The sequence below is a fragment of the Poecilia latipinna genome, unplaced genomic scaffold (genome assembly GCF_001443285.1).
Source record: "Poecilia latipinna isolate Pla-1442-1.1 unplaced genomic scaffold, P_latipinna-1.0 Scaffold2397, whole genome shotgun sequence".
Classification (NCBI taxonomy): Eukaryota; Metazoa; Chordata; class Actinopteri; order Cyprinodontiformes; family Poeciliidae; genus Poecilia; species Poecilia latipinna.
The window spans coordinates 13,640-85,728 of NW_015115013.1; the positions used below are offsets into that span (position 1 = coordinate 13,640).

The 72,089-nt window shown below is 39.1% G+C and overlaps 2 protein-coding genes across 2 annotated transcripts; both read left to right on the forward strand.

Annotated features, from left to right (window-relative positions):
• Nucleotides 1-15,417: 15,417 nt before the first annotated feature.
• On the forward strand, nt 15,418-21,483 carry LOC106937644 (peptidase inhibitor 15-A-like). Its single transcript, XM_015019266.1, has 6 exons — nt 15,418-15,580; nt 15,679-15,985; nt 16,354-16,472; nt 18,329-18,461; nt 18,562-18,677; nt 20,064-21,483. Exons 2-6 carry the CDS (start codon nt 15,713-15,715, stop codon nt 20,197-20,199), a joined length of 777 nt encoding a protein of 258 aa, XP_014874752.1. The 5' UTR covers nt 15,418-15,580; nt 15,679-15,712; the 3' UTR covers nt 20,200-21,483.
• Nucleotides 21,484-26,670: 5,187 nt separating this feature from the next.
• On the forward strand, nt 26,671-47,782 carry LOC106937645 (cysteine-rich secretory protein LCCL domain-containing 1-like). The gene is made up of 16 exons (XM_015019267.1): nt 26,671-26,736; nt 32,682-32,752; nt 33,229-33,560; nt 40,261-40,379; nt 41,470-41,602; nt 41,689-41,804; nt 41,909-42,009; nt 42,100-42,300; nt 43,043-43,103; nt 43,187-43,253; nt 43,859-43,989; nt 44,133-44,176; nt 44,299-44,371; nt 44,470-44,545; nt 44,643-44,776; nt 46,883-47,782. The coding sequence occupies exons 3-16, from the start codon at nt 33,315-33,317 to the stop codon at nt 46,932-46,934; spliced, it is 1,554 nt and encodes a 517-aa protein (XP_014874753.1). The 5' UTR covers nt 26,671-26,736; nt 32,682-32,752; nt 33,229-33,314; the 3' UTR covers nt 46,935-47,782.
• Nucleotides 47,783-72,089: the final 24,307 nt, after the last annotated feature.

The window sequence follows — 72,089 nt, forward strand, 5'->3', positions numbered from 1 at the left end:
AGGATTCAAAGAAATCTACAAAAGTCAGCTGAAATGTGGATTGTGTGTGTGTAGGGTCCATGAGAGGTCTTACAGTGTGCAGTGGGCATTTCTTAACTCCTGGTGAAACGTGAGGGTTCCAGCTATTCTGTGCATTGCATACTACAGTAGAAGCATGTTAGTGATGAGTTTGCTCCACTGTGACTTATAAGTTCACTGTCCATTCTGCCCTCATGCCCCACATCATTCCTGTGGTACTCCAAGCAAGTTATTGTCATGGTCTTGGGAAAACCTTGGCTGCTATGGTAATTGTACCCTTCCTCCTCTCTGCTAACAACAGCGAAAGGTGGTAGATAGCGTGTCCTCGCCTCACCCTCAGAGCACGACAGGAACTGCCAGTGAATGCTTTCCACAAGTCAAAAACATTCTCACAGCAAAGACCTTTGCACACAGGAAGCAATAGGCCTTGTGCCTGCTGTTCGCATAGGGGTTGGAACCGCCGGGAGAATCATGCTCATTCTTACTAATATAGATTTGCAGGAGACCAAAGAAAGAAGCAAGAGTTTTTTTTTAGGATGCAGTTAATTTAGGTAGTCTCTCAAAAGTTGTAAGAGGAGGACGACTCAGCTGTGGTTAGGAGGACAGAGAGACCAAGGAGAGAGTTTGCTTTGTAGACACAGATAAAGCGTAAAGTAAAACAATCAGTCATCTTTAAGCTTTGAAGTCTAAATGTGACATACTCATGCTGGATCAGCGGATAGCCTCTGACAGTTACATTTGTGCATGATTACTTCTGATCCATGCTATCACCGTGCGCAATGAAAGGCCCGCTGAAGTACATAAAACTCATTCGGCTGGTGATCTAATACAAATACTTTTGGTGTTCATGTTTCATCAGTATTTAGTTTCAGCCTTCAGTCTAAATCTGAACGAGGGGGCCCAGAAACTTTCCATATATGTATAGGGAGATTGTATGGATCGTGACTTGGCCTTAGTACCACATAAAGCGAGGAAGGAGACCTCAGATCAGAAATCCTACGATAAAAGAAATGAAGTTATATTCAGAACAACAGCAGATAAAGCAACTAATTTACTGTACCCAATAGCAATTCTACTCTTCTATGGATGAAAAAACACTGATAAGGAAAAAAAAAAGAGTAAAATCAAGTAACACTAAATGAGTGATTCATTTCACACCCAGTGATTTTAGCAATCCAGGTTTTCTGCTGTATGTTCTTTGCTGTTTAGGCTTCTCCAAACAAAACAGTCTGTTAAAACTCACCAAGATGCCACTTTGAGCCAACTAAGTGTTGGATAGAGGTGTTTATGTTCAGCCCGCCCAGTATTTACATACCTGAGTCTTAAGGTTTTGCATTTGAGGGCCAAGCAATTGTAAGCATAAAAAAAAAACCCACAATGAGCGATCCCAGGTTTGTCGGTATAGATGGGATTTGACTCCATTAAAACACTATGTAGACTCATCACATTCATGTGGCACTGTAATGGATCGCAAATGACACTGTATTATTTGGTAAGAGTAAAAAACCTAGTTGCTGGAGTGTTAGGTGCCTGAACTTAGTAAGGTTTAGGAAAACAAAAAGTGTCTTTATCATGACGAGTAAATAATTACTTTAGTCAAACCTGACAAAACCTATCTTCAAAATGCATAGGTCAGGATGTTGAAAGACATTATCTGACAGAAATTAATAAAAAAAATTAAGCCTAATTAATTGACCAAAAATATTAATGCACCATCTGTATTTGCAAAAACACAGTATTTTATGGCACTTACTCCATTGTTTACGTATATAAGGCTGCCACCATGGTCCTAGTTAGCGTTACACTGGATCAAAACAAATGGAAAAAAAATGAATGTAGACATCATGGCAAAAACTACTTTGCTCTCTCCAAATGCAAAAGAACACTATGGATGTTACACCCTTCATCCCATCATAAATAACAAACATCAAATACTGGACGTGATACATGCTACTATTTATTTAAAAAAAAAAATGTTAATCAATTTTTGTTTGGCTACTATTATGACTGGCTGACTAATATAGCAAAAAAATGGGAGATCATGTTAAGGAAAAAGGCGCATAAAGGAACCATTTATTACTGTTAAATGTGAGTGTGAATATGAACAGCGTAGTGTGCATGCTCAGAAGAAAGATGGAGATGAAGCCTGGCAGCAGAGCAGAGCAGGAGGCGGAAAGAGTGGAGGTGGCGAGCGACCCGCAGGGATAAAACAGACAGCTTTATATACTCCACGCTCTGGATCCAGGTCACCAACGCCTGAACAGTGGAGCAGCTCAAGGCCAGACACACAGACACCTGTAGCCCAGCTCAGAACACCTGGAAGACACCAACCTGCAAGACAAAAAAAGATAGTTTGAAAGCAATCTCATTAGCTCATGACGGTCACATTTAGCTTTCCTATGCATGTTGAGGAAAGCACCTAATGTGAGCTCCATGTTGCAATTTACGGTACGATTTTTTTTTTTTTTTTTTTTGAAAACTGAATGATGTCTAAGTGTAAAAATAGACATCAATGGCTTGCCTCAAACAAACTGGCTTTTGTTTCAACCACTGTTAGCTCATTGCTCCTTCCCCTTTTTCCTCACCCTGCATTACCTTAGAGAAGTGTAATATAAGACACACTCTGTTCACCTTTAATTGCACGTGTGCATGTTTATTAGAGGATTTCACATGCCAAGCTTAGCCAACTCATTTTGTCCACAAGCAAATCCAAAGAGTATGCTGTCCAGACGACCGCTACTGAGTCATACGAGGCACTGTGAAAAGACACATAAAGAGAAATTAATATTTTTGCCAATGGGTCTTATTGTAGATCTTTGAAAGAAGGTTAATGTTACATAATTCTTCGAGCATATGCGTCCCTGCAGCAGCTGACACCACTTGGGTGCCTGTCCAGTGATTTCTCCAGCTGAAGTTGGACATAAACTCGTTGCATGTGAACAAAGTGACTGGATGACATTTTTACGGCGATTAAGCTATATTTTGGAAATGCTTCCACCTTTTCTGAGGCCTAAAGAGGTTGGAAGCACGTATTTCTCAAGCTGAAGCTAAGTTTGACGTGAACGGATCACAAGTAAAACGTACCTGCTTTTTCTTTTTGACATCCATGTTTATACCATTAGGAAAGTTCACAGACAGTGTTACTGAAGTAGGGGAAAACGTACCTAGTAGAGAAGTCAATGATAGCATGTACTCTTTGTGGCTTACTTAATACACATGCACTAAGTATCGACTGAAATGGCTTTTCCAGGGGCCTTCAGGGAACAAAATGTGAAAATCGCTCTTTAGTATTCTTTACCTGATGCATGGATAATAGGCTCGATTCTCACGCTGACAGAGAAACTTTTCAAGATTTGTTGGAGAACGTCGCAAAAACGAGAATAACCAACAAGCAGTTCGCACTGAGAATGGCTTGTGTGGGATGAACATGAAATGTGGCGATCCTCTAATGGCAAAACTTTTCCCACCGCAGACTTCCTCCATCTGGAATCATTCTGCTACTGTGTGTCTGGGGACTCAGCCGCACAGGTCAGAGGGCAGAGAAAGGTTTGTCATTAAAACGCTGTTGAGAAATACCTCACATGTATTACTGTGTCCAACTGTGGTTCATCAAGCAATAAAAGATGCGCAATTGAGGAGGAGAAGTGGTTAATTGTGGGAGTCACAGTCACTTTTAAAAAAAAGCTGTGCACATAAGATACAGAATTGTTCTTCTTGCAAGTTGGTATTGGATCTTGTTGCTTAGCCTTTACTGTGCAGAATGATCTGTAGTTTGTTCACAGCCTGACAGTGTGTCTATACGCTGAATATAAGCTTACAGTCTTTTTGCCATGTTAAAGACTTCATCACTGTTGGAAAAACTCGAGACATGTTTCCCCCTTAACTTCACCATTATCAGTAAAGTTTCTTGGACACGAAGATCCTCTCTGGATCAGACACTTTCAATTTCATGACAATGTGATATTTTAACAGCTCAACAGTCCAAAATCTCTTCCTGTCCAATTTTTTATGTCATATTTCACCAACACGGGACACCAAAACAATCAGTTTTATGCTGTGGATCATCTTTATAGGAGGCCTTGTTTTTTTTTATCAGGGCAAAGGTGAGTTTTGAATTTTAACATGCTGTATACAGTACTATGGCTCTTTTAAAGATAGCTAAAAATGTTGCCGTAACGTTTTGCTTAGAAGTTCTATCTTACCTGCAGTAGAAATCTGTTTTGGCGTCATCGTTTAGCGTAAATGTTGAACATCAAACCTTCCTCCTGGACTGATTGGCTGTTTCCTGTGTATTCCTGCGGACAGCTTGTGGCTGTAGGACCACAGGGAGGAGGCAGAGCTTGATTTTGTTCACACTGTCTGCCTCATGTTATACTGTCATGATATAGTGACAGTTTTTAAACATATTTTTGATACATACTTACATACTGTAGCAATTTTCAAGTTGACATTTAATGTTTTTTAGTAATTTTTTGTAAAAAGAAAAAAAGACAACAACATTTTGTTGATCATACTGATCTGAAAAGGCTATAAAATGGATGAAACATACAAGGGGATGGATACATTTTAAAGGCGCTGCATATAATCTTGTCTAGATTAAATGTGTAAACTCACCAGAGCAGACTACAGCAAATTCAAAAATTTCAAAGAGATACTCTCGGGAAATTTGATAAAGTCTTGTAACAATGAGCTCCTCATAAATGTAAGAAGGTGATTCAGGGGTCAAAGAGAAGGGTCGCTGCACTGGGAGACTTGAATTATGTCTGCAGTGTCAGGCTGGGGTGTTTGAAGGAGTTGTAGGAAAGGAAGCTTGAAATATGGAGGAAGGTAAACACAAAGTAAAGGAATAGCACTGAATCCCATAAATGGAGGAAGAAAGCCAACACATGGCAGACATCTTCACAATGTATTTTTATTCTACATAGTTGACAAATGTTGGTATAAAAATCAGACAGGCTGTGTAGCTACTGGCAGATTACTTGCTGTCTACTAAATCGAGATCATACAATTGTTGTATTTGTGATATATTTTGCATTTTACCATGTGTCGTATTAATTCAGACTGTTGCTATTTGTCTAATGTCATCAATAGCTTAAGACAGTAGAAGGACAATTGTTTTCTGTCTCTCTGTGAAATCAGAACAACTCTGTCCCTTCCCTCTTTTATCATCTTTTGACAAATATGCGACTATATAACACAAAGTTTGCTTTAGGGAGCAGAAAAGCAGGCAAGGTTTTGAAATACGGCTGTTTTCTATTGCCCCGCCATGTCAGAGAGAAAAGTGCCTACTGTTGAGATTAAATCTCTGTTTTGCATCTTTAGACGGTACTCTTCTGTTTAAGATCAATAAAGACACATTATGACAAATGGTCTTGCCGTTATCATGGCCATGTGCAGCGTTTTTGGGAACACAGACAGCTTGTGCAGCAGCGGCAGCCTCTCTTGATGAGTCCCCCGTAGCATTTTGATATTCAAGGGGAAGCAGGGACAGGAAATGTGCATTGGCTTTGGGAAGGCCAGGATGCATTGCTCACACTTGCTGCTGAACAAACCAGAGGTGAAATCCAGCAGCAGGTCAGATTTGTTTTGGCTCAAAGTTGATCAATCTGAGGTCTACCGAGACCCAGACAAATTTCCTGGTTGATAACAAGTGATTCCTGTCAGAGTGAGCGCTGCAGTTTAGGGCAGATAGACCTTAAATTATCCATAGACATATTGTACGAAATTTGACTTGAATTTTGGGCTGTTTCATCATTTATAAATTCCTAAAAACACACAGCCTTATGATAAAACTCAATGTGGTCTGATATGTTTCCTTAGGTATGATTTTATTAAACTACTTTGAATAATTAATGGAGCTTACGCTGCTGTAGGATCAACTGGAATGCATGTGTGATTGGATTGACATACATTTTCTGCAAAGTGCCTCAAGATGATAGCCGTTGTGAGTTGGTGCTGCTGTAGAAATAAAACTGAATTGAATTGAATAAAAATAATAATAGAACAAGTTGTTCAGGTCAGACTAAAATATAGGAGACATCTTTTATTACGCAACACTGATGTAACGTTCCCCTTTTCCGATATAATGAACTTTGGATGTGCTCCTCTACTGCAGAAAAACAGAGGGATATTTGCCTCAGTATTTTTCTAGTTTCCAAAAGATCCAGTCTTTCTCTGTTGGCTGAAAAGTCTGCTATCTGATTATCTCTACAGGTGCAAATTCAGGACAAACTGAAACAACTCCAACATTTTAAGTCAATTAAGCTCCAGCGTCATTGAAGCCAGGGATACGGTTGGAACCAACGTCAGTATACCTGAATGAATGGAGAAAAATCAAAACAGTCAATGCAATGCAGCTTGAAACAGCTACAGAAATTCACAGCAGCCGGGAATCAACGTCTGCAAGTTCATAGTGGATGGCTTAAAGGGTTATGGAAACAAAGGAAAGGTTTACGATGTGGAGAGGCTGAAAAATAGTAGAATTTCAAAACATTTCATGTGTGACGCCTGATTGTGAATGAGCTTTTGGCAGCACTCGTCGATATAAAAAGCCAAAAGTGAGTTCAAGGAGATGCTGATTGTGCTTTTTCTTCAGTGTGCGTTCATTTGGAGACTAATTTTCTTGGAAAAAGTGGGACGTTACAGAATTAATGCTGGAGGTGATTTGAAAGAGGAACAAAACAACCTGAAATCGTTTATCTCACTTTTGTTGAATATGAACTGTTTTGTTTGACCTATTTCTGTTTGAATTAAATTGACCATAAAGGCTAATGTTGGGCAACTACACAGAAGTAAAAAAAAAAAGTGGTCAAAACACATTATTCCAGTTAAAAACCTTGCAGCATTTAACCAACTCTGTGTGTTTAAGTTTGTGAATATATACAGAATAGAACAGAGCATTCCTTTATTACACAGTGGGATTAATCATTTACTATGGCAGCACAGTAAAAAAAAAAAAAAACAACTAAAAATAACATAAACAACTGTAAATTAATTAAGTGCTTACAGAAAAAGACAATAAAAAATAAAATACAATGAAATAGAAATAAAAAAATCTGGAAATTTTTTGAATACAGATTATCTTATATGTTGCAGAATACAATTTGTGAAAAACGAGACTTGATTATATATAATAATGTTTGCTTATAGAATGCCTTACAAAGAAGAAGTTTGCATCTAGATAGCAACTTGTGGTTGCCATGGATGCCTGCCCTCCCTATTTCAATTATTAGCATGTTCCTAATCAGGTCTAAGTGATGATCTATTTTCTTGCAACAATTTTCTGACTTACAAAGATCAATTTAATGACTTTTTTTTCCTTGTCTTACCCATTTTGAAGTACGACTAAGCAAAAAAAGGCCTGCTTGTTAAGTCACACCTTTGACCTGGAGTGTTTTATAATACTACTTAAAGACTTTTGGACACTATGAGCAAATGTGAAATGTAATGAAGTTCATTTGTATTTGTAACTATTGTTCTTTTTTAAAGGGGCAGTTTTATGTATTTTCCAGGCACATTGTGTCATTTTATGTCACAAGCAATATGTTGCCTTCAGATGTTTTAAAAATGCTGTACACATGACTTAAAAGAAATTTGATTTTGCAACGGGGTACCTTGCCTCTGTCTCTTTAAGAACCTCCTGCTCTTTCTGACACATCACAACAATGCTTCTCATTATGCCATTAATCAAGCAATGGACTAGAGAGTTCACGATAAGCTCAGCTGACTCGTAGTTCCATCTAATTGGAGGAGCTGAACAGGGAGGCGTCATTTATGTCCTGATGTTTACATGCCTTTACAACTCTCCTGAAATAATCGTAATAAGGAGCACATGTGAGTCTCACAACACGGGACTGAACCGTGGCAAAAAACAGAATGTGATGAGTATTTTGTCTGGATTGAAAAGTAAAAGCTGAAATATGCTTAAGAGGGGAAAATGCATTCTTAAACCGCCACAAGTCATCTGAAGAGATATTTTCTGCCATGTCCTCGTTATTTATCAGCAACACTGAGTAAGCCCTGGCAAGCCTGGTGGGAAATGCTCAGAGATTAAGACCAGTCACGACTACCTGGAAGGACCTTGGAGAGTCAAGTGCAGGACTGACGAAGACGAGGGGCTAAAAGAGGGAATTCCCAGAACTCCTCGGAGACCCTTCTTCCGTCTTAACTCGGAATCCGTCATTGGTGTGGATCACAGACGGCGCTAGAAAGCCTGAGCTGAACTGATAAGTAGGATCCAAGACAAACTCTGATACCATTATAAATATGACCTTGGCAAGAGCCAACTAATGCTGGATTGATGATTCAACGTCACTGATCCGAACTCTCCCAGAGATGAAGGAGATGAAGACGCAAGAAGCCAGTCTAACACTAAACATCCAGTGTTTCTTTTACGGTGCAGAGTTACTCATAAAAATCATAAGAGAGTGAAAAATGTTTTGATTATTTGTAATATCCCTCTTTCGGGAAGCAATATGCTCAAGGCGAGTTGGACTTGGACTTTAAAGATTTTGAATGACTTTGAATTTATTTGATCAATTTCAAAGCATGAAATTACTGTAAAAATAGACTTCTAAAACAATTTGCCAAGTTATTGCTCTGAGACAAAGCTCTAAAAGCGATTGCCATTGAGCAGAAGTCAATTAGCACAGAACCTCAGAGTGGAAGGACTGTATTTTCCTAGCAGCTATCCAATGTTTCCATTTAGTCTGATATTAATCAGCTCAAACAATTCATGAAATATGGCAAAGCGTAAGTTTGATCCTCAGCTGCAATCTCTCTGAGTCTACCAAAAATAGTCCAGAAATCCAGACTTAAAGCGACGTACAATCAAAACTTATGAAAGAAACGGTTTCTACCTAGAACATGTGAGAAGTAACCAGCTGTGTAACAATGGTGTCACTCGTGTTATTGTACTTTGTTGCACGGGTTTGCTGGCAGGAAGCTACTTGAATGACCTCTAAGAGGATCAAGGAGGTAAGTGTGACATAAAAAAAAAAAAAATAATCCAACTTTACAATTTGCATAGCCTTTAACAGTGAATGGTACACTTCACCAAATGTCACCGCTGCACTCTGAACACAAGAGCTACAGGTGGCAGGCATCGCCTGTGCTTCCCAGCACTCAAAAGCTCTTAGCATGTGCCAAACAACCAAGGGTCAGGGCTTAAATCGCCCTCACAGAGTTATAGGCTCGGGTTGTTTCTTCTTACCTTTGAACATTAACATATAATTGATTTTACAACAGTAAGTAATTATAAAGATGGCCTGATTGCGTATGAATCAGACATGATCACAAGGTTGGAACATATCTGCAATGCAATTACATATTATAAGAAGTCTGAGTCCCGGAGGCCGAGATCATAAGAGTACCAGCCGGTCTACCAGGACCCAGCTTATCGCTCATCTCCTGTCTAGACTGCCTGTAGGGTCTACGCTGGCACTGCCAATCATAAAGTATCACAACACCCCACCTTCAAAGAATCATTTTTTTTGTTGTTGTTATAAAATTACACTGTGCTTACTTTCAGAGAAAAGACTGAGCTTTTGTCAGTACAGCCACCTGCCAAAATGTTAAATATTTATCCAACACAGACATAGTTTCTCAATCCTTTTTTTCTTTTTTCAGGATGAGCTCTACTGAATGCTTCTTTTGGGATCTGTAGGCATTATTTATAAAAGTTAACTGGTACTGGTATGTTGGAAAAGTTTTTGTCACAGAGGCCATTGATTAGCTAAAATATATTTACTTAACTTTCTAGTCCCACTCAAAGAAATACTGCTAATTTTAAATATCCAAAAATATTTCAAATTAGTGGGCAAAAAACGTCTGTGTATTTTTTATTTTTATTTTTATTTTTTTTATTAAGGTCCGTATTGCTTATTTTGGCTTCTGCATCTCACTCTGGTTTCCCTGGTGACAGTTTTTGTTTCTCCCTGTTAAAAAACATAAAAAAACACATCATAAAAAGTCTTTGCTCCAACGTTAGACCTTGTTGGATTTTTCATGTTTGCCTGTCTCTCTCAGGTGACATCTGAACCTCTTGAGAAACGTCTGAGTGTGACCGCAGCCGCGTCTCTGTCCAGTTTAACAAGGCGCTGGATTCAAAGATGGCCGTAAATGTCTTATAGATGGGTGAGAATATGTGGGAGCAAAGGAATGTAACATGTTAAAAATAGATACGTACACACACCGAGTGACTTATTCCAGAAAAGTAACCTTTTTCTTCCTCACTCTGCCCCACCTAGTAATCCTTTAGTGTTTTCCTCCATATTGTAAACAGCGTTATGAAAGAAAAAAAAAAAAAAAAAAAAAACTGAGTTTCATTGTGTGTGCTCTGCTGACACTGTGGCTTATGGTTCTCTGAAGTACTTTACAGGTTCTTGTGTGAAATTAATGGCGGAGGGGAATATGTTATTGGTTCGCACTTGTAGCCAGAAGACCGGCAGTCTGTACAGGTCGTACCCCAAGTCTTTGCCAATGACAGCTGGAGTTAGCTGTCCTTCAGAGCTTGCCTTTATTGTCTCCAGGCCTGTTTCCTCAATGTGACAAAATGCCAGGGAGAAAGTTGCCCAATCCGAAGAGCAGTCAAACAGCAACCAGGCTCACAGCTTGGTCTCTCCTGACAACAGCAGGGAGAAACATCCAGCGCGCAGTACATCTTCGACAATCATGTTTGTGGAAGGTGCTGTTCTTTAAACACCCAAATGGTAGCTCAGAGTTCAAAAAACGCCAGCTGTGGCTAGTCTCTTGCCAATCTAACTTTTTGAAGAAAAACGTTATCATAGCTTCAATATAATAACCAGCAGCTAGTTGTTAGTAGAAGTGTATCGCTTTATGCACGGCTCAAGCTGAAATAGTATCCAAACTAAGCCTCACAAAGGCTTCAATTAGAGAATGTTTATTGACCAAATTACTATTATTAATTCTTGGACAGCAGCTTACTACTGAACTTATTTCAGGGATAAAGAGCTGAACTATTTTCACACAGTTTTTTTTGTTTGTTTTTTTTTTCACCGTTCAACCTGCTGTGAACGTAGCAGACTGTGTGAAACTTACGGGAGTTGCTGTGTAACTATATATTCAAAAGATAAAATGTTTAACAGATGTGTGTGGATGAAATCAGCCTGGCTGACCTGATGTTAGAAACTGGGCTTCTTACCAATGTAAACCCCTCTGTTAGCCCCTCTGCCAAAACAAAAAGACATCACTATTCCACTGCACTAACCGTGGCTTCACGGTTACCTTTTAAGAAATCTCAGAACACTAATCAACCCTTTGTTGGAGGTGACAACTGATGCACAAAAATAGTGTATTTAGTAAGTGTACATCCATCACAATGAGTCGGTTGTTGCATATATGATCTCCTTAAGTTATACTACCTTATTGTTGACAGAAATTTAAAAAGACAGGAAACCCCTTAAAGTTTTGACCCATCAAAACAACATTGTGACATAAAAGTTACGAGAGTAAAATCAATATTCGAAGCATAAAATCCATGGTGTGTGTACTTGGTAGAGAGATAATACCAGCACTATATATCCAACTCTAATAGTACATTTTCTCTCGAAAACTGGAGATGATGGATATTTTCTTCTTTCCACTGTCAACGTGCAGAAGGGCTGAAACTGTGTAAAATTCAGCCCACAAACTCCACATATTAACCTGAAACCTCCATCCAGGTGTCATTTTATAATGCTCATCTGGTCTCATTGAGATCATCAGAAAACAATACTAATATCTTAGAAAGTTAATTATTGTAAAAATCAGTCCCGCCTATACTTTGGTACCGTTCTGTCATCCTTCTGAAGCAAATTCATTTGATACCAAGAAAGTTTGCATTTTTTCATGACTTCTTTAGGAATGAACAGGATGTTCATAGAAAGTTGAGTGGAAGGAAAAAAGTGCTCCAGCAACAAGGGATACAGTCTTAAGACAATTGACTGGTAAAGTGAATTTAAGACTCTGGGAGACCTTTACAAGGAATGAACTGAGGCTGGAATCAGCTCATCAAGAGCCACATGGGTGACAGATGTCACTTTCTAAAAAAAAAAAATGGTCCAAGTCATTTTGTGCTATTTTTTTGTCCTTTTGACAAAAAAGACTTGAGGATATCCTACCTATACTTTATCTTTATGTACAAAATGCAAACAGTGTCCTATTCTTTCAAAATCCTGTCCATTCCGTTTGGTTTAAATCCTTCCTGCATTTCTTTTTTTGTTTGTTTTTTTTAACCACTCTTGCCATCGAGAAAACCCGTGAAACACTTGCTGAGTCTGTATGTTTCGCGTCTCTTCTCTTGCCTTCCCCTCCGCTCACCACTGCACCTCATTCCCTCTGCTGTATTGGCATTGACTCTTGTATTCAGGGAGGCCTCTGGAGGGGGGAGAGCGCAGAGGGAGACTTGAAACGATATATTATAGGTAAATAAATGCTCTGTCTGAAAAAGAATGCCTTCTCAAAACACACTCAGGCCTTCTCAGAGAAGCATGCAACCCAAATAATGCTCTAATTACTCCTCTGATAATATGATAACAGCTCTTCGGCCCCTCTTGGAGTCACTGGGTTCACCAGAGAAACGAGGAGCAGCCATCTGAGACAGACGGAGGAGATCATCTGACTGCACGTGAGGATTTTGTGTGTGTCCATCTGTTGGAACAAAAGAGGGAGAAATGCTCACTTTTGATGTACAGTATTTCTGCTTCCAGCTTTTCCAGCTGTAGGTGAACTTATTTCACAGCTGTTTTAATCTTCAATCTGAAGCCACTGTCTTTGACAAGGGCTGGGAAACAGGTGTCCTTTCAAACTTGCAAAGGAATTCATGCCCTTGAAACTTTTTCTTCTTTTTTTAACCTTTTTGGAACCATTCTGTTTAATACAGTTTATTGTGATTTTAAGCTATAAATCTCTAAAAAAAAAAAAAAATTGGGAAAAAAACCGACACGGTCTACAAATGAATTCATAAAAGTGTGATATATATCACGAATGGATTTAGGCCTGGACTGCGACTAAAAATGATTCGAACTAAGCAGTTCTTTGTAGCTGTGGCTGCGTGTTCAAAGATGTTGCCCACACTGCAAATACAGCTCTGACCAGTTCTCTGTCCCTGCCAAAGAATTAACGTCTCCACAGCATGATACTGCCACTGTCATGTTTTCCCAATTTGGAGATGGTTTCTTATGGAGATAATCAGATTTCCAACAAAGTGTTTCATCAGTCAAGACGTTCAACTCTGGTCTGATCTGAGAAGAACTCTTCTCTCCACCCGTTTGCTGTGTCTCCTACGTCGCTTGACATAAACTAAAACACGTCGTCAGTAAGTACGACTAGCTTGGTATAGATTTCCATGTGGTGATCAAACTAGTGGGTCAGATTTCTGCATCTGCATATTTGGCTGGTGGTTGATTATTGATCCCAGATGAGAGGACCAGACAAAGTTCTGAGCAGATGCGGTGTTTGCATAGGTACACAGAGAAACCTGGAAACACAAAGCTCCTTGAGTTGTTGGCAAAAGCTCTTATCAATAAGTAAAAACACTGACAGCTAAGTTTGAAACTTTTACTGTTTGCAATCCATTAAAAACACATTCATCTACTACTATCCTAGTTATCGATATTTTCATAAATAGTTTCAAACGATCTTTGACTAAAGGACATCACTGCATCATATCAAACAAAGTATTTGGTATTGGTTTTGGGAGTAAGCGTATTCAAAACATTTTGTCATGATTTATGCTCCGTCTGCATGTGAAATTCTTAGCAAAGCCGAGATGTATAGAGGGAGTGAAACCGAGGAGAGAAGTCTTTGCCCTGCTCCACCCTTGAGTGATATATATTCCCCTCCACTGCAAATCCAGCACCTGAAAAGTTCATCACTTCCAAGAAGGTTTTTTTTTTTTTTCTTTATTATTATTTGGGACGGTTTTCTCTGTATCAAGAAAGAAAGAGAAAAAGAGAAAAGAGAGAGCAAAAAAAAAAAAAAAAAACAGTGGGGAGGGAACGTTGCTTCTGCGTCACGTTACTTTAATTTCTTCTCCAGCTGCCAATGAAAACCATGAGAAGGGTTTTTTTTTCCTTCTTCTTCTTCTTCTTCTTACTTGGCTTAGCATCCTTGCCTTGGCAAACAGCACAACTAAAAACCACACTTTGAACAAGTGTAATCTTTATACTGTACGGCATGTGACTAAGAGGACTTGCGTTGATTCTACTTGTAAAATAACTTCCTTCCATTTCCACATCCTGATCAATCTAGGTGAAAACACTCACTAATTTATACAAGGAGCTGGTGTGCAAGGACGAAACCTAATCTGCATCTACATGATAAGATGTTGACACGCAGCCTTTTGTGTTACCTTATTCACATAAAGTATGGTCAAGATGGTGAGCAGAGTTGCGCCACAATGCAATTAAAGTAATGTCAGTTGTCCTGTTTGTTTACTTGCATGTTCAGTCAGTGGCAGTCTACCGATGTGGTTTGCACATTCTGAGCACTCTGAGAAATTTATGGCTCTTCACATGTTGGATGGCGTTGAAGTGGAGATTCATGGTTCACAGAGCTCATAATTTCCAAATCATTTAATGGGCTACCCCAGTGTTTCTTTTTGGAGTCCAGACTCCATTCGACCTTGTCTGGCTGAAAACTTTAAATGTTGGGAGTCATTTGATTTGTATAATTCTGCATCGGATAGAGTTTCTTAGAACCACTATCCGTTATTTTCCTCCAGTCATCCTTTTATTGTCTATACTCACTTCTTCTTGGGTTATGGGGGACTTGTCAAGCAACCCTATTTCTTTACCTTAGTCTGTTACTTTAGACAAAAAAAAAAAAAAAAAAAAAAAAAGTTGAGTAAACAGGGTTTTTTTTTTACGCTGTACATTATTGGAAATGACCAAATATGTGACCATATTAGTTATCAAGATATAAATATACATATTACTTTAGAGTTTTCAGTCAGAATAGAATCGTTGGTTTGTTAAACCCAAACACATGTTCACCTGAGTGAAAATGTGAAACCAAATATATATAAAAAAGGAAGGAAGTAAACTTCATTTCCGTGCCTAACGATGACTGAAAACGCAACAAGAGTTGAAGAAAGGCATTACAAATCAGATTAGTTTAATGTTTCAGTTATAGCTTGTGCCTGTAAACCTAATGAACCAAACCAAAGGATCAAGTTGTGCATTATTAATGTTTGTCTTTGTGAGCTTAAGCAACACCCCTTTTGCTCATTTTCAATAAAATATCATTTCATCACCCAAAACAAGTTTTCTTGGGAAAAAAAAGGAGAAAAACACTAAAAAAAAAATGATGTTGCGTCTCATGTGACAAGGAGGGGCTGTGCGTTTTACCACTGAGGCAAGCGCACTTCCTCCACTGTCCACTGCGGGAATCGACTATATAAACCCGCAAAAACGGATTCTTCCTGAAACACTTACAAAGTCTTCAAAGAAGCAATCCATCGATGCTTTGTCTCTCTACTGCGATCCGTCACAGAAGCTTTAGGAGTGATACTGCCCTGCCAACGCTGGCAAAGCCAACAGGAGGTAGCGACGCTCTTTAAAAGGTAAAAGAGGTTTTTTTTTAATGTTCTTTGCCATATGGCAAAATAAGCTTGTCTGGGTGCCTCAGATTAAAATATTGCTTTGTGGGTTTGTTTTTCAGAAACACTCCATCTGCAGTTCCCTTGAAATCGAACATGAAACTCCAGTTATTTGCCACAGATGTACTACTTCTGTGCATATCTTGGGGAGCAAGTGCGCTGGCAACGAGCGTGCCTGCTGCGTCAGCGTCCGCGCCAGGTGCCAACATCACCGGGCTTGGCGCGGCGCGCGGCCACGGAGAAGGCGAAACAGTTTCCAAAACCAGAAGGAAGCGGTATATTAGTCAGAATGACATGATTGCCATCCTCGATTACCACAACAAAGTCAGAGGCAGAGTGTTTCCTCCCGCCTCCAATATGGAATACATGGTGAGTCAAAGCTTTCATTCAAACATTTTTTTTTCTTTCTTTTAGTCGAAACAGGTCCTGCTTGGACAAAACAGCAGTGATAAATTGGACATTACAGTAAAAAAAAAAAAAAAGTGTAGTTTCAATGCAGATGCTATCGTACCTGGAAACATTTCTTCACTGTTCCATTGTCTGCAATTGAAATATAACAGTATTGTCCTTTTCCACTGTTTGAACTTCTGGTATGTTCTCCAAATCATTTTTCAATGAGTGTCACAAGACGGCACTATGGCATTGCTTTAAGAATGCGTCTAGAGAAAACCCTGCTTGATTATTTTGGGATTTCTATAATTGATTTCTTTGCCTCCAACGTGTGACTCTGTGTTTAGGTGTGGGATGAGACTTTGGCAAAAACAGCAGAGGACTGGGCACATGCTTGCCTTTGGGAACACGGACCTCCTCATCTTCTCAGGTTCCTGGGTCAAAACCTCTCAGTCAGGACAGGACGGTGAGTGACCTTAGACTTCTCTTTGCTCACATCTGCTGCTCCTCTCAGGATGGAACGCTTTCTCAGCAGTAATGGTCATCTTATCGTTGCCTCCTTCTTGGTTCTCCTAAAGGTTTGTGAACTGTGACCTGCAGGCTGCCATAGGAATGCTTCTGCGACCCTTTCTATAAACAATAACAACAACAACAACAAAATGTAGTTTTAGCCATGACCCATGAAGACGAAAAGCCCAGGCCTGTAGTAGGTCTTGAGTTTTCATTTGGCTCCCTCCATGTGAGCCTAAACTTTTATATTTTATTGAAATGCAGTCCAGAATTTTAAGTAAAACATAAAGTCAACAACACTTTTGTGCCATCTGTCTCTACACACCAAAACACCAGATAAAATTTAAAGTGACAGTTATCACATAGACTTTCTGAATGATATTTTATTTAAAGAAGTAAAAAAACCCAGAAGCATTTGTATTGTGTTTGGGACACTGGCTGGGGCAGGAGTGGCTAAAGTGTAAAACACACCTGAACTGATTTGGCATCCGACCCAATTTTTAATCGGACAGAATGACATAATGTACCAATTAGGACATGTTAGAGTTAAGGCCAAGACACATTGTTTGGATCCAACTCTTCACATTCTGATCTGATTTTTTTTTTCCTAACATGCAGGCTCCGACTTGATCACTGGGGACTGTTTTTGGTTGGACAGTCAGAGACAGAGTTTTGAGGAATCACTAACTTGAATGTTTTCTAACTGCTGCATACATCCATAACATTTTTCTTTTGGATGTGGTGCCAAATCAGAAACCAGGTCTATCTTGGTCAGAACTACACAGCAGTTTGACAGGAATGTCATGAGGGTCACAGGAAGTGAGACAGGTGGAAAAGCAAAATGCATATGCTTTATGTGAATGTACAAAGTCAAATCTTTTACTCCCATAAAATCAGCGTACTGAGTGAGAGGAGCTCAAAAGTACAGAAATAAATTTAGGGGTGAAACGGCGATCTTGCTTGAGGTTGTTCAAATGGCAACTGTCGGACCAGCTTGTATTTATGGTGTCTGGATTTTTTGGTATATATTCTTGTGTGAATACTCAATCTTGCAAGTCTGATCAAGAACGCTCCATCAAGTCAGAGCGTTTTTATCAGGATCAGAGCATGGAGAGTCGGATGCAGGTGGCGTATCTTGACCTTAGGCCACATGCTCTCTCCTGTTCGACTTCTTTCCATCAAAGAACATTTAGACATGTTTGCAGTTCAGTCATCTCTACTGCATTAACCATGAACATTTGCACAGTTAAGCTAGAGTGCTCTATCACCCCATGACACAAGCTAAACATTGTGAGATGTCAAGGGGACTGACAGCATCTTTTCTAGTTTCCAGCAGTCTACACTAGCAGCTCACTTTGTTGTTCATGTTGGACGCATGCGGTGCTGTGATTTGTCTAGGTGGCCAGGAAAACTCAAAGTGAAGTTTTAGCTGGATAAGTATTCGCAAATAAATCAGATCCACTTGATCAATAGAAACAATAGAAACAGCACGAGGGAAGCTATATTTTATTGTAAATGAGAGGGGCTCCTAAGGTGTGCATTTCAGATGTGAAGGGGACACGTCCATGTATTAACCATGAAACCACAAAGTCAGTGTTTGTTGACATGAAAACAATAAGGTAATGTCTCAGATCAGGTCAGATTAGATCATATGTGACAGGATGGGATTAGATGGGATGAGATTAAGTGGTTTGGGAAGAATGGGATCAAGACCACAGAAAACACAGGAACCAAAATAACAAATCGTCATTTACAAACACTCTAAAAACGCTAAATGATCACACATTCAGTTTGTCTGTATTCTGCTCGCAGCTATCGGTCCATCCTCCAGCTGGTGAAGCCCTGGTACGATGAAGTGAAAGATTACTCATTTCCATACCCCCGTGACTGCAACCCACGGTGCCCTCTTCGGTGCTATGGGCCCATGTGTACCCACTACACACAGGTACAAAGATATCCATCATTATTATTATTTATTTATTTATTTTTACTAATAAAACCCCCTTCAGCTATGATTTCACTCAAATTCTTGTTGCTTTTTGCAGATGGTATGGGCAACATCTAACAAAATCGGTTGTGCTGTTCACACGTGCCACAATATGAATGTATGGGGTGCTGTGTGGAAAAGGGCAACATATTTAGTCTGCAACTATTCACCAAAGTAAGTACACTGTACATCAAGTGGGAAGGGGGAGGAGGGTATGTTTCATAACCTGATTTAGCGTTTATTCACATGGCAGAAAGTCTTTTTGATTTGTGAAGCATGCCCATTATATTCTGTGCCGCGTTACAAAAATGCCACCCAAGCTGATGAAGGGTAACCTGCATTAGCAGAGGAAAATGAAGGTTCCTGAATAGGATCCTACGCAGGGTCAAACTTGTGACTCACTCATGATCTGGTTTGAAACATACAGTACAGAAGAGCTATTTCATTTAGATGCAATCCCACTTTCCTGTCAGCAGAAGTCACTGTTGTCACCTTTAAAAGGTCCGACGTTTGTGAATAATTCCTGCTTGACATGTATATAATGAATATGAGAGGTATTAGAGTACATTTCCATTTTATTTTTAGTTGTGCCTTTTTACTAAATGCATGGGTCTGCAACTCAAGTCCTTGAGAGACACTGTCCTGCGACTTTTGGTTGCTTCCTTGCTCCAAGATGCCTGGATCAAATTAATGTTTCCTAACTAGACCCTTGACAAACTTGCTGACATGTCAAGGAGGTAATTTCGGTTTGCTGAAAAAGTGACGGATCCAGACAGTTACATATTAATTGGGGGAAGGAGGTGGTGTTGCAGCATGGGCTTTCTGATGATTGTAACAACACTGTCAGCAACATAAATCGTCCTAAAAAGATCACAATTATGACTGTTAGAGTTTGCAACAAATAATCTTTCTTCATCAAAACTGCATGAAGAGCAGAACACGTGCAGCTCACAATAACTGCTAGAGCGAGATAACTGATCTAAAATCTTATCTTCTTGTTTTTTAAACAACCTTTTTTTGTATATTTTCTGCTTACATTTTCTGTTCCTTGTAAGCGTTTCATACAGGAAGATCTTTAGTGTTCATCACCTCCTTCCTTTGCTTCTAGCGTAAATACACCTCTGTATCTTTGTAAGACAGATACAGCAGGTAGGATATCATATATTATCAGAACCTCACTAGAAAAAAAAAATCAAGTATACATTTTATGAAGATAGGGAACATCTTTTTGCTACAAAAGGTTCTACTCTTAACAAAAAAAAAAAGACCTAACTCTTTTGGCAAAATATTAACATTATTGCTTGTGTATCTCATAAAAAAGTAGCTTTTTAAGAATGTTTTCAGTCTTGTTCATTGAACCCTGTCTATTTTAACCATTGACTGTACAGTTGTTTGATTCATTAAAATTATATATCATTCAAACATACTTGCAACGAAGGTGCTGTAGGCAACACAAAGCCTTAAGTAGTGGTGATAACTCAATGTCTGATGCAATATCAGCTACTTTTACACACTACTTTTATTGCCTTTTCCTAACTGTGAGTGTTTTTGGTTTTTTAGGGGTAACTGGATTGGAGAAGCTCCTTATAAAGTTGGCGTCCCGTGTTCCGCCTGCCCTCCCAGCTACGGGGGATCGTGCAGCAACAATATGTGCTTCCCAGGCATCAAGACCAACTACCTGCACTGGTTCAAATAAACACAAGCTTCCTTACCAACATGAGCCGACAACCCACAGTACCACAAAGACATTGTTTTTTTGTTTTAAATCAAGTAAGGATTTGCACAACAGTTGAGCAAAAATGCTTTTCTGTATATATGGGCTTATTTAAGGAAAGACGTACACAACTGAAGGCACCTGATGATTTTAGTGACTTGTTAATCTGTAAATGAGTCACGTTCTCTTTTGTCAGTATCCTATGTAAATTAGAAATGACGACATACATAAATATATTTATATGACAAATGGGTCATTTCAACAGTGCTTACTTTATGTGGTATTCAAACCCATTGACAATGTGGTAATTAAGGACATAGCAGCCATCACAGCTCCTCATTTCAGTTCACTTTGGTGCTACAGGTATCAAACCTTCACGGTGTGTGCTCTGCCTACACAAAAAAAATGTTTTGATCAAACAGGATCAAAGCGCTTGACCTTAGAGGGGAACCTCCACTTGCAGCGTTTTCATGCCAACTACGACTTGCCAAGTTCACCAATATATCACGACTTGCCGACTTAAGGTTGAGTCATCTCGGCTGGGCCTGCATTTTTTGTCACAATCCAGCTCTGGCTTCAGTCTCTTGTGACGATGGTGCATGCATTAAAAATAAAGCTGACTGGAAAGGCATAGTTTTTGTAGGCTGATGTCAGCACAGGAAAACACTTGTGTTTTGAAAGACCTCCTGGAATACCAAGCAGTACGTTTTCGGTTTTAATCTGCACTAATTCACCTCAATGTCATATCAATGACAATCCTTTGGGGCATTTCACAGATTTTATTCACATATTTTGTATTTATGTTAGACATAAGTCTGATACATATCTGCTCTGTGATAACACCTACGTAATTATATCACCATGTAAGTTTAATGGTTTATTACATTCCTTCATGTGTATTGATGTTGCTTATATTTTGATATGATCACTCATTTAGGATTCAGGCACTCAAGTGCACCTTAATTGTTTGTAAATTTCTAAAATAGCAAAAAAAAGTGTTTTTTTTTTAATGTGTACATAATCATACCTTGACTATGTAAAAAAAAAGTTAAACCGTAAGTTATTCATTTTTGTATGTTTAAGTTATATTAATTTTGTGTTGTTTTGTAAAATGGTAGCATATATTCGACATACTGAAGAGTACAAAAATAGGAAGAATCACATTTTCAGCACTGACAGTTTTGAAATCAGCGATGATATTAATGCTGTAAAGTCCGTTTTTTTATGTGTTGGACTTGTATTAAAATGTTTAATTTTATTGTTTCATTTCTTGTCTATTTTTAACAAAGCCATAGGGTTCTGGCTTAATGTTTATTATGAAGTGTGTTCAGTATATTTATATTTAAAATTGGGATGATACTGCGTTTTGTGTGAGTTTTTCCTTTTTTCCTCTTTTTTTCTATGGAAAGAAAGTTATAGTAAGTTAATAGTTTATAGATTGTTTGAGAGAAATTGATTTAAAAAACAAAACAAATGAAAACCATCTAACACAACAATGTGGATGGGTTTTTTTATGCCCTTTGCTAGATTTATACTCTAACTAAACTGAATGGCACCAGACAGATCAAAACCAATAAGAAATCATTTCAGCAACTATGGAAACAATTCCTGTTTCTAGGAAACATCAGGATTGCTGGACTGCCTTAACATCTTCCGTTCTGTCGTGAAAGTAAATTATCATCGTTATACTCATAACCATAACCATCAACTTTATTTTTATAGCACATTTCAGAAACAAGGCAATTCAAAATGCTTTTTATAATAAAAACAAAAAAAAGGAAAAGAAAATAATATTGATGAAAAGTTGCAATCTTGACTAAAACTATTCATGTTCCACTTACTATTCAAAATCAGCTCTAAGCAAGACTAGATCAGTGATCATCGGCATTGATTTAAACAACTTCGGAGTTCCAGCACCTTTGCATGTTTTTTTCTGGAAGTTGTAGCATATTAGTGGAGCATAAAAACTGAGTCCTGCCTCAGTCCTGGATGAAGAGTAGACTGATCTGTTGAAGGCTGATACAGCAACAGTGTATTTTGGTGCTAAGCCATTAAGTGATTTATAAACCACTAAAAGCATTTTTAAAGGCTGTCCTCCGAACTTTAGGGAGACAGTGTAAGGACTTTAGATTCTGGGGTGAAGAGGAAACCTCAGGTATCCCGCTGATGAAAAGTTGCCTTCATCAGAAGAAGTCACTGATCTTCTTTGTCCTCTTTTTCCTTCTCCATTTGCCGTAGCAAATGGAGAATATCGGTGTTGCTGGTTGTATGATGCCAGGTGGAAGGACGGTTACAGCATGACTGCATCCCTTTTCGAATGTCACTAACATTTTGGTTGGTTGGGTGGTGACGATTGGTGGTGTTTGCAACCGGGCTGATGTTGCAGAATCAATGATGTATGTTTTTATGGTGGTAGGGGCGATTGGACCCTGGGTGCATGCCAGCTGCTTGGGGCTTCTTAGCTGGCGAGCTTATCCTGTTTTTAGTGTTGGGACGGGGATCCAGTGTGCTTCTATGGCGTGTGTTGTGTTGCATTTGTGTGCAGTGACCGGGGTAATGTCATGCATTACATTGAAAAATCCAACCAAACGGAATAGCATTTTTGAAGGAACTAACATAAAGACCAAAAAACAGTTAATCACTCAAGGAGAAATGGTGAAATACAGCCCATTTCCAGCCGCCAGTACCTGGAGCAATAAATTCAAGTGGACCATGTAGTGCTGTTACCTACTTCCAGCATTTACAGTGGCAACTGTCACACATCTGTACACTCTTGAGGTAAATGTCTTTCCCTGATAGCTCATCTGACTCACTGACCTGTTTTTGTTGAACCAGTTTCCCCTGAAGTAAGAACGTGATGAAATGTTTATTTGAAAAGAAGACCGAGACTTCACATGGGTCATGGCAGACTGACAGACAGCAGTGGGTGATTTTAGGGTGGTTCATTTCCAAGTCTGCAAGGGGTTATTACATTCCAGTTGTGCTGAGAGGACAGAGAAGTATAGTTTCTAGCAAGCAATGATTCATAAAAACGGGATAATAAGTGAGGAGAAGTTTTTCTCTGACTATTTTAGTCAAATGTTTCAAATTTTAAGAACGCTCGAGTATCGTCAGTAATTTCATTTTCAACTTGTGTAACGAAACCTTGTCATAGATTGGGAATGACGCACAGCACCATTTTGACGAGGCTGACATCTCTGTTATCAACTCGAGAATCCCTAGGATCTAGAAAGAGAGTGGATTGTTTTGTCTACAACATCAATGCAGTGAAGATAGACTTTAAAGTTTGACTCGTGAAAACCAGCAAAATATTCAGAACTTTTGTGTGATAAAAAAAAATAAAAATACCCTTGATGGACATGACCCAGAAACTATCAGAACGTAAATAATGGAAGTTTGTTTTAGATTACTGCTTCCTAGATCATACCTGTAGAATATGAAAGACATCAAATATAAAGAATATGGACATATTGGGATAATAAAGAGATGGACATTATCAGACTGAATGCTCAACTGGCTGAGTTGTTTATCTGTGCTGAACTAAGTTGACAGAAAAAAAAATACCTCATCACACCATTTTACCAGGATTAGTTAATGATTTTATGTTGATCATGCCAAATTGTGACCCTTCCTTCTGAGGGTATAGAAGCTGAAATGCAGACTCATCAAAACAGGCAAGATTTCTCCTGTGTTTAGCTGACAGAATGGGTTTGATGTGTTTTGTGATGAGTGAATATTTGAGCTGCAACAAAAAAAAAACCCACCCACCACATAACAATTATAACACCTAATTATCAAGGGGGCTGCCAACTTCTTATATGGAAAAAAATGCAACATGAACTCTATCAGGGCGTAACAGTGGACAAAGATTAAAAAAAAAAAATTGGTGCTTGTGCAACCCTCTCCAAATGCCACCCTTCTCCAAATGCCGCCCTGGGCATCTACCCGTGTTGCCACAGCTGCTCTGCCTCTTTGATAATTCAGCTGTGTTGACACAGAGCAAAGGGCTCCCATAGGAAATGCTGGTGCCCTCAAGATCAGGAATAAATTATGTTGATCTGAGTTAAATGTTTAGGCCATATCATGATAACTACAATGTTTACACATGTTATCAAGTCAGTCAGCATGAACATATTAATTTTTTTTTGTTTTTGTTTTTGGGGAGGGGCTTAATCTAATAATAGAATTACGACTATCAGCATTTCACTTTTACAAATCATTGTTCATGCACTAACAAAAAAAAACAACATGCTGGCACTTTGGTCACCTACAGTGGGACATTTCTCTGCTGATTGTTGCACAGCTGCATCAATTCTTCTCTTATTCTACTGTAAGTGTACTCCACAGCCTCTCTGCCCTCCGTGACTTCACAGAATGCTTCAGAACTTGGCTTCGCTGTGCCTCCGGAGGGTTATTGGAGGAGATTTCTCTCTAATTCACTGTATTTTTTCTCTTTTTATATATATAAATATATATTCAGTCCCCTCTTGGAAGCAACAACAGCAATGTTTGTTTAGCTCCCTCTTGCAGCTCAGCCAGCGGAAATGCACCCAGTACCCTGAGCAAGCCTCACTTTATAACCCTCCCATATCCTTCTTTGGCAAAGCAGCTCTTGCAGCATTAAATAGAGCGATAGCATTCAAAACCTTTCTCAGTTTTTGAAAAAAAAAAACATATGTTTGCTGTAGAAATATGTTGTATTCGCATCGTGACACCTTTTCTGACTTCTGCGCAGGTCAGGTGAGGACCTGTTGAGATTAATGTCTCCCAAAATTGGATCTCAGCTTCTTGAATAATGTAATGAGATTGTTGTTAAATAAATGCATGTGCATGTGAAACTTTTACTGTTGTTAATATATAATATATACATGTACCTTTCAGCAAAAAGTAAGCTGTTTTTTTTTTTGTGTTTGGTTTTTTTGTATCTGTTCTTGTAAATTGGGTGCCGTTACCTCAAACAAAGAGTAAAAAATAAAAAAAAATTTCAACTACACAGATCATCTTGCGGTCTTTCTGGCTCTCCGTTGTCTATTTTAGTTTTTGATGCTGTTTATTTAGGATGAGGTTTTTATAATATGTGGGTAATATGGGTCATTTCGCTGAGCTTATTATGGCTAGATTTATATGGACTCTGTGTGCCTGAAACACGCAAGCATCTGACGGCGTTTCTCGCAATCAGCCACAATGAAACGGGATACAGTTTAAGCTCAATGGCTTATGTTATGGTCTCGTTTCTTGTCTAGTGATTTTCCTTCGAAAATGCTCCAGTAAAATATACATAAAGCATATCTGGCATACTTCGGTGTAGATATTGCTTGCTAGAGCAGAGAATGTAAGCTGCTCTTATGTCATAAAGGTGTACAGTTTATAATCGACCTCACATGTGACATTAATGGTAATCGTATGTTGTGAGCCTAACACATTAAGAGAGAGCCTCAGAGGACAGCGTAAGTATTTCATGACTTACGCTGAAATAAAACTAGATTTGACCCCCTGTGGTTTATAAGAACCCAAACTAAAGCACGTTTGGCCCACGCTCAGTTGTTGCCCTCTTGCAGTGTTTCTTGTGGACGAGCCCATGAGGGGCCTCCTTGCAGGGACTTCGGCAAAGCGACATCCTGCAGCTGAGAGATCCCAGCCAAAATCAATGTCCTCCCAGAAGCACAGTGCTGGGAAACTGGTGCTTAATCAGATGGGCTTCGTCCTTTTTTGCTCTCAACTCAGTTTCATGCCAAGCTCAGAGAGACTTTGAACCTGCTCACTGATTTCAGTGCTCCTATGTCTTGTCCTCGGGACTTGCAAGTGTATGAAGTGTGTTTCGTCGTTCTTCTTTGTCAGCTTGGATCTCTGAGCATCAATTTTCTTTGCAAAGATTCTTCATCAGATTTCTTAGCATGATTTGATTTGAACCAGCCTACTGTAGCTTTTTCCAAAACACTTAGACTCATTGACCTGTCAGAGAGTAAGTTTCTGTCATCAATCACTTGCAAACTCAAAAAAAAAAGTCTTCTTCTGGTATGGCTCTGTATTTGCCTTCCCCCACCTTCACATGAATGCTAATCAGCTTCACTGTTTATCCTAAAGTCAAAAAGATCCCCCACTGCATGATCCTGCCACTATCATCTTTCCTTCTGCTTCTACACGTATCTGCCATGTTGTAGGTTGCTGGACCCGATTGCAAGCACAAGGCGGCGGGCAGAGTCATGAGAAAATCCGGGATTTGATAAATACTCCCAAAACATACATAAATAAGAGTGGCAGGAAAGAAATCTAAACCATAAGACAAAGAGCACGGAAACATGACAGAAACAAACGTCTCGCAAGGAATCAAAGAAAGCGGGAGCATAAATATACTGGAAGGATTAATTAGGGGAACAAAGAGCTGGTGAGTCCAATAAACTAAATGACTAACAGCTGTGCGAGAGCATGAACTCATTTACAGAGGGATAATCTCCAGAGATGAGATGTGAAGACTGTTAAAGCAGAAGATGAGGAAGAAAGATGATAAGCGCAAGAAGGGTGGGTAAAATAATGACTGAACACATGAGGGGAAAAAAAACAAAGAACTCATAAATGGCTCAAAGCCATTAATGTGACAAAAAAGTATTTTTAGATCGTGACAAAAGCACCGTGTATGCAGGCCAACAATGTTAACTTTGGTCTCATCTAAAAAGAGCATTGACATTGTTTATTGTCCCATACGTGGCTTGTTGTGGCAAACTATAAACTTCTTGTGGTTTTCTTACAACACCAGCTTTGTCATGCCCATTCTTCCATAAAGGCCAGATTGCGGAGCGCATGACTGGGCTGTTACCCGTCATTCTCCCACCTGAGCCGCGGATCTCAACAGCAGCTCCAGAATCCTGACTGGAGGATCAACGTGGGTCTGCACTGGTAGTTTTAGGTGGAAGTCTAGCGTCTCGGTTGCAGTTTTGCCATTATCTACCCGTGCTTTGATGATGAATTAAACAATGCTACGTGAAATGTTCAAAGTTTTGGATATTGCTTATAACCCGAGGATGCTTTGACCTCCACGACTTTATCTTTGACATTTCTTGTGTTTTTTTGTTTGTTTGTTTGTTTGTTTGTGAAGATGCTGTTTGTTAGCTGATGTCTGACAAACCTCAGAGCTTCACACAACAGCTGAATTTATACTGTGAGTAAGTGGCACAGTCGTATAATTGGGGATCTCTATGACTCCTGAAGAGATCTCATTTTAGGGTGAAAATGGCTAAATAAGCCGCACATTTCATATTTTTTTTTTTTTAGAAAAGAAATCGACACCCCCCTGAATCGTTTCCTTCTACTTGCACATATGTGACGTTTTGTGTTGGTCAGTTCAGTCAGTTTTTGTTTATTTTGCGGAGAGATTTTCAGCAAAGAAACACAAGACGGTTCCATTCCACCCAGAATATGTCAAGTGACGTCAAAGGCGTCACGACGGGATTTCTTTGCCTTTCGTCGTTTTGTAAACAAGTTGCAACACTGTCAACGTGCATTTCAGTTCCCCTAAAAGCAAACTGGGATGCAAAATTAAATCTATTGCTGAAGTTTTATGATTTCTCGCATTATGGGAATACACGATTTTTCCCAGGTCCCAAATCTCCGATGGGTTCTGCCTTACTTGGTAAAAAGCTGTGGGAGGGTGGCAGCAGTTTAATTCATCACAATGAGCTAATATTGATCTGGAACTCCAGCTTATTCCCATCGTCTGACCTGCTGGTTTCCAGCAGTGTTTTATCGTGAAAGGACACTGACACCTGCTGGTCAGGGGAACCTTTTGTCCCTTTTTGTTCCTATAAAAATCCAGATGTTTTCTGAGAACTTTCCTTGAAAGTTTAAGGTTACAGCAGTGCAGTGTGGAAACAATTAAAGTTATCAACACCATTGTTCAGTAAGTGAAAAAAAAATATCCCTCACAACTTCAGTTTAAACGCTGTGTGCTATAAGATAAGGTTGGTTGAAACCAAGATGATGAAGCCAGTCTTTTCTGTGAATTTGTAGGATCAGTTTTTGTCCTGGTTTCCTCTCAATTGCTCATAAGTCAACATTTGTATATTATTTTTGAATGGCTACAATAATTAACAACAAACTAGTGAAAAAAAACATTCAATCCACAAAGGTCTAAAAGGCAATTAAAATGCCTAGAAAACTATCGAGCAACACTTGAGCGACAGTTCTCCATCCACAGCTTTCTTCAGGTTTGACAAGATTCACAGTCCAACTCACAAATAAAATGTCCCTTTAGCTCCAGCTATCAGGCTCACATCTTAAGATTTTTGGGTGAAAACTGGTTAGGTATTAGAAGTACTTATGAATTCATTCAGCTTAGCAAAAAATGTGGTTCCATCTAAATAAAATGAACCCGGAATCACGATGCTTTCACTGGCATATTTTACTGAAAGTACGGTTCCATTTCGATGACGTTCTGTGGGGCTTTTTGTGCCAAACATACTTTTTTTCTTTGTGGCCCAGAAGTGCAAGTTCGGGTTAATCAAACTGTGTTATATAGATGGAGGTCCGGATCTTTTCCTTGGAAGAAACAACTCCTGAGCTGAGATATGTGGGGGGGTAAAGGAGACTATTCTCACATTCACATCTAGAACAAAACCAGCACTAACCAGAAATTCCAGCAGCTCCTTCGGTGTTGCTGCCAACCAGACTCTTGGCAGATTCCCTGGTCCATTTCCATCTCATCTTTTCAGCCACCGTGGCGAAACATCTAGTTTAATTATGATCCTATTCTCAATAGGATAATTTTTATCCTTTGCAACCTGTCTGCATTTTATTTTATTTTATTTTTTGTTAAAGGATATACAGTTACCCAAATCCATTTATTTAATCAGATTGACTAAAAACCAATGGCAGATGCTTAAGATGACTGAATGCTAAAAAAAGAGAGAAATAAATAACCAAAAGGTGCTTCATCAAAATATTGTACCCTGTTCTTGCAGTTTCTTTGTGTGTTATTTTCCTCTCCAACAGATTTGCTTGTTTCTTAGTTTAATAATAGAAAAAAAAAAAGGAAAAGGCTTGCAAACTTTTGGAAATCTGCTGTATTTTATTTCACCAGTATTTATGAAAAATAAAACTATAATTACAAAGTACAATAACAAATCAAGTAAAAGTGCTGTTAAACATCTGCTGTTTGGAAACATTGAACAGAAACAATGATTACATCTCTGCCTACTAAGACACCGCAGGTTCCTCACCTTTTCTAGCAGATGCACTGGCTTTTTCACACCACGAGGGGGTGCAGGTGAGTAGCCTTGTGCTCTGAGATGCCCAGCTCTTAGCGGGCTATCTCAGGCAGCCTTCTGCTGAGCACAGCTGATAGAGTCACAGAAGCAGCGAGGTTTTGAACATCTGCCAGATGAACTCGGTGCTCTTTACTCCCCGTCTTCACCCTGACGCTGTTCCAACAATTTGACCCCGATCCAACTCTACCAGAACCATTAGGGAGTAATGAGCTGAATAACATTGGCCAACAAAAAGAAAATGTGATTTTGAGTGTTTGTGTGGTTTGCGGCTCTGTCCAAAAGAAGGGTTGTGGATGCAGGGGCCTGGCACCGTTTCTAACATTCTGCCGGTTTTCGTGGGGGGATGTCGCAAGACATCACAATGAATACAGGAAGTGAAGAACGGAGCGTCCCGGGCTCGGTGCTTAGCCGAGACTGGGTTGGTGAGATATAGGAAGAAAAGCGGAATGAGGCGAACTCTTGGGAATAGAAACGAGAAATGACTGTGCACAAGTTTATAACACTATAAGTAACGCAAACCAGACTTCTAAGTAAATAAGTTTGTTGTTTGTTTATTTCCTGGCATTGTGATTCAAGTCAGCAGGGAGTTTGGTGTTACAGAGTGCTTGACTTAAATCACCACTCTGTAAATCACATAAATCCCCTCAGCAGTTGGTCAATTTTTCCTCTAGTTGCTTTTTACATTTCTTTTTTTCTTTTTACTTGGAATTGAAACATTCCTCTCTCATAGTCAGTGTTTGGAATACATATTTTTCTTTACATTCAGAGATTTCCAAACCGTCTAGCAGTGCTTGAGATAATTGTATCTTGTTGGGGGTTTTTTTTTATATCGAGTCAGTACATTTTTGAAGAGCTGTGCAAAAACATTCACTCCTGTAGCCTCTTTCTCATTTTGCAGTCTCACATTATCACAGACACTTTGTCTAAACGCAGTTGCAGCATTAATTCCACTGCAGTTTGAATGAGTGTTGCTTTCCTCATGGGACGTGTCAGCAAAGGTAGAGTGTTGCTATTTCAGCTGTGTTGAAAGAGGAGGAGTCGGGTTGGGGGTCCTGCCAGGCCTTACCGCAGAGAAAGGAACGGTGCCGGGGCCATGGCCCAGGCCCGTGCTACTGACCCAAAGAGCAGACGGTGTAAACACTGGCTTTATGGACATTCTGCATGCGGTGGGTCTCCAAGAGTAAGAGTTCTTGTATTACTAGAACTAGAGAGTAGGTTAGACAGATCAATGACTGGAAGGCAGCAAATATCTTTAGTTTTTCTGTCTTCATACACGAGATTGAGCAGCAGATTCAGGATTTAATGAAGTTTAAAGTTGGACGCATTCTATAAATTTTGTTTTCCTACAGTGCAACCTCCCGTTTTGTCTTGTGAATTCATCTTTTTTAAATTTTTATTAAATCACTTTGTCAATTATCCAGTCTCGTCCCTGTGTTTATTTGTGCTCAAATAAGACTTAATATCCAGCAGCATTTATGGCTCAATATTTGCCAAAACTTGTCTCTCGTATTTATTTATCAAGGGAACAGATAAATGTGTCTGCTTCCAAGTCTCAATCTCTCCTCTTAGAGCGAGCTAGCAGCAAAATACACCACTGCATTTTTGTACTAATCTTCATCCCTTAGAAACAAAGACAAAATGTTTATAACTGCTAGTAAACACACAAACTGCTGTGATTTGTGTTTTGAACAGCTGCAAAAGGAGTGTTTCTTATTTTAGCTGGGCACGCTAGCTGTGCTAAAAGCTAACATACTTCTACCCAGACAAAGTGATGGGTCTATCTATTGACACTGAAATGTATTTCCTAGTTACATCATGAAGCTAACAAAAGTGGAAGAGACTATTGTCAACCACCGGATAGAGCAACGATTGGCTACCATGAAAACTTTGACAAAACTCAGGACTTTTGTGCCACATATTGTAAAATAGACCCTTGGCTGACCTGTGGGATAAGTCTTGCATATGAGCTAATGAGGAATTATGTAAACAACATGAACATTGACCAAAACGCTCATCGTCACTTTGGTCCATGTTTGACTTATGACGTAGCCTAGGTGAAACAACAGTACGCTGGGTTTTCCCCCTTATGGGAGGAGGGAGATGCATTCTGGTGCCCCTCACCTGTTTCTACATGTACCATAGCAACCAGTGAAAGTGACGAAACGACCTGCTTGTTTCCATAACGGAGTTGGGACCACATTACAGCAAAGAGCGGGGAAATAGTGACGACAGAATCAGGTGACAGAAAGACTTGGATTGAATTTTAATACTTCCCAGAACACTTTGGACCAGTGTAAACTCAGGGTAAACTCTTTATAACGTTTCTACTCTGAAAACACTTGGTTTTCCAAGTTCTACCACCAGAAGTGTAATGATAGTAATGAAACTACAGTTGTCCCACTGGATAGGAATGTTTGTGGTTTTTAGTGTCAAGTTCTCAGTTGAAAAAAAAAAATGAATAGAAAGGTCCAGTGGACTTTCAAGGAAGTTCTCATCAACTCTGACCTCACAGTCTTACCATGTTGCCTCGTAATATAAAACTTAGCTGATGTCCATGATATGTCATATTGCAAAATCCAGTAATGAATCAACAAAGAAGTTACCCAAAACAAATGCGCAAATGAAAACATCTATGCGTTTAAGTTTTTTGTTTGTTTGTTTTTGCAATCTGAACTTCTATCCAAGTTCAGAACTAATCTTTTTGACTGCTATTGTTTATTAGGTGTATTGAATGTATTTAGTAAATGACTTATGACTGAAAAAAAAACGACTTTAACTCACAACCTCAGTATTTTATTGCTGGGATCTGAACTGGTTCTGTCTCCCTGTGCCATAAAAGTTCCGTTTTGACTTTCTGGGAAGAGAAAATGAAGAGATAGTCCTACAATAAACCACTCCATGCACGAATGATATCAGCGCACATGAGCCTTGACAGGAGGCGTGGTCAGGGGCGGCTCTCGTGGAACAGCAATACCGAGGATAAAATGTGGACAAGTGATGCTTTACCGGCTTTGGCGCACAACACCCGCAAGAAGCGAGGCCGGTTTTTATTGCTTTTTTTTTTAAGCTGCAGAAAACGAAAGAGGAGACCCTATTGCATACTTCTATTTCGTGCAAAAAAAGAAAGAGGAAAAAAAAGGGCAACACGTCGGTCCAAGTTACACCTGAGCTGTGCAACTTTGACTTTTTGTTTTCTTCTTGCAGCTGAAGATTTCCTCGCTGCCAAGTTCTTCCCCGAGATTTCAGCAACTGGGCTCCTTTCCAGTTCATTCAAGGTAAATTACCTCCACTGTCTCCATAAACTTATTCCAATCACTTTCTGTTCCAATACGTGTTCACTTCTATTGGCTCTTTATATCGTCATGTTTTCTGCATACTAAAGAGGCTTAAGTTAATAATAGCTTTAGAAGTATACGAGCTTCAGTTTGCTGGACTTTGTTGAAATTACTGCGTGCCTCTTGCAACCAGCATTCCTTCCGAATCGTTTAAGATCATTTAGGTTGTTTGGGATTTAAAAGTCAGTTGTAAAACTTTTCAAGGACAGTTTAAATTACTTTATTCCAGTTATTCTCAGTCTGCCAGTTTACCCTCGCTGAACTCCCATTAGCTTTTTCCACAGCACTTCCCCAGATCGTGTGTCTGCAAGCTAATGCACTGTCCCTACCAAGTTCAATATTGACATAAGTTATTCAGCAACTCATGTGGAGAGCACTAATTCTTTCAATGCATCTGCACCCTCACCCCTATGCAGGTAAAGAAAGATTTGTGCTTATTGTCCTCCTCCCGTCCCTCCTGGTGGAGTTTCACCGCCTTTCCTTATCACCATTACCTCCAAGGATGAGGTGTCTGAGAGGCGTGTCCGTGCTCCTGCTGGTCCAAGCCTCCATGTCCATGGTGATGCTTCCAAACTCCACAGGATGGGAGCGGATGCTGGGCAAGTATCTGGACGAGGACGGAGACTGGTGGCAAGCCAAGCAGAGGGGGAAGAGGGCCATCACCAGCAGTGACACTCAGCTTATCTTGGACCTGCACAACAAGCTCCGAGGCCAGGTCTACCCCCCTGCCTCCAACATGGAGCACATGGTAGGTGCATGAAGGAGGCATGGGCGGATATTAGATTCTAACGGAATAAGAAGATTTCTAAAAAGATGTAAAATGAAAATGTATGAATATGTGATTGAAATTGTTTTAAGTCAACATGCAAGATCGCCATTATCTCTACTTTAGCACCAACAGCTAAACTCAGGAGGAGTGTCTTGGCACTTTCAGTCAGCCTCATGTTCTTGCTGCTAAATGAGCGAGTGGCAGAGAAAACACTAACCGTTGCAGGAAAACAGTTTATGCGCTGTCATTAGTACCCATTCTAACTAGCCTGAGCATTAATGATAGGATGTGCCAGCTGCAGTGTACCAGAAAGATTTAAAAACATTTTAAAACCTCAGCGTACCTTGATTCTGGTAATTGGCCAATACCTACTCAGATGTGACATTTCTATGTTATTTTTGTATTCCGTGACTGCATGTAGTTCTAAAAATAAGGTGTGGAACTTATGCTTTCATGCATAAATATAAATAATCTTGTAAATGTTTTTGTTACTTGCAGCGTCATGATCAGAATCAGCAGAAAATGCGCTTTCTGACTGTTGAAAAGCTTTGTAATTTGGTGAGCTTGAAAACAGTCACCAGACCACTTGGCACCACGCAGTCTAACTTTGCTCAAACGTGCAAAGTGCCAGCCTCCAAAGCACCTTTGCACATGAACCCATAACTTTTTACCCCCATGACTTTGCGGGCTGCTTTGCAAAAACAGAAGAATTTCACCAACTTGCCAATAATCACATTTCTGTTGCGTTTCTGCCCCTCCTTTCAACCCCAACACTCATGCCTGGAGATTTGTTTGACTTTATCCTTTGGCCATCACTTGAGGGTGCAGCGCCAGATCGCTTTTCACAGTGCAATTAGAATCAAGAGTGCAGCACAGAGGGCCTTGTTTCACCAGCTGTCTAACTACCCTGGCTAAACACGCAGGCGTACACCACACCTTGGGCGCAGATCTGGATTTTTTCCAGATCACATACTATGTGCGGGCACAGTTTGGCCTCCGCAGCACACGGCCATCGACAAAACATCTCAGGTGGAAGAAAAAAAAAAAAAAAAAGCAAAATCAATACAATGTGGAGACAGTAATGTGGCTTTATCACCTTTTCTTCCTCACTTAAAGAGAAACAGAACAAAAGCTAGCATTATTCTCCAGTAAAATAAAATAAACAGTTCCTGCTTGAGGGCATTTGCCGGACTGTGTAATTGTGTAATTGAGAGGTTATGCTCGGGGACCATTCGTACGTCTGTACAGAGGCACACGGGTGTGAAAAACTGCTGAGTTAGGCAGAGTGTAGCTCTTTTCACCATCTCCAGTTACAGTAGGCATTTTTTTTTTTTGGCTGGGGGTGGGAGGAGAGGGCACAGTCGGGTTAAGCATGTAGAGGTATGCAACAAGAGGATGTGAGGCATGAGACAGAGTGAAAGATAACTGGGGATGAAAGGTAAACATTAAGTAGCGGGAATTAAAAAAGAAAAGGAGGCAAGACGGAAAGGAGAAGAAAATAGTTTGATGAGTGGGAACCCCAGATCAAAGGAGAAAGTTCCTATTTAGATGTTGGCTGGAGCTGGTGAGAGAGTGTTGTTATTCACAGTGAAATAAGCTGAGAGAGCACTCAGCAAAGAAGTGGCTGTCCCTTGATCTGGTGAAACTAAAAGTGAAGCGTTTGGTCAAAAATGACTATCATTGTTACATCGGGAGGAAAATGTTTTGAGTATTCAATCCTAAATGTGAAGCTGTGTTGGTTGACGTGTGGACGTATTGCTGCAGAGTTGACCAGTGTACTTTACAAAACAGATGGCATCAATAGAAAATGTCAAAGGACATCAGTCAGCATGCTGCAGCTTGGGCACAAGAAAGTGGCTAAAGGAGAACAAATGCATTTCTTGGTTTTTGCAGAGTACGTGCAGGCTTTAGGTCTGGCTTTGGGTCGAGTCTCAAGTCAGTTCCTAACCATTTAACTTTGAATTTTGAGTCTTGAGTCACGCCACCAAGTATATAATTTAAGTGAACTTTTAAAAGGATAAGACATTGACATTGCTTTTCAGTGTAAATACTCAGTCTGGCAATTGTTTAGGCATTCCCCATATCTACCAAACTTAACCTGTCTCATTTTGAAATAAATGCTAAAAACAATTTAATATTGATAATCGCCCAATGTGTATTTGAGATAGGCAGACAGAGAAAAGACAATATTCTGACTATGGGAAATGATATTTGCAGTTGTAGTTGTCAATATTTGAGGGACTGGTCAGTTTTACAGGTCGTATCCTTTTGTGACTGATTTCTACTTTATTTCAAAATGACTCCCCCCCCCCCCCCCCAACTGCTGTCACTTTCCAGAAAGCTCAAAGCTTCACTCTGCTGGAAGACTTCGTAGATGTGCTTGGCTGTGCTCCAGTTACACACTCATGCATGCAGAGATGCATAAAACCGCACGCGCAGAGAGAAGCGTTTGCCCATCAGCTCTCCTATTGTCCTCCATTGTATTAGACCACAACCCCAGTGACCCTCTGAGGCAATCATTGAAGATAACATCAGTTTAGATCCGCTGCTTTATCTCCCCCTCCAACTGCCTGTTTTTTTTTCTACTTTCCCTCCCTCCCTTTCTCTTTTTCTTTCTCCCTGCTTCTCCCTCTTCCTTATCCCCGTGGCTCCGTTCCCATTCTGTCATTATGCACCACAGAGGCCCCAAAAATCCCCTGAATAAGCATTTGCGCTTCACAGTGGCTTCAACACGGGGACAGGGATTCTGCCTCTCACCCAGATGTTGACCCACAGGTATAAAAGGAAAGGTGTCAGTGTTTGAAGCAGGGGAAGACAAACAAGATGGCATCTTGGTGTGGGGATGGGGGGAAAGGGCCCCACGTTTCCTGATGTTTAACTTGGCCTTTGCTGCACCACACTCGGGTCTGTGGTGGCGGTGCTGTTAGTGAATTATGACAAAGCTCTATTGATTTTTTTTTCTTTTTTTCTTTCTTTTTTTTAATTTTTTTTTAGTCAATGTGGAATGCAGTCAAACAATATCTAAGCCCAGGGCTTTTAAAGCGATCTGGCAACTTCTGATTAACTGTGGCACAGAATATTTCTGCACCCTAAAAGTCAGCTAAGAGATCCAGTAGTTCCAGTATTTTAAGAACTCTGGATTGATGAGTTATACTCAGAAGATCTCCACAGGGGGGTGCCAGAGTGCAGTCAGAACAGGTGTTCCTAGTTTATCCACTGACTCCACACCTGGAAACTTTGATTTTAAAGATTACCCACTGTGCACCACCTGGACTCCGCATCAAGTCTTAGGCTCCACTGAAACCTGAAGGTCTGGATCTTCGTCCCCTTTGACTTGCTGCGTCCTCTTTATGCAACAGCTTGTATGACTGCAAAACCTTTATTTCCCTAATTTTGCTTTTGCTCTAAATCCCTGGCCACAGTTCTTATCGTCAGTGTGTCCAGGGATCATCACTGGCACAGATCCTTGAAGAAACACAGTGGGCACAAAAAACACAGAACAGCTCATAATCCCTTTGACATAGCATTTGTTGGCTATGAAAAATCCTGTTGTAAAAAAAAAACATCTTAGTTGACATTATTGCTGGCAAACATTCATTCCGGTCTTTCTTTATAGAACACTTTAGGATGTGAGTAAAAATGTCAGGGTTTCAGGAAGTAAGCAAAAATTAGGAACACGATCTACAGCTGTTTTAGGCATTGCAGCTTGTCTTTGTGTTTCTAATCAACCTTTTCCATACTGCAAAACTACTCAGAATACATCCTTCTTACAGTCTACCACCTTTTTTTGTTTTTTTTCCTGAGATGAGTTGTCATTTCCTCCTGATAAGCAAGCATCGTATTAACTCAGATCAGATAGAATGTTACTGAGACAAACATAAATTTGATTTCCATGTGAAAAGTTTTAAAGTTTGACTGGTTGCGCAATCTTTTCATTTGCCATTTTCAAACCATTTAGTGGAATTTGCTAGAAGGTTGTGCTTGAAAAACTTGAATGGAAATTCACACATGTAAATTACTTCACAATATATATGTTTTTTTATTTGTTCTGTTTTAATTTCTTCTTTCTTTTAAGGTTCATGACAGAAAGTCAACCATTTTTATCTTTGCATTTTCTTAAACTTTTCTTTGTATCTTTGCGTTATTTTCCCAGTTCCCATATCTTTCCTTCGCCTCTCAGTACGGTCCATTGATTATACACAGGAAACTCATACTTGCAAAGGAAGTATCTTGTGAGGGCAGCCAGACAAACACAAAGTGAAAAAGAAAATACAAGAAATCCAGACCGCAAATGAAGTGTTAAGCGAAACAAACAATGCCATGTGAGCGGCGCTGAAAAATGTTCGCAAGGGAGGGGGCACTTATGTGGTTCTTTATGGTTCTGCTGACAGGATCGGGTTTGTGGTTACGAGGTTCCTCCTCCTGTGCAAACAACAGCATCTTGACAGCCTGGCCGTACACTGTACAGATGCAACATCCAAAAGGAGACGTGAAAATAATTTGAATGGCAAATCTGAGTGGTTTCCTCTAGCAGTTTTCCCCTCGTGATGACCATGCACTACTCCTTGCCAAGTAACTAACAGAAAACATTCGCTTTAGACCAATTTCATTTTTAGAAAGCTGTTGGATTCTTGACTGCAAGAAGTTGGAAAGCATCAACTGGTCTGCTTTTTAAGAGTGTTTGGACAAAGCCAACAGCAATTTGAGCCCCACAAAGCAGAACATTTGTGACTATCTGTCAACCTAATGCCATGAATATATTCAGAGACATGCAGAGAAGTGCTTTTTTTTATATCATCAGCATTCAACATTATTCCCTAACACCCCACTGCAAACTACCATCAATGGCATCTGAAGATGACTCTCTTTGAGTAAATAATGCTCCAACATCACATTTCTGCATCTATATGTCACACACTGGTGCCACAGAGGGAGAATTTGTGCAACTCAAAAGTTCAAACCAAATTTGTTAGTTTTAACACCGACTTGCCAGTGGGAGTAGAGTTGGTCATTAGCCACATAGTTTTAATTTCATGTATTTAAGTGCTAATGTTTGTTAATATGTATTTACCCATTTTTTAAAACAAACTGGTCTTAAAACATTTCATAGCAATGACTAAATGATAAGATTATGTAATCTCATCCTAAACTATGCAGGCGCATTGTCGGCACTGAAGAAGATTCATGCATTTTGAATGGTTGCCAATTCTGCCTTATAACTGGGGAATACTCACAGGCTATTCATGGAGCACAGAGCATTTACCCCAAGAAAATCTGGTGATCAATGAAAATGCTGAAGCAACAATTATTTTATTATGATTATTTATTGTTTACTCGGTTTTGATGGTGTAGCACACTGTACATCTTTCTTCATTCCAATACACAGGCACTAGAGGGCACATCACAGTTGAATTCATAGGCAGCCCTTCATGTTTCACAAAAATATTTTTAATTTCTTCATGTTTAGACAAACAAAATGTGTTTTTAGATACGGGGGGAAATGTGTCAAGTTGAGAAATTGGTGTGACATTGGCTTTAAAATGCCAAAACAGATGTCAAAGCAGATGATAATGCTGACATTTCAGTCAGCGCACCGCAAATAGAGGTCGTGTCAGGGCAGTGCGGTTTTGAGTTGAACAAATTCTCCTTATTGCTTTAACCAACACTCAGCAAGTCATTATAAAGCATGGAACAGCTCGACCTTATAGGCAACTTTAAATGGCATCAGCTGTGATCTGCTTCCTGCAGTGATACAGGCAATCAGTTAGCATTTGGTGGTTCTGCATTTTACGGGCTTGGTATTTACGTCAGCTGTGTCAACTATTAATTTTAGAGCAGGCTTAAAAACACATTTTTGACACCTTTTACTATTTTTTTTAAAGTAAAAGGTGCACACAACAAGAGTGTGTGCATACACATGTACACACTCTTGTTGATTTTACAAACACAAGTCACCCTGAATGTAAACAAAAAGGTGTGTAATTAAATTACTTATAATTTCAGACTTATATTTTTTATAAGTGAATGCTACTTACAGTTTATATATGTATTTGCTAATATTTAACATTTTGGACAGAGTAGCTTGTCAACAAATAAGCAATTTCCCCTTAAAGTATATTCTGATTCTAACTCTGATTAGAGGAACATACTGTTCTTGAGAGAAATTTGACTATATATATATATTTTTTTTATTAGAACATGGAGTAGCTGCATGGGGGTTCTCTTCGCATTCCCAGAACTTGACACAGAGTGTAAATCGCAAAGCAGTAAAACGAAAGAAATGCTCCAGCATTCTTTTTTTTTTTCATTTTTAATTAATTTAGAAACAATTCAGAAAAGGCCTGTTGAGGGTGAAATTGCTGGTTAGCAGAAATAAAGTGAATAAATCTCCACATTGACATCAGTTTTAAGGTACAGCTAACGTGAAGATGATGAAGCTGCTTAGCACTTCATCATATGGATTTAGCACATCGCTGCCCACAGAAAAAAGCACATATGGCTGTAAATGTCTTTGCTCATTACCAGCTCTCTAACTTGACATTGATAAACCTCATGTTCTATCATCAGCTCTCTGTCTAATTGGCTTTGGATAACGTTTTGTCAACTTTCCAGCTTTTATTAAAAAAATATTCTGCAACCTGATGCTATTTGTTATTGTCTGTCTTGTCCCTCTGGTCAGGTGTGGGACACGGAGCTGGAACGTACTGCTGAGGAGTGGGCAGAGACCTGCCTGTGGGAGCATGGTCCTGCGGGCTTACTCCCACAGATCGGGCAGAACCTGGGTGTGCATTGGGGAAGGTAAATAAACTTTCAATAAAAAGTTAGAGTCTTCTTAACAAGTTAGAAACTTTTTCAGTTTTCTCCTTTCCTTGTCATTCCTCCAGAGGAGAATGAGGACATTGACATTTCTTCTTTTACAGTATATGACGGAATGCTGTCTTACTTCAGCATTTGGATTTGAGTGTCCCATTTTCTTCTGAAACACAAGATTTAATAATGCGGGACTTTGAAATAAAACTAACCACCTTATTTCAAGTCCAAACATTGGAGATTCTAACCTTAATTTTGACCAGCTCCTTCTTTGTCCAATGTGCAGCACAAATTACTGGGTTCACAAAAATTGAGGGTTTTTTTTAATTTATTTTAATACGTTTTCTGTGTAAAGTTTGTCAAAGAAGAACTATTCACTTTAGTTTTGACCAGTCTAAATGACTATGAATTGACTCATTTCATTTCCTGACACAAAAGGATCCCCGTGCGAGTCTAAATACTGACTTATTATTATTTAGAAAGTCTTCCCTGTCCCAGCCACTGGGGCATAATACAAAACAACTGCTGGCATTGTTTACCCGTTGTGGATGAGTATCTGACCCCACGCCGCAGCCCAATAGATTTACACAGCACAGACTCTCTCACTTGGTTCTGTTTTTCCATTTGCTTACTCGCGCCCCTTTCAAAAAAATAAAAAATAAAATAAAATCTCTGGAAACGTCAGTGCCTCACATAAGAAAATCTTGTTTTTGCATCCAATCAGTTCACCTCGCCATCAAGATGCTTAATTTTAATCAAATTATCCTTCAGCTCCTGGTTCCAGGCTTGTGGCCTTGGTAACGTACCACTGCTTACCAATTAGAGCCATCATAACAGGAGTGCCTAAATTGGCGTGTTTATCAGTGGTTGGCTATTATACATGGTGAAGGTGTATTACTCAGAGCAATGTTTTTCCTTGCTAAGCTTGTAAGTGCATTTAATTAATCATTACAACTTTGAGTATATGTACTTTATGGAACTCTTTTGCTTCTTGTCCTTGGACTCACTACAAGCAAAAGATCCAAGTTTTTTTTTTTTTTAGCTTCGTGTGACTTGTAATACTCACTGCTGTTATTAGGTATCGGCCCCCTACGTCCCATGTGCAGGCCTGGTATGATGAAGTGAAAGATTACTCCTTCCCTTATCCTCAAGAGTGTAATCCCTACTGCCCGTTCAAATGCTCCGGACCTGTTTGCACACATTACACACAGGTAAAAAAAAAAAAAAAAACTACCTGACTTTACTTATTTGTCTCAGCTGTTTTCGTTGTGTAGTGAGCTGTATCATCATTTTTTAGCTGGTCTGGGCCACGAGCAGCCGGATTGGCTGTGCCATCAACCTCTGCTACAACATGAATGTGTGGGGACAAATTTGGGAGAAAGCTGTATATCTGGTCTGCAACTATTCACCAAAGTAAGTACAGCAGAATAAAGTCACATTAGGAAATTTAAATAAAAACAAGAACCATGTTTCGTTTTCAATGTTTGATCAGTTTTACTGAATGTCGATTAAAACAGGGGGAATTGGTGGGGACATTCCCCCTACAAACACGGGACTCCATGCTCTTCTTGTCCTCCAAGCTACGGAGGAGGATGCAAGGATAATCTTTGCTTCAAAGGTATCCCACGAGTCGCACTGGAAAAAGGCAAAGAACCCAGACAAAAGTGAAATGAAACGACCCGTCGTTCCCCTGTTTCTGTATCTCCAGTTGAAGATGACAGATCTAACCCACCACTGGAGGAAACAGAGGAGAGCAACTTTATTGAGCCAGAGGGCCCTCGAGGAACGAACCCCTGGTCTCGGGCCTCCGAGCCCTCACCTCCCAGCCTCCCCGCCCCTGTCCCGGCCCCCACCGAGCCCCCCACAGAGGACCTGCAGAAGAATGAAGTGGTCATCATTCAGCAGATGTGTAAGTTGCCATTTCACTGTTTGTTCTGGATCAAGTTTCAACTTAAATTCGGGGGCTTTTGGACTTGGTTTAAGGGGTGGGACCAGCAGATCTGGGAAGTGCAGTACGGTATGTACTATAAAGAAAAACGTCTGGAAGTGTGTGTGTGTGTGTGTGTGTGTGTGTGTGTGTGTGTGTGTGTGTGTGTGTGTGTGTGTGTGTGTGTGGAAGCAGCGGAATTGGATTATAGAAAGAAAAACAGATCATAACTGAACAATGCTTTACTTACAGTTTATGTAAGATTTCTTTGATGCTTTGTAGCCTTTACTTGTTATCCACTTGATCGACTCTGACAGTCTGTAAACCCGGGCCAATACTGCAAGTCACTCTTTGGAGGAGGGGGTCTTTATTTTAGCGTGATCCCCTGAGGACGTGTTTGTTTTTGGCTTGCTGAGTGGGAGTGAAAGGGGCTCGCTGTGGTTTTTGAACGGCTTCCTCCCTGCAGTGCAAGGGCCCTAAGACACTTCCTCTAGTACTGCTGACCACCCTGAAATATGTTGTGGCATTTTTTTTGTTGTTTTTTTTGTTTTTTGTTGTTGTTGTGTGTGTTTTGTTCTGGAAGCAATGCACCAATCCCTTTCCCTCGGGTTTCTCTCAGCCTGGGATTTTCAAGTCTAGTTATACTCAGTTTAAGGACAGATGATTTATGGATGCAGTTTCGTGCAGGAGCGTTTTCTGAGAAGTCACAATGTTTGTGTTTCAGCTCAGCTCGTCACCTGTGACACCAAGCTGCGAGATCAGTGCAAAGGAACGACGTGCAATAGGTAAAACGGAGATCAAACAGTGACACATAAAGAGGAATGAACAGTGTTTTTAAACTACGGCTTTTTTCCATGTCGACGCACAGGTACGAGTGTCCAGCTGGATGCCTGGATGCAGCAGGAAGAGTGGTTGGAACAGTGTACTACGAAATGGTGGGTAAACAGGTTGATATGCAATTTTAAAGTCTGAACCATGCTAAGATCAAAGTTTGCAATATTTTTGACTGAATACCAATAAAGTCTTTGTGAAGGTATTTTGTTGCCAATATAAACCTTGTGATAATGTATAATTTTGCTATGAGATAAGCCTACTGGCCTTTTTCCACTTGAGTCTACCCATCTTGGCTCGATTATGCTCTACTGGCTTTATAATATCTAAGTGTCGTCTATTGTATGAAGTGGTAGGTTACCAGTGGACCAAAAACAAATATTTAAAACAACAACAAAAAAACATGTAGCCAGTCTTTCTGTCATTAGGTACCAGTTTTAGCTTGGTCAGTCAACTTTTAAAAAGGTCAAAAAGTAGATCGAAGAAAACTTTATCTACTTGTTAAGAAGATGCCACTGTTTAAGAAAGAAGCAGCACATTAAACAGACCGTGTAATATTTATTAACAAGAATAACTGTTGCAGAAAGAAAGAAATAATTAGCCAAACACAAACTTCCCACATTTTTTTCTACCACTGTTTGAAAACTTTAGTAGGTTCTAACTGCTGTGTCAGCAAAATGTACACAAAAAGTATCTCTGGTTTGTGCAGCAATCGAGTGTGTGCAGAGCCGGTCTGCATGCCGGCGTCATAGATAACGACGGGGGCTGGTTGGACGTGACAAGACGAGGCAGAAAGAACTATTTCATCAAATCCAACAAGAACGGAGTCCAGTCTCTCGGGTGAGGCGGTGATTTTAGAAACAAAATTGCCATTTATGTATGTAGCACACCTGAGATACTCGGTAGTGACCTCATTACGATCCAATCGAAGCTGAAAGGAAAAGAGGAAATCTAACGGTGTGCTATGCCTTTCCTTTGGACAGAAAATATCACAGTGCTAACTCCTTCACAGTTTCCAGAGTGGCAGGTAAGTCCGAGAGCATGACACGTTACGTATTATACACATATAGAATCGCTCATTATAATGTGTGCTGCTGCATCGATATTTGTAGACATTTTCTGTGTGTGCTTTTTTATATATATATGCAGTTAAAGCCATTACATGTGATACCACAGTTGAACAACTGTGTCCATATGAAAAGCCTTCGAGACACTGTCCCAGGTTTGAACTTTAATGTACTTACTGTTTGACCACCAAAAACATTTCTAACCTTTGGTATCCAGTATTGTTCTCAAATCCTGAGATGATTGTATTTTTAGATTATATTGCCCAAGGAACTGTTTAGAGGAGAACCCTCGCCTGTGCAGAGTCATTGGTACCAAAATATACTCCGACGTAAGTTCCTGTTTTTTTTTTTTTTAAAGATGTGCAAAAGCCGACCTTCCACAAAGTTTTAGTTCATCGTCCTTTTTCTTCTTACTGGTCCTTGTAGAAGTCCAGCGCATGTCGGGCAGCTGTCCATGCCGGAGTCATTAGGAACGGTGTGGGTGGATACATAGATGTGATGCCAGTGGACAAGCGGAATCACTATATTTCCTCATACCAAAATGGGATTTTCTCTGAGAGGTATGGCAGGAATTATCTGTAAATACGTGTAGTGCGTAGACAAATGTGCATATGTGTGTGTGTAGGTGTGTGCATTTTCAGTTGGAGATTTTGTCCTCATGAAGTTAAACTGCATGCTTCATTATTTCACAACATATGATTTTTACTTGCTTTGGACTTTTAGCCCATTATGCTCATTCCAAATATTTTGAAAACCAATCGAAGGGTGACATTTATGTTTTCAGGATTTGTATACTTTCTGGAATTTGCTCTTCAAACAGACGCCTAATTTAACAAGTGGAGCTTTACTGCAGCAACATCCAGAGTGATAGAAAAACCCAATGTAAAGAATTACAGTCGACATGGTCTCTGTTATTGGACTGAATGAACGGTTCCCAGGTTGAGAGAAATTCAAACGCTCTTTCCTCTTTGAGGCCCTAACCTTTTCATGATACGGTCACTTTATTAAAACTCTGATACAGGGTGCCTCAGAGGGCATTTAGCATGATTTGAATTGAACATAATTAAAAGCTGGGCAGTTATTGTTGAGAAGATGAGTGTAGCATCTTCATGTGTCTCTGAGTGAGAGTTACCTTAATTGTTTTTTGTTAGTTTTGAGAAAACAATCAGCATTACCTGAGCAAGATAGCATCCTTTAAGTAATCATCCCACAACCTGAAAATACCACTATTTTAAATTTGTAATGACAAAGCTTTTGAAGTTTGGAGCACATTTGCTAAATTGTCTGGTACATCCTTCCTCATGTCACCACTTACCCCATAGAAAACCTTCATTGCAAGATGCTGTTTAACAACAAAGCATTTCCTCTATCTTGGGACTTGCTGTCGCCCCAAAATGTGAGATATTGTTGAAAAAAAAAAAATCTAAAGCATTTCTTTCAGTCTTTACCAAGCGTAAAGTGATAATAATTGTCTCCAGATTGTTTTTCAGTCCTGTGGAGATAGCTCTTTTTTTTTTTTCTCATGCAGTACTCAGGAACAGACGGTGTAATGCGGTTAGAGCAGCAATAAAGTGTTGGGAAAATTGCAGCTGCTTAAAATGTAGAATCTGAGGTGAATCATTCATCAACTCATCAATTTTTTTGTTTTTTTTTTGTTTTGCAGCTTTACACTTTGTTCATTCCCAGACCTACCTGGAATGTTTGTTGTCAAAAAGCACCAACTTAGTTTTATCTGACCTCTAAACATGCTGGCCGTCACCCCAGTTCAAGTTCCATTGAGAAAACTTCGCACATTTTTTTGGTTTGTGATGCTGGGAACGAAAAAGCTTTTTCTTGCCAACTAGTTGGCAGGTGTATTGCCTCTAAAGTCTGTTTGTGGAATTGAATATGCCACTTTGTGAGTTTTGGATTCATTTAACAGATCTTCATTTTTGCTCAGACTATAGAAATGACCAAGTATAGGGAGCAGCTATTTCTGACTAATAAAGATCAATACTTTGCCTTACTTCAACAGCATACTCTCTTGTGTTGCATATTTTGATGAGCGACTCAAATAAGTAAGGCTGTGTCATGTGGCATTTCTACCCTAAAGTTTTAATGAATTATTCATCAGAAGTTACTCTGATTAACTGAAAAATGTAAATAATAATATAAAAATTATGCAGCGGCATTTATTATGTAGCATTTGCCAAGGTGAGAATTAGAGTGCCGTTGGTGATTTAGTAAGAAAAAGAAAATTAACAACTAAGTAAAAGTATTCAGATTAAACAATTGGATTTTTCAAAAATATATGTAACAGATTATGCTACAACATAATTAGATTTGTTCTTATCTGTACTAGTAATGAGAGTAGACCTCTCATTTTTTCTCATTCTTTAATGTTTTTTTAAGGCAAGTGTCAGGTCTGTGTGATATTTTTTCAGTCAGGAGTGGTTACGAACTCTCCCCTGGATGTTTTTTTTTTTTTTTTTTATAAATGGCGATCCACCCGTGAGGTAACTTTTTTTTTTTTTTGTCGACTTTGTAATCATAATTTTAGACACTTACAATGTCATACCAACTGTGGTTGAATGGTCCTATCAATTATGTCTAGATGGATGTTTGAAGAGAGACAAAAACACAGCACCAAGACTGATTACTCTTCTTGTCCCTCTCTTCCCCTGCAGCCTTCAAAACCCTCCTGGAGGGAAGGCATTTCGGATCTTCTCTGTGATCTGAGCGGCGAAGGAGGCGGTTTAACCAAACCATTCGAGGCACTTGGGAGCTTTTGACGAGACAAAAATCGAGCCACGTTATCGGAACACAATCGCTGAAATCATTCAGGCTCTGCCGTGTTTCAAGGGTGAGAGGTTGTTACCATTGACAACACAAACCCAGGAGAAAAAAAAAACTCAAAAAGATCCCACCTCTTTAAAATGTTGTTTTTCTTTGATGGTAAATTGTAAATATAGCTGATGTTTTTGCTGTACATATTTGTACATATATTTTTTTTTTATTTCCATTGACTTACCTGTTTACCACGTACACTATATTTGTCTAAATATGGATTTTAAACATGCTCAATCATAATGGCGCATACAAGAGAAATCCCATTTTATTATATTATGTACAGCATTTTTTTATTGGTGCTTTGGAGCAGTTCTCTTGGTAGTTTTTTAATAAAGTGAAAATTGATATGTATTTTTTTTGTACATATTTATGCAATGTATCAATATAACTTGTATTGGATGCTGCTGAATGTGTTGTGTGTTGTATTCTTCCACCTGGCTGCTTTTGTTTTTATTTTCCAGAATAAGGAACTTAAGCTAAGATTTCCTGCAGGTCAGGACGTCCACCCAACCCACAGAGTGGTCTTATGCTCATCAAAATATTTGTTTCTATATGTTGCATTTCCTTTGACAGGACTCTTAATAAAATCAGAAATAAAGCAATGTAACAGTTTTTGCAGTTTTTACTGTACTGTTATCGATCACGTCGTACATGCATCAAAACGTACACATTTCTTTACTATGAAAGAACAACGAGGTTTTATTTCCAATAAAACATATGGAAAAATGTTAAATCTCGATCATATGTTTGCATTAAAAGTATTCACAACCCTTAAACCTTTCTACATTCTTGTGCCCAGACCAACAGCAGGGCAAAATCGTAAAGGAAAAGGAAAATGACTCCTCAGTTTCAAAATGTTTTGCAAACACACATTTGCTCCGTGCCCTACTTTACATTTGGAAACTTTACCGCTTCATCTGAACAATGCTCTTTCTGTCACATTTCCTTATAAAAAGGTTTGTGGAGTTTATAGCTACTAGTTATAACGTTGACAGATTGCCCACTCTGAGCTGCGGATCTCTGCATCTTCTCCAAAGTTACCATGGAGCCTTTGGCTGCATTTCTGGTTAAGGCTCTGCTTGGCTGGCCTCTCGGTTTAGGTATACGGTCATGTCTTGTTAGGTTAGCAGTTCTCTCATATTATTCCCAGTCGCAGGTGATGGCTTGAACTCTCAGACAGGTCGCCACAACTTATTTGTTTCTGAGCGAGCAGCAGTGCAAAAAAAAAAAAAAAAGCGACCAGTGCATAATGGGTTCCAATATTTACATGTCCATGAGTGTTATGATGTCTGTAAGACTGAAATAAGCTCGGACTCTAGTTGTCATTCTTTGTTATTCCACAGAGAAGTGCTGCTAAATTCGACCATGTAGGCTCAGGGTGTACTAACACCGCTGCAGCAGTATGAGAGAAATATGAAAACTGCCCTGCTGAGTTAATAATCTACATGTTGGAGATTTAGACCTCATAATACTTAATAGATGGGGCTAATGCTCTTTACCTTTACAGACATTTCTCATTTACTTTTTGACATGCAAACTTGGTTGGAAACCGGAGGTATTCTCCAAATTCAAAAATATACGCACAAATTAGTTTGCATGCATTCCACATTCTTGGAAATGAACAACAAGTACGTACGTATAAAACTTTTTTACAATAATGTTAGCATATAAGTATATCAAGTTTTTATCAAACGGAATCACTTGGCTCATGATTGGCTGTGCTCTGCAGGGCGCTGGGAGACGGATGGGCCATTCCTGCACACCCAAAAGTAAAGAGAGGGCTACATGAAACAGGTGTCAAAATTCACAGCAGGGTGAAGGGATAGGTGGTATGAGGCTCTGAGAAATGAAAGGCAAGAAGGTCAGCAGAGATAACTTGAAGGTTAGGGGAAAAACTACAAAGTTTTGATGATCTCTTGGCTTTGTGAGCGTGACCTTGTGTGCTCAGTTCTCCTCTTCAAGATTCTTCAGTTTATAGAAAAAAATAATAATTAAAGAAAAAGTGCAACACATCTGTGCTATTAAAAGATTGTTAGATGCTTTTTCACGAAGTCAATAAGACCCTCTGTTGGGAGCTTGCTGGACAGACAAGGATGTATTAGGAGCAAAAGTGACGGAGTGAAAGCCAAGGGGGCCATTAGGACCAAGGAGAGTGAAGGGAGTGAAGACAGATGGGATGAAAGACAAGCTTGTAGCAAGCAGGGTCTGCATGGTGCCACCAGTGTTTTTAGACTGTCGTTTGAAATAAAGAAGGCCATTAATAACCTCCTCACTGTGCTGTGCTCTGCTGCAGTTTGGCGCTTGTTGCAGAGCTAAATGTGGCGTTGCATGGCAGCAGACTGGCAGGCAGTGTCAAAGGGACCGTCTATACCTAAGGAAGACAGAGAGAGAGTGAGCGAGGCGATGTGTCTGGATGTGCTCGTGAATTTGTGAAGTCAATATGGATGTGATTACTCAAATTATTATTATTATTATTTTTTATTTTATTTTTTTTTTTTTACATTTACTTACCTGTTTGTTTATGTTCTTGGTGCTGTCTGGGGCCAGTGTACAGTTGGATGGGAATCAGATGGAGGTGATACAGTCAGAAGTGAAGTGAGAAGTTATGGTTGCCAGTGCTAATGACTATGTTCCTCCTTGTCAAACCTTTACTTTGGCAGATGAACAAAACATAACACTTGACAGGGAGTGGGTTTGCGCTGCCCTCGTGATCCAAAAATATTGCATGTGCACAGCCACGCTGTGAAGAAGGGTTCTTTTTATTTATCTATTTTTTTTTTTTTTGCATTGATGAAGAGAGTACTTTGGTGAGGGAAGAGTAAGCTTTTCTTGAGTGGCAAGGTGACTCATGTAATTATTGAGCTATTTTAAGCCTCCATAAAATCTTGGACACTTGATTTATAATAACCAGTCATGACAACACACTCAATTTAGACACATGTAGTGTGTACTAAAATTGCGGCTGCCGCAAACTACTTGAATTTGATGGTGAAAAACAAGTTAATTTGGGTGACTTTTTTAAGCGAATTGGCAGGTGACAAAATTATTAGAACAACATAGGACATTATGACACCGGTTGTTTAACTGCCTTTGTCATGAGCTATTTATTTACTTGACCAAAACGAAAACTCTATGTAAAGAAGCATTGCAGAAAGCCAGCGCAAGTTAGCAAAAAGTTGTCGCAAAGGGATGTTGTTTGGAACGTTTATTGTGGGCACCTGTAATTAATAGACCCTCACGCCATCTTCTGGAGAGAAGCAGCGAGGCGCGCACGAAAATGACGTCACAGGAGCGTGCCGCGAAGCCCCTCCTTTGCGAACTCGAGGTCTAGGCTGGTCTGGGCTAGTTGCACTGTCCGGCATTTGGGATCGTGTTTTTAAAACCACCACGAGCGTAAAGCAGTGATATCCCGCGACATAAATGAATAACATTAACATTTTTGGAAGCATTCTCAGATAACCGTAATTTCTCCCTGTCCTCTGACCACGTGCTGCGGTTATGAAAGTCTGACTAAACTTTCATGACCGCATAACTAAAATTTAATTATACAACAGTAACCCAGCTGTCAAAACTCCACTTTAAATCTACAAGTCAGTCCGCAGTTAGTTTTATTCACATTTGGCCTTGAGTCTTACTTCAACCATGTGGTGGGTGGAAAGGAAATTAAATAGTGATCTACAAACCAACAAACTTTCTGCTCATAAACAATACCCTCTGTCTTCACGGTGGTCCGGACAATTACCCCTGTGTTGAGCTGCATGTAGTACCTGTAGTATAAACTGTGTTGTTCCTCTTTTCTTGGGTTTGGGTTGTGGTGTCTCCAGTGCAGAAGCAGTATTTTATGATCGAGGAGAAATCTATAATTTTCATCTGTTTCTTCCCATGGAACTTATACACACTTCCTGCATAGATGATAAAAATTACTTGGTTGTTATGAAAAACAACAGAGGGGCTGATTCTGGTTGCATTTATGTATCAGCCTTTTGAGGTTTTTAGGTTTTCTGTTTCTAAAATATATGTCCACTTTAAGTGCAATTGGAGTACAATTGGAAGGAGCTGAAGTCTCAATTGCTGTAATATAAGCAAATCAGAGTTGGCACGTGTTAGCTAATTGCCGGGGGCTCTTTGATCAAATATTTGTGCTGTTCCAACACAAATAAAACACTCCGTTGAGAAGAAAAGTTTCCTCTCTTTGATGAAAATTGTACAATGTTGACTAATGTTGCAACAGTTAGCAACAATTGGTCAGAAAATATACAAAACGCCATATGATTTATCAAGGTATATTTACGAAATTGGTCTCAGGTGAGTTTCACCTCTCTCGCAGTGCTCGAACAGTGATTAACATCTCACTTGACTACTGGCAAGGCTACAACTATATTTCAAGAGCAAAACTAGGAGAGGGGGAGAAATCACACACGAGATGATTTATTGTCAACAGATTGCGCACGTGTACCACCACTGCTGACATTTGTCCCCTGTATAAAAAGGTGTCAGTCAGACTGCTTTTACACCGTGAATACAGATGTGGGCCACATGTCGAAGTCTTCCTAAAACAAGCAAGAGGGGAAAGTTTTGCTTACGGGACCTCTCCAGGAGGGGCTGGCTGCCTCCCAGACTGCACTGCTGTTAGTTCTGCTACTGCAAATAAATAAAGTGAGGTCTGCATCAGATCTAGGCGTTAAAAAAAAGAAAAAAAGAAATTATAACATGTTCTTCTCAGTGAGAGGAATTGGAACCATATAGTGCATGGCGATACAAACAAAAAGTATCTTTCTCACTGCAGTGGTGTTTGCTTCTGGGTGTTTGTCACTGACCCAACAATCATCCTCCTCTGGCAACTTTTCTTTTATGTCTTCATGTTGCATTTAACAATGGTCAGAATTGTGCTCTAAAGCCAACAAAAATAGCATTTTGCATAGGAAATCATTGTGGTGTGATCTGGGATTTATTACATGCTTGAGGATTAAGGAATAAATCTTCAGCAACATACAGTAGAAATTTGACTTTGTGTCTATAAATGCAGCTTGTCTAAGGTTTGGCATAGTTATCTGGAAATATTTATCTGTACAAATTAAAAATAGAATCTGAAAAAGCTAAATACAACCAAGATTGAAAAATATCGCTAAAAATCAGGTCATATGTGGCAAATGGAGACATTCTGCTCTTTGCCTTCACATCAGATGAAGCAAAAACAGTGTGACATGCTGATGTCAAATTCTGTTGGTCAGCGATAGTAATGTGACGAAAGCACAACATAAAGGAGTACAAACTTAGAAACTGCAATTGTATTATTGGTCAATTAAAACAGCCCTAATTTATAGCAATACAAATAAATAATACAAATAATTTATAGCAATACAAATAAAAAAAATTGGGTCATTTTCCTGTTTCTTGGAACATAAAGAGCTACAACAAACCTGAGATGATCTGCAGAATCCTGCCGGGCCAGGGCTGGGACAAAAATTGCTGACCTTTCATATATTTATGGAAGAGGTTTGATTTCCACTAGTTTTTCCATGCTCACACACACGGGACGTTGTGACACCGCCCCGGTGGTAAAAGGAGTAGCTTTGTCCCGACCTGGCCGGTGAGCTCTGGACTCATGTCCCCTTGCCAGTTCTAAAGTAGGACCGAAAAGCCACAGGGGCCGAGAGAAGCACACAAAACCACCTGTTTTATATAAAACCTGTCAGAATAAACACAGAACTCAATAACCCGCAGGGACTCAAGATGTCACCACTGCAACGCTGAATATAGTTTTATTTATTTGAAAAGAGTCGAGCGAGAACCATTTTTATCCAGTGCAGAACCAACTGAATCTACCCTTCCAAAATCTAGAGTAGGAGAGATTACAAAGAAAATATATTAATAAAATCTTTGCATGCTTTATATTTTTAAGAAGGTTAAAAATGAATTTGACCTAACTTGTTCCGTTTTTTTATGAAAAGAAAAGACGAGAGCGCCTCATTTCAGCTTCACTTGTTTCTCGTCGCACTGCAGACAATGTTGCCCTCTGCAGGGCGTAGGTATTAGTCACGCTTCCCCTGTTGCACTAAAGTAATGCTGTGGCAAGGTATGTTCAAATAAAGAAACAATGTTCACATGCTATGATTTTCTACAGTTTTAGCTCATCTTAATGAGAGCACCATACATTATCCCACCGGTCACAATTGTGACTGATCATAAAACACACTTTTTCATATATTCTTCCACAGTTTTTTAAATTACTTACCCTTGATTAGTTCAAAGGGCTATCAATGACGTGTGATTTTAATATTTTCATGTCTGAGAAAAAATTGGGATTAAATGGGTTAATTCAGCCATTTGTTCAGCTTACCATTTTGAGTCGATCAGATGTTTACTTACATTTCCCTGATCTTTCAAATTATTCGTGACGCAATGCGATCCAACAAGGTTCTCAGATACAAGGAATAAACCTACAGCCTCTCGGACCCTCTTCTATACCTTTATATCTGACATTTACACCTATTCGCCCTTTGTTTCAAGTTGAAAACCCCTATGTTTTTATGTTTTATGTTGTTTTTTTTTATCCCCAGAAAGTTCAATCTTAACCTCATCTGACAAAATCACACAGTTAAAATCTTAGTAGAGTTCAGCAAGCGAAACACGCTCAAAGACTCCAGAGATCTCGCCTTGGGTTTAGCCTTGTTGTGACGCAGAATGGACCCCAATTTAGGAGACAAAGGCTGGGTCAAACCAACGGGAGATGTAGCCTTTCCTTTCCTGAGAGTGATCAACTTCTCTTTTGTGTTTCTATACATGATCTTGCCTCTCTGGTTCCTATTTTTTTCTATTTTCCGCTACACTTCATTCTGGATTGTGTTTATCCTTTTTTTTTTTTTTTTGGTCTTTGTCTTGCTACGTGTCCGGCTGTGCTCACTGAGTTTAGCTTTTTTGTCAGACTAATGTGCTCATTTAAAAAGATGGACTTCAACATTTTGCATCAAACCAACCATATAATTCTACATTTACAGCTGTGTTTATCTGACAGTGATGAAAGTTTAAATACTTGAGCAATGTGGTCATTACTTAAGTGAAAGTCATTTTTTAGCTGTTCCCAAAGGTTGCAGTATCATAGTGGAGGGTTGGAGAAGATGTCAATTTGATACCTTTTATCTTACGTTTTGTCTGACACTGTAGCTTCAGCTAGATCATAATCACACAACGTTGTGATTACAAAATCATCTAAAAACATAACAAATATTAATCTTCCACAATATATATTTAAATTGATTTAGAAATGTTCATTTTACAACAAAAGTTGGTTCCTATCATCCTACAGTCCTTAACAGGATAATTTAGACACATAGAGTGAATTGAGTTTCTTTAAAAAACTAAGCTAAAAATTTGGGTCCTCAGCAACTTTCAAGAATGACTGTCATGTGATTTTACAGAAAAACTGGCCACGCATCATGTAGCTTTACGGCTTGCTTGCTAATGCTAGGTGCGGCTGCATGAAATCAGTCCTTAAACACCCATATCCATCATTAAAACAATTGTGTGATCAATGATTGTTTTAGCAGACGATGAAAACAAAACAATTAAAAGGTGGCACAAATTAAGAAAGGTATGTTGAAAAAAGTATTTTGAACATCATGCACCTGTCGTTGTTGTACCATTTGAAACTCTAGCAAACAGAATTCCATCACTACAGATTTTTTTGACATGTAAAGAAAAAAGTAAAACATCCTAAATATAACACAACCCTTTTTACACCGACTAGAATTCATGTGTGTGTGTATCTTCTACATAATGTTAGAGCATTCAAAACCAAGCTCTTTAACGATATGAGTAATCACCTCTGGCTTTATTTGCAACTTGTATAAGTGTGCCCTCCGCAAGAAAAGAAAAAAAAAAATTGTCAAAAGCGTTCAGGTCCAGAAGCTCAATAATTGATTAAATTGACAGAAAAATGGCCCAAATCATTTTTGAATGCAAATGCGTTCTTTATTTCAACCCTGACGGGACGAAATTGAAAACTGAAGCTCTATCTACTAAATCATCTCGCAAATTAATTCACAGAGGCAGACATGACATGCTGCTACAAATTTAATCAGACCCTTAGTTCTTTTTCTGAGTGTTAATCTGGTAATATGAGGAGCCCTTGTGAAGGCTTATACACTCTGCTCATTCATTGACTGAAGTAAAGGACCCTCTTGGTTCACCCACTCTCATGGTTCACCTTCTGCAGAAGGACAGCGAAGCCCTCCAACCACTTCAACATGTAATGGGGGGTGAATGGCAAACATACCGTAGCCTGATCCCATGAGACTCCACACCACGCATGTAACCTGCATCATTCTTGCATAGCTAAGGACACGCACTGCACAGATCTAACTATTTCTGCTATTTGAAGAAATGTTTTGCCTTTCTCCACTCAAGTTTTCCTCCTCCAGGCTTTGACATTTAATCAACCCCAAGTCCCAGTGTGACTATTAACATATCAGGCTGATACGAGTTGCTGTAAAAAGCTTGAGTACAGGCACCCAAAGCAGAACATTAACATAATGTGTGATCTCTATTTTCTTTTCATCGCCTACATGTAAAAATGCCTACCTGGCACACAGAGTTGAATGTCTCCCTCACTTCTGCTCTCTCTTTTCTTGTTTCTTCCTTGCTTATCTTTTTAGAAAGTGTTAATTATTTAGCTGTTTGTGTTCATGAGCCAAGGAGCGCACAGGCAAGCTAAGCATTTAATGCAAAAGCGGTTTTAATATTTTACCAGGCAATTAAAATCATCTTCGCCCCTGTAGAGACTGAATAAACAGATCAGGTTGTGTGTTTTTTTTTTTTTTCTAAAAGGAATGCTTGCTTCTTTAATGGATGGTATGGCTTCTCACTATCAATCATCATAGACAGGAAGGGACTGATACATGATGTGAGACGAGAGTGAAAAATGGCAATGATTATGAGATTCGGGGCTGATAAGTTGCCATATTGGACGTGGATTGGTTTCCACAGCTCAGCAGAAATTGGCTGCTTTGCATGTGTCCTTGGTGAAGGTCTACTTGCTCTTGAGTGAGCCTCAACACATCTGACCCCACTGGCAAGCACCCATGCATGTCAGGGCCATGTGTTGGTTTATGTGTCAAGTCAAGTCAAGTCTAGTCAATTTGTGTAGCACATTTCAGGAGAAAGTGTTTCAAAGTTACATGGTAAACACATATGGTTAGTTATGAAACATGCAACAGACAAATCACCAAGAATAATCATAATCAAATGTACACTTCCAGTTATTAATCAAAGCCAACTCTAAAGGTGGATTTTTAGATTAAAAAAAAAAAAAAAAGTTAGTGTTTCGGCTGTTTTGCAATTTTCTGGAAGCTTGTTCCAGATTTTTGGTGCATAAAAATTGAATGCTGCTTCTCCATGTTTGGTTCTGACTGTGGGGAAGCAGAGTAGTCAGTCTACTTGGAGAGTTCAGCTAATTTACCTGAGTCCAACAGGAGCCCAAACTGGTTGCTAGGGTTGTTTTCTTTAGGGTTGAAAACAACCCTAGCAACCAGTTTGGGCTCCTGTTTTTCTTAAAAACTGGGCTCCCAGTTTTTAAGAAAAGTTTCTTAAAAACTGGGATGACAAATGGCAGTAGCCAGAACTATGTATTTGGCAAAAATGGATAAAAAAAAAAAAAGAGGTTCTTGTCAGCTTTGTTTTCTTCCTGAGAGGATGTCAAGGCAGTAGGAACGGAACAGGGCCATGTTGAACAAAGAGGATTATGGAGACAAAACAACGGTGACAAGTCTGATATTTGAGGACACGTCCAGGGAGATGCGAAAAAGATCAAAGTCAAGCCATTCGTTTCAAAGAGGTTTATTCTCTACACCATGGTGACATTATGAACGCCAACACAAAAACAGAAAGCGAGAGAGAGAGAGAAAGTGAGATTTACCTGCAGTCTCAAAAGCTGACACTTGGCAGGATAACGCTTCTCAAAGTGGCACCTGTCAGGGGACGACTGGATAAAGCCTCCTCTCAGCAGGAGGGATTGTATTTTAGTAAAATGAAAAAAAAAAAAAGTACACGAATTAGTGAGAGGGAAACAGTAATTGTGGATAGATTGCTCTACTTGCTGAAACAGACGGCAATTAAACTTCCTCCCTTGGTCCTCAAAAGTCAAACTGCCTTCTGTTCAAGAAATTAGAATTACTAAGAAGCTGCACTCACTTAATTTATTATAAAAAGACAGTTTTCATTGTTTTGTTCAGAGAAAAGTGTCAAAGAAATAGTCAGTTTGATGTCCTGGATTTGAAAATCCCCAGTTATCACTTAGATCCTATAGCTACTGTACTCCAGTAAAACATGACAGCTTTGGTCACATGTTACTTCAGACAGTGAGGAAAAAAAAATAATGTACAAAGGTCTTTTTATTTGGTGCATGTAAATATCTGGTTTCAACTGCAACACTGAATAGTTATTCATACCCCTGAAAGTTTTAGGTTTAAGGTAGTATTTAATTTTTAACAACTAGTTTCCTCTAAAGCCAAGTAATATCACCTTTTTGGGCTCAGCCAGAGGGACGTAATGATTAGGATGATGCCAAGATTCCAACCTTAAACGCTTAAAGTTCTTCAACAAAGATGAATTTTCAAAATGTCAGTGGAAGCGTCACAACAACAATCTCCACTTCCGAAACTAGAATTAGAAATTCTTTTTCCAGAACTGCCTGCTAACGATGAAAAACAAAGCCAAAGTACAGCGGTGGGCTAAAATTGTATTCACTTAGTTGTGTGCTATCTGTCAAAAAAAAAAAAAAAAAAAAATGCAGAGATAACATCCATGCTCAGACAGGTAGCAACAAAATGGCAAAGAACAAAGCAAGGAATGAAATGTTCCAACCACCATGTTGTTTAAAGTATTTACGTCCAACCTATTGTTGAAGAAGAAGGAATGGTTTCTTTAGTTAGAGGATGATGAAAATTCACAGAAGACGTGCCTGACTCAAACCCTTAAGTGTTGTCAGTGGTGGTTCTTGCATTAATGCTACCCTGGTTGAACCCCTTTGTCTGCCATCTGCCAACCAATCAAAATGTAGGAAATAATCACAGATTTGGGGATAAACGCAGTGCAGTCTAACAGAAAGCTTCCCCATTCGCCGCAGTAAGAAGGGTGCCAACTCCACAGTGACTCCAAATGCACAATAAGCAATATTTGTTCAGGTGCAAGTGACAAATAAGCTACATATTTTTATCTGCTGGCTGTGACATCCTTCCAGGGGAGTTACAGAGTGCTATAAATAATGAAGAGGTACTTGATCAAATATGTTGGCAGGCAAAGAATCTTTTTTTTTTTCCCAGTGAACTGAGACAGCGCCATGACATAAACTGTTTTGAACATTCACAAAATGAGATTGTGGTAATTCATATTCATCTTTTGGTTCTGGATGAAGGAAAACACCCTGGAAGAAGCAGACATTAGCCCCCCCATTCAACCATGTTCAATGCATTTTCCAGTGAATATCTCTAGCTGTTGCTCAGTCACCAGTCAATGTTTGTGTTTCTGTGGCAAAACAGAGACACACAGAACATACAACAATACACACATAACTCATAAAGAGGTGGAAGCCTGAATTATTTTGTTTTTCAACTGAGGGAAGAAGAAAGTGTGATAAAACCCAAAGAATAAGGAGAGAACATGCATTTAGAAAGAACCTGGCAAACGCAAGGCCTTACTGCTGCAAAGCAAAAATGGTAAAACTACACCACCATCCAAGCATCTTATTGTAACATTTATGCACATTGGGTCACTGATCACTGAATTAGCTGAAACCAAAATGATTTCACCAAGCAGACAAAATGAGAAATCCACAGTCTCTGGACAGAGTGTACCCCTCTCACACTGAGAGATCCACGTAGGTTTCACCTGTGGACTCGGTCCTCATTGCTGGAGACAAAGGCACACACACCTCCAAATTGCACATTAGCCAGCTTTTTGGTCTTTTTATGTGTCCTGTCCAGTGGTGTAGCTTTAGTCAGTTGCAACACAGATTTAGAATTTTCTGTGCATGATTCAATCTTTTTGCACACAGTGAGAAAATAGAAGCATCATGTTTGTCTTTACACAAAATGAGGCTATGCAAAGTATCCACAATCCAGATCAATTTAAATCACATGGAAAACTTGTCGATGATAAAGCGGTTTAACCTGTATGTTATGTTTCAGTCGGGAGACTAACAAAACAAATGTCAAAGGCTGAAAGAGAATGGCTGTCATTAAAGAAAAATAAAGCCAAACGCACCTTGTAATCAGTAGTGTTAAGGTTTTAAATGCCATACATGTAACTCAACTGTGCATGCCTTAGAATGTGCAAAAAAGAACAAAACTTGTGAAAGTAAAAACTTGACAGCAGAAATTATTAATAGGCTACAATATCTATTAAAGATGCTGGCACTCATACTTACCATGCATACTGCCCAAAGCGTGAGCCCCTTCTGTTTAAAAGATGAAAATGAAAAAGTAATATTATTTGAAAAATGTATGATACATCCACAACTTATGCCTTCCAAGAATGAGGTCATCTTTTTACGTACTTATCTATTCACTTAAGAGTCCATATAATATTATTATTAGCATGCAGGATGATGAAAAGCAGAAAAATTCTCACATCAAAGAAGCTGAAGGCAGCAAAAAGACCTATTTCTAAAAAGACTTGAGTTATTATTTAAATCAAACTGGGCACAGTTGCTATCCTGCGATTACACTTTTTGAGAAACTATCTTTGCACACTTATGATGAACCAACATAGCCTCACTGATATCCTTTATGCTGCAATAATTTAAGCAATCACTGGAAGTTGAGCAGAAAACATACATACATAACTAAGACTGGTACTCTAGCCTTCTACTTTGACATTTTGTACAGAGAAACAGACCGTTGACATTCCTTTTTGAGCATTCGACATCTGTCTAGGACCCCCTCGTATGTGCTACTGACACCAGAAAACTCCACAGATTCTCTTCAAGATTTACAAGAAGGTTAATATTATGTCTATTTATTTCTGTTTTGATTTTTATCATATTTTGTTGATCTTAATCCTGTTAAAAACCACAAGACCTTTTACTTAAAATGTTCACTCTGCATTGAAATGATACCAAAAAAAGGTATTTTAATGTTCAATTTTTGTCTTTGTCAGTCAACTCTTCTTTTTGTGAAAAAGACATATATTTCAGACTTATTTATCATGGGTGTTGTCTATAATATGCCTCTGCGAGATGGATAAGTAAAGGCTCTGTTAAGGCAGACTGAAATAAGTACATATTTATTAAGTAATCCAACATTTTCAGATTAAGAAAGCCAAAATTTAGAGACTGGTCGCAGGCTCTAAGCCAATAAATATCCCCCCCGAAACTACAAATATTCTGTCTCTTTGTAGAAAGCTGTTCACAGCACATGAACAGCTTTCTATATTTGGGATCATTTATATTACCCATCACTTGTGTACACAAAAAACAAAACAAACAAACAAACAAAAAAACAAACAAACTTGAAACTGATCTTCCCTGGAGCCCATCTCCATACGTCTGCCTGCAGATGTGGAAAGTCTATGTCCCTCCAAGCACAAAGGGTTTCAAGCTTAGATGTGTTAATGAAGCATAAAGATATAGCAGGTTTTCAGATACTGTAGTAACTATTAAGTATTTGCATACAACCTAAACTGCTGTTGAATGTAGATTAAACATTTTAAAATTATTTTTAATATTGCCCTTCGCCAGTGGTTTATAAACCTTTTGTCCCATTGGCCAAAATCCTCAAGTCAAAAGTGCTTGTAAGCCATGCGTTTTTTTTTGTTTTTTTTTTTGTTATTGTTGTTTAAATTCAAAATGCTAAACTCATTTACTGTGATTTTCTTAAACTGCTCTGGAGTAAAATCTATGAATGTTCACGACTGCATTTAAATGAAATTGAAAAGAAGAAGAAGAAAAAGATTTGTTAAGGACAAATACCTTGGAAATCTGTCTTACTGTTTGTAGTAGTTGGCCACATACGATCCCCCTGAAGACTGTAAATACTCCCCAGACTGCACTTAGAAAACCCCTGCACACTCCTGTTGTTTGAAGTTTTAAGTTGACTTACCTTTTTGTTACTTTGTTGATTTTTTAAAAAACAAAGGGCTAATAATGAAAACATCTGTCTGTCTGTCTTTCTCAAACCAAAACAGAATAGCAGAGCCAGGTTATCCTCGACAGCTATCCTCTCCCCCCACTCCACCCCCTTCGTTCTCCCGGGATGGTGTGGTCCAGGAAGCGCCTCTGCCTCCCACCTCTCCCCGGCTTCAGTGAATCAGCTGACGAATGGTATCTCCCTCCTCTCCCGGATGGATCGCTCCGCTGAGCCCGGCCAGCCTGAGCGCTAGCTGACACTGGAGCAGGTTGCTCGCACCGCTTGCTCTCCTCCTGTTGGATGTCAGACGGACGTAGCCTCAAGTTAAAGCTTTCGCCGCCGAAAAAAAAAAAAAAAGCCAACATACACGACGCTATTTATTTTTCGCCGCATCTTTCGAATAGGAAGCGACCCGCTTCCCCTCACCATGGCTTCCAACTTCAACGACATAGTGAAGCAGGGGTACGTGAGGATACGGAGTAAGAAACTGGGGGTGAGTAGCCACTGTTGCACTGGCTGTCTACCGCGGGCGGAGAGGGAGGTGGAGGGAGAGCAGCTCCATTTGTTGGCACTCAAGGGCAGCTGGATTAAGAAACGGGTCTTAATTGCTCCATAGCAGCCGTCCTGTTGTGGGCTCTTCCAACGGAGCAGATAAGTTTCTTTGGGTGCTGCTTTGTCAACAAAGACATACAGTGAAACCTGTGGAAATGACTGACAGCTGCTGTCATGTGGTTGTAAAAATACATTTTTTTGCTGTTTAGAACTTTTATTTTGCTGGAGAAAGTCAAACTTATTATATATATATATATATATATATATATATATATATATATATATATACACACATAAAACTACACAGTCTTCACAGTTTAACTGTACACTTTCTGCATCAAAGAATTAATCTCAGCATTGAGAGACTCTGCCTGATTCAGAGTGATAGCAGCTCATCAGCGCCTTGGTAATGGACTTGCACTGACATCCAGCAAGAAGGAGAGAGAGAGAGAGAAAAAAAAATGCCCTAAATGCCTAAATTGAAATGAATGATATACGTTCGGTCACAAGCACCCCATTGTCTGGCTCATAAAGCCATCTGCTTTTGTTCATACTTCCAGCTCATTATGCCTGCAGAGCGGTCACACTTCCTCTCCTCTGATGAAGTGTGATGACGGGGGCTAATGATGTCTTCGCTCTCACACCATCACCTGGCTACATCAACAATATTTTCACTTTTGCAGCAGCATCCGAGGCTAACTTAGAGTAATCATTAACAAAGAGAAGCCTCTAATCTATGTTGAAGAAATTATATGAAGGCAGTAGATACAAGATTACACACCCCTATTAAAAAAAAAAAAAAAAAAAGATGCCAAGTTTTGGCAACATACAAAAGAGATGGTAGGAATGATAAAAACAACTATGTCTCATAAAACAAAAGCTGTGCATGGTATTTCATCATGCCATGCCCATGATGAAATACGGAGGTGGCAGCATCAAGCTTTGCGAGCACTTTTTCTGATCAGGAGCTAGACTGTTAATCAAGTCAAATTAGATTGTGAACCATTCTAAATAAAAGTCAGTTTTGACCAAAAACCTTTAGGTCTCATGTACAAAGTGTTGGACTGGTCAAGCCAGAAAATCTTTAGGGTCATTCAGAGAGGCTGTGCACAAAACATGTCCCCACAATATGATGGAATTGGAAAATATTTTCAAGGCATAGCAGGTAAATATTTCGAAGTCCGGATGAGGGGTGCTCACAGACTCCTTACCAAAGAAATCTGAATGTGGAAATTGAGCTTAAAGGTGGTTCAACAAAGTACAATTTGAATGGTGTGCACACTTTTGCAACCAACTCGTTGCTGCTGCTCTTTGGTTTTACATATATTGTCCTCTCTGGGATCTGTTTGTTTCTCAACTCATTAAAGATTGCGTTGGAATAAGAGTGAAAAAGTTTTTAAAAAGAATTTGTAATGCTATCATTTTTTTAATGCTAAATTTTGCTTTTTCACAAATTTATTTCCAGCTATCGTCTGAGAGCTGCCAAACATTTAGGATAAATTCTGATTCTGAAACCATTCTTTTAAGTCTTTTTTTTTTTTAATGAGGAAGTGCCAGAGGTTCCACCATTTTTGTCCCATTAATAATAAAAGCAACTTCTCAAGCCTGCTGTGCACTGTAGCTCGTCTGACTGAAAGACATCCCTCTAAACTTTTTTCTTCTCATACAAAATAGACTAATTTGTTTTGATTTGAAAAGCAAAGACCTTTCTGTAGCTCAAAACCAAAATGTGTGGCACCCCTCGCTTATGATGACAAACCTGTAAAATTATAGGACGGAAGATGCAAGTGACAACTTGAGCAGGCAGCCTGACTATCCAGTTAGTAATTGCTTTGCATACTTGTATCACTCTATTTAGAAGAAGATATGTTACTTTTTGTGCAATGAGTATTTGAACAACAACCCATGAATTTAGTGCATGCTTCTATATTTTCCTAATACTATATGAAAAACCTCATGGTAACAATTAGAACCAGAATATTAGAAGCAGAGGGAATATTTTTCTGTTTCAAATATAAACATATGCAAATTAATACTGTAATTTTGCAGATTTTATTTTCCTTTTTCCTAAATGCTCTCATAGCAGCCCACAAACACACAAAGAGTTTAGTTGTCAACGTGCGAACCAGCTTGGATCCACTCGAGTCGGTTTATTTGCTTTTTTTGCATAAACTATTTTAACCGTGGATGGCCTATGACTTTCCAAGGCGAGCGAGGAGCCGTGTTGGCTGTGCTTGAGGTGTGGATGCCATATCGCTGCCAGCTCTGCATCTCATCCCTGCTGTTTGCTGAGGAAAAAAAACCAAAAAAAAACTGTTTGTGTCCTGATCGCCCACTCCCTTCAGCCGCTTGCTGCTGTTTCATCATAGAAAAAGTCATGCTGCGATAGCCTCGGAAGACCCCAGTGTGGGCAGGCTGAAAGGATTTATCTTTACATGGTTGGGTTAGTTATTCCAGCATGATTAATATTCTGATTCAGACAAAATCAAGCGATAACTAGGTAGTTTTAGGCGTCTGTGCGCTGAAATTGGTGTGCAGCCTCTGTAGGGGGAAAATAAATAAAATTAAGGTGTTAAATTGGATATATGAAAATCTTCATGTGTGGCACTTATAGATATAGGATTACTAGAATAAAATGTGTGGGAGATGATTTGCAACAGGCTTAAAGGAAAAAACAAACAAACAAACATACTTGTTTTGGAGTTTATTTTCAATGTAAATCTAAGCATTGCTTTTAAATTCATCATATTTTTCTTAATTATGCAGGGTTTTTTTTGTTGTTAATTTCACAGCTCAGTGATGTTCAAGGGTGTGAAGTGAGTCATCCTGTTCCTCATATGCTATATGCAGAGATTCAGACCAGAAGGTTTAATTTATACTTTCAAATATAGCAACACACGCGGAGATGTGACGACTTCTTTGCTGTTTTTCTTGAGACGTTTTTTTTTTTTTTTTTTTTCAAAAGCGGAGCCTGTATATGAAGAACCTCATAATGTTCTTCATATACATATATGAAGAACATTATATATAAATATAAGCATAATCTTTAATTACACCTAAAAAAAAAATAAATCCCAATAAAAAGCTTTGAGATCCTAACAGATTTGCGCTGTCAGATAACTTCCACCAACAAGTCAGTCAGCTTGTTTTGACTGCCTTATTCAGCAGCAGATAAAGGCCATGCGATGTAAATATCAAAGCTTTATGAATGCTGTGACTCACACCATGTCCTGACAATCAGAGGCCATGGGCGACTCTGAGCAGCTTCGGAGTCCTGAGATAATAAAAATTCATGTCGGCGACGTAAGAGAGCTGCTTAGGAAGAAAGCAAAGTGTTTTTAGCCCGTTGATCTTCTGTTCATGACGTATTTTAGTGGCTGTTAGCAGGAACAGCGGAGATCAACTTGATGTCTTCCCAGAAAAATCTGCAGATGGCATTACTAAAAGAAAAACAGTGTTGTATTAAAAAAGACAGTTGCTCATGAAAGAAATGCAGGAGAGTTTGCAAATGATCATTTATTCAACTATTCTGTTGAGTTTTATAAAGTCTTTTGAAACATAACCGAGTTTTAGTTAAGCGCTTGTTTTTGACTCATTTTTGGCTCCAAAATTTAGCTTGACACCTAACAAATGAGGTGCAGGGGGGTTATTAAAATTTGCCATCATCACTGTCATTTTTAAACACTGAAAAAAAAAAAAAGAAAGTAGTGAAAAAAGCCCAAAACAATCCCATGTGGAGAAATACAAAATGGCGTCCATGTCAACTCCCATAAAATAATTTAAAATATGAGCTTTAACTTTGTTTAGGTTGATTGGTGCATTTTATTAAAAAAAAATCTGACTTCTGGTTTCCATGGCAACAAGTACCTTGTGACATGGATCCCCCTGTTCAAAATAAGTAAGACAAGAAAGCAAATTTTGTCGCAGGCTTACCAAGAAATCAGCTGATTAGAACAGAGCCGTTTCCATCCTGACTGACGGGATTTCAAAAATCAATGAATGGATTATACTGAGGAGCTATGAGGCCACGCTAACCGCTAGACATTATCTTCACTGTAACAATGAAACATTGTACAACAAAATTTGGGTGCAATTCTCCAGATAAAAACAATGCCTAAAAAAAAAAGTCTATAAATAATTACTTGCATTGTAGTTATTCCTTGATAAAACGGCTATAAAAATAGGCAAGGTCAAATCGACCACTTGGCAACATTGAGCGTGGTGGTGGCTGATGGGTAAAAACTGTTTCTCAGTCTGTGGTTCTGGTCTTTATACGGCTGAAACGTCCTGGGTGCGATGCGTCTTGGAGAATTTTCGTGAAACAGTGAGAACTATTATGTTCTGGTAGTGTTGGCAGATTGTATCGGATTATCCCTTCGGCGACAATATGTGAAGGAAATTGTTACAATGAGAAGAAAAGTCAAAGTCATCCATTTTTAGTGCTAGCAAAGTATTTTAACAGAAGCAGGAAAGGTGTAGGAAGCTATTTAAAAGGAAACTTTTTTCCCCTTCTGCACCAAAGCATGCTGGTTTTATTCATTATGTCCGCTACACCAGAGTGGGATTTTGGCGTCTGCCTGTTATTTTACTTATTCTCCATTTATTACTTTCCCAGTTTTCCTCCATTTCCTGCCTCACTTTTCAGGGTTTGAATAATCAGGTTAGAAAGATGTCATCAAAAGCCTACCTAGATTTAATGATGTGAACATGACAGCTCTGAATAATAAGAGTGTAAAAGGCTTCTGTAAGGGTTTATATCTTCAATTCAATACACGTTGAGAAAAACACAAGCTGCTGTGTTTAATTAGTGATTCTGACGGTGATAATCATGCTAATTGTTTAAAATGAGATGTTAAGCCAGTTCAAAATGTCAACTCTGCAACTATGTTGTCTTTGTTTAAAATAGTAGTAAATTCTGCTTTATGAGATCATCTCTTTCACATATACAGTGGGACATTGTCGCTGCTCAGTAATACAGTTAAGTAATGACTGCTCCTGGGTGGAGGCTGGAAAATATCTGGACGTTGTTCAGTTTTTGGTCTTCCTATATTGAATTCTTGATCTTGTTCTCTCAAGTCATGAAGGACACCGAGGAAATGGCTACATGCCTTAGAAGACTGCTCACCATATTGTGAATTTATCATTGTTGTAATGTTATTGCCCGCGGTATTAATATTTCAAGGGACTGTTTTATGACTAATATATTCCAAATGTTGTGAGTTTCCATATTGCATGCTGATGTATCATCCGGCCTGTTGGGTGCCGTCCCACTGCAGTTAATGCTTACAACCGACTGAACCAAGATGCTAAAGGTCGTAGGGAGCCTTGGAATCACCGATGAAAGAGGGACGAGCGTGTTGATTTATTTCAGAGGATATCATCACTGCGATATCTGCAGATTGTGCTGTCGTTGCAAAGTGTACATCATGCAGCACTTGCCAAAATCCATGGATACAGCAGTGTGTTCAACCTTTGTGAACAAAGGTTCACAAAGGTTTGTTTGGTCTGTTTGCAAAGAAACAAACCAAACGCCTTTTGCTAGATCATTGCTTCCTTTATTTCTTACTTTAGCAGAAACCTTTACAAAACTCAAATATGCTCTCTTTAACAAATTCTTATAATTGCTCTTTGCCAGTAATGTAGAGTGACCATTTTCAAGTGTGTGTGTGTTTTTTTTTTTTTTTTTAAATATATAAATACGAGCATTTACTAAGGATCATCAGCGTACGACCTGATGAGGGCTCTAAAGGTCCCTCAAATCAGGACCTTGGATCTCACTTGACCTTTAGCTGCTCATTCATTTCAAAATGAATTATACATTACTTTTAATAAAATGTAGCACAGTTGACTAGTTTCTCCTTATGCAGAATGCATTAAAGTGGCCGTAGCAACACAAACCGTTTTGGCCTGAACCTATTGCGTCGTCGTTCGCCGTGACTGGGCTCATTCCCAAACCCCATCATGTGTGAAGGTTTAGGTCATGGGATCAGTTCTGTGTTCGGGACAGTTATCACAATTACCTAACGGGGCACCTTCTTTCTCTGATTCTTTGTTCTGGTATGTTTGTTTTTATTTTTTCCCAGTGACTTGAATGTCAATGATTTCCTATATTAGCCAGATTATTTGTCTCTTTCTTTGTGTGACTGATAGAAAAGAGGCTGCTGTGTTCTAGAATGCACAAGTGCTTTCTTTTCTTTCTCACATTCTCCCCTCCTTCCTTCTCGACTCTAAACCTTCTCTGTCACCTCTCTCCTCCCCCCTGTCTCACACACACGTAGCAGTGTCACTCTCATCTCTCTTCTCTTTTTATCTTTCTTCCTTTTCTATTTTACCTGGCTATCTACCTAACCTTACCCCCCTTTCTTTCTCACCTTTCTCCCCTTCCGTGGTTTGTAGACAGCTGCGGGAGCGAGCACAAAAGCATCCTATTCATCACCCCACACTGCACCCTCTATAACCCCAACAGGCCATTTCCCCTGACACGCACTCACGCACGCACGCACAAATTGGCTCGGTTCAACACTGAAGGACTGGCACACACATCACACGTACACACAACAAACAAGTAAACAATCTGCTGCCAAAAAAAAAAAACACTGTGGATTTTCAATTAATTTTAACCCTGTTGTGTTCCAACATACGGTAATATTTTTCTTTCTGCACAAAGACAGACTGAACGCTCGCAAGAGCCAAAAACAGAAGTGTCTCTCAGCAGAGCAGAAAAGAAAACAGAAAATGCCTCGGAAACAGCAGTAGATGTGATGTTGCTGTGGTAAGTGCAAGCTCCTTTTCTGTCAGTGCAAAAAAAAGAAAAGAAAAAAAAAACGGATGCTTATCAGTGGTATGGGGCGCCTCCTGAAAGTCTGAATAACGTGACCTTTGAGTGTGTGTTTCAGTCTCTGAGCAGGTACATGTTTCTCAGGCTTAGGATCACTGCGGTAAACGGAAAAGGTCAGCTGTTGAATATTTTCTGATCTTCTGCCCAGCTTTTCTTCCAGCTTTACCAAAAAACGGTCAATTTTGGCCACTGCTGGTTTGCTGTTGGTTCCTTAATTCTTAGTGGTGTTTTGTCTCGCTAATTGCACCGGAGACTAGATACTGGCTCAAAGGAAGGCGAGTGATAGTTTAAAGAACACGAGAAATCTGAACACGTTGACCTCACACTCGAGAGATGCAACTTATCAGCAAACTGGGACAATTACAGATACAAATACAATGCTTAATTTTGCTTAATTTTTAGCGACTGAAACTGTACACTGGTAGATCAAATGCAGATGTTAAACTCAGCAGTGGCAGGCATATTTAAAGAAACTTTTTCTACAGGTAAATTTTGATTTTTTTAAACAGTGGGGCTATATGGTGTCAGAGTTGCCAAATTTGTGCAACAGAGATGAAGAGTTCAGAATTTTAGCTTGTGAGAAGCTATGACCCAGTACTGATTTTATCTGTTTCCGATTTCGCTTTAAGAGCTGTGGGAAGAAATGAGAGCAGCAACGGGTTTGACCTGTGATGGGGTTGGGTGGGGTGGTTCGATACTGAGGCCAGACATCATATTAACTAACTTGACAGTTTAAATGCAATTCTGCGCTCTTACAGTGACTTTATGATACCTGAACATAAAGGACGATGTGATTAATAAGAGTTTGGCTTCAAATAAGAGTGCTGCTGAGCATTAGATGTCCTGTGGATACTTAGTTTGTCACAAACAGTTCAGAACAAATGGTGGAAGTCAACAAAAAATATAATTTGATACTTTTCCCTAAGATCCAGCAGCTCAGCAATTTCCCCTAACTGTAGGTAGTTTTTCATGTTATTAAATATAGAGGTAAAGAGCTCATATGTACTACTGCATATCAATAAATTTGAAAATATTTGAAAAGTTAATCTATTTTAGTAATTAAGTAAACAAAAAAAACTTTACTAATATGGATTCATTACACACTGATATATTTTCAAGGTGTTTTATTTTTTTATGTTTACGGTTTACAGCTAATAACCAACCTCGTTAATTGGAAAAGCTTGACCGTTGTCTTGACGACGGTCATTGAAACTTTCAGAAGGACGTAAGCAGCAAAAGGTCAATGCTAAAGAGTGACCTTTTAAGTCAGAGAGTAGAAGGAAATGGCATGATACAAAAAGTTCCCCAACCAAAAGGGATGACCAAATCTTATTAAAGTTTATTGTTATAGAGACTCAGTGGATCCCACTCACTGTCTGACTTGGCTCGTAACCGTTAAGTCATCGTTGAACGAGATCTGACGTGTCTTACCTGGACTGGGGAGAAAAAGGACGGAGGTTCACTGATCCAAAGTCCTCTTTTCAGATTAAAGTAGGTTTTTGCATTTCACTTGAAAATGTAGGTCACACAGTCTGGAGAGTGGAGAGGCACAATATCCAAGTTGCATCAGGTCTAGTGTGAGGTTTTCACAGTCAAGACTAAAATCAGCATTGCCATCTTTTATAAAATGTGAATCCTGCCCATGAATGCGTCGGCCAAAACAATGGCCATCATGTCACATTTCTGTATTACATCGTTTTCTTTTAGATCTTACGCAATATTCTAATTTTATGCTGAACATCTAAAATAGAAATAAACACTTGAATTGTGTCCCTGTATTCTGTATGTAGCAAATCAATACGAGTTTCAGTTTTTTAATTGAGTTCGTGAAATAAACTTTTTAATGATATTCTTATTCATTGAGATCCAAGTATCTACACAGTAATTTTACAATTCTTGAAAGGAATGGTTTCAACACCATTGCTTTCCTTTTTTATTTTTGTGTCATAAGTCTGACGATACATTTTACTAATTTTACTGAAAATATATTGCAATTTGATGTAATAAATTCTGATTTTCTACTGGGATATTCAAATAGAGAATCGTGTGTTATTTCCTTGGTTTAGCTCTCACTTCACTTAGCTGGCACAAAAAGCATTAGCACTACTTGTGTATTTAAAAAAAAAACATTTACATATAGTGTGTATAGTAAAATATAAAAATAAGTCACAATAGCAAGTAGCAAGAACGTTTTTGAGAGCTTATTGGCCAAACAACCATAAAATGCTGGAGCTACAAAAACATCAGAGATGGTCTTGGAGGAGGAGGAGTGAAAATATAAGCATGTGTTTGCAAATTAATAATCAGCAAACCAATAAGCAGGGATCCAGACTAATTCAAGTTATTCATCTTCTTACACCTCGCAGTTCTATCTGTTAGACTTTAGAGAGATTTAAGGTTTTAAAAATTACTTTTTTATGAGGAAGCCCTTTCACAATAATGTGCAAAGAGCTATTTGTTATTAAAAAAACAACAGCTGCAGAATATTAGATTTTAAACAGTGTTTGTTACATTATGACATAATAAGAGAGAGGATTTCAGGCACTGAGAAAACACAAGATAAGAAGCGTTTCATGCAAATACGGTCCAGAGGACTGTAAGCAATAACTGCATCCAATTATGTTGATACCTGCATGTGCTGTTCTCGCGTTGTGGCTGCACACTTAATCATGAATGTTTACCCATAAGACGAAGGATGGGCATTGATTAATCAATGAGTATTTCCATGTTCATTCTGTCAGGGAGGAAATGAAGGTTGTAAATGTACAGATGAGCTACAGTTAAATTTAAAGTTAAGAAGATTATTATGCAATCGTTAAGCAAAGAACTGACTTAACATCTTCCTCATATAATTACTTTTTAGCTTCTCACTTCTAAAATTGGAAACAAAACATTTATTTATTTCAGAAAATAAGAGGAATGCAGACACTGCAATAAATCGTTTGTTGTTTTAGTAGGCATAAAATAAACCCCCTATGATGCTAAGAACTAAGACATTGCCAGTGTTGAACATCCGACAGCAGGTGTCTCCTTTGGTACCCAAAAAAAGTCATATACTAATCAACCAAATATTGCAAAGTTACAAAAAGGTGCAAAATATCCAGCACCCCTCAGATATAAAGTCTTTTGAAGGAGATTAAACACCTGCTAAACTCAGTAGCAGTTTTAAAAGTTCTTATCCGGGTGAATGTTCACTTGATTTTTTTTTCTTTTTCTCTTCTGCTTTTTATAGATCAGAAGAGAGCTATAAAAAGCATACATATTTTGACATATACCAAAGTTATATCAATGACCTAATTTAGTTAAGTGATCTGCTCCTGTAGCCAGCCTGGAGTCAACTGTACAACCAAAATACTATTCTTAGCTTGCCAAGTGTGCTGATAAAATATTGTTACTTTTATAATAGTATAACTAGCAGAAAAAAAATTATCATTCTTTTGAGCACAGGAAAGGGACTATTTTCAGCCAGCTGACTGGGAGTTCTCAGCAGCTTTTGGATTAACTTTTTCACAGCTGTGGTTTGACATACAGTTT

Excerpts from the sequence above, each read along its gene's own strand:
- LOC106937644 (XM_015019266.1), top strand. The coding sequence starts at position 15,713 with ATGAAACTCCAGTTATTTGCCACAGATGTACTACTTCTGTGCATATCT. Across the intron at positions 16,473-18,328 it reads CTCTCAGTCAGGACAGGACG|CTATCGGTCCATCCTCCAGC; the intron begins GTGAGTGACCTT and ends TTCTGCTCGCAG. Across the intron at positions 18,462-18,561 it reads TGTGTACCCACTACACACAG|ATGGTATGGGCAACATCTAA; the intron begins GTACAAAGATAT and ends TGCTTTTTGCAG.
- LOC106937645 (XM_015019267.1), top strand. The coding sequence starts at position 33,315 with ATGAGGTGTCTGAGAGGCGTGTCCGTGCTCCTGCTGGTCCAAGCCTCC. Across the intron at positions 41,805-41,908 it reads GTCTGCAACTATTCACCAAA|GGGGAATTGGTGGGGACATT; the intron begins GTAAGTACAGCA and ends CGATTAAAACAG. Across the intron at positions 44,546-44,642 it reads GTACCAAAATATACTCCGAC|AAGTCCAGCGCATGTCGGGC; the intron begins GTAAGTTCCTGT and ends TGGTCCTTGTAG.